The sequence below is a fragment of the Petromyzon marinus genome, chromosome 68 (assembly GCF_048934315.1).
Source record: "Petromyzon marinus isolate PM22_M1 ecotype Great Lakes invasive population chromosome 68, UKy_Petmar_22M1.pri1.0, whole genome shotgun sequence".
Taxonomy (NCBI): Eukaryota; Metazoa; Chordata; class Hyperoartia; order Petromyzontiformes; family Petromyzontidae; genus Petromyzon; species Petromyzon marinus.
In genome coordinates this window covers 6,998,814-7,070,405 of record NC_133734.1, presented here as the reverse complement: position 1 = coordinate 7,070,405, position 71,592 = coordinate 6,998,814, and the positions used below count along the sequence as shown (strand labels likewise).

The following is a 71,592-nucleotide window of genomic DNA, read 5'->3' as shown; positions in this document are numbered from 1 at the left end:
GCAAGTGCTGTTAGTGAGCACCTAAGACAAAGATCCCCTGTATAGCCTTAGACTAGGGGCAAGTGCTGTTAGCGAGCACCTATAAAGGGTGGGACGGCACCACGCCCGGCCGCCTTTGTCTCCCTAGTGCCGATGTTTACACACCGCACCGGGTACTCGTTTGAGGCTGAGTCGACGTAGGGGAGGCCGGTTCAGAAAATCGTCACTGGTTAAGGCCACGAGCGGGAATTGAACTCTGGTGGTCGGGTGCGTAACGCAGCGCGCTCACCACGACACTGCCGCTCTACTTCCGTAAAGAAACTTGAACTTTGACCCTGCTCTGACGTCCCGCTCAGCATGACCTCAGCGTCACGCCGGTGGGAGGTGTGCCTCGCTAGTGACGTCACGTCACCCACTCCCGACAACCAAGCATTTGAGCGTGACATAACTTCCGCTCCGCCGCTGCCGATATCTGTTCTAGTGCCAATCTTTAGGGCAAGACGACGCTCGGTGATTGGCGGCTCATTAACATAATGTGTTCGTGACATTATGTTAATGAGCCCCATCCCTGCACATTTGGGCCGGGCTCATTAGCATAATTTATTTACGTTACAGATCCGCTCGTTGGAGGTAAGTGTATCGTATTCCGGAAGTGATGTCATGTCACCTGCTGCTTCCGACTAACGTCGCGAGGTAATAGGAAGCTGCTGCTCCGCGCATGCACTGAAATCCGAGGTGAGAAATTCTCATCGCGGTTGTCGTGGTGGTTATGGTGATTGTGGTTGTTGCTTACCGAGGTAGAGCCTTGCTCTCTTGTAGGGACGTCAATTGAATAGCAGCGATCATTGAAGCGATGTCCTGGTTGGAATAACACGGGGGGCCCTAGCCGCACGGGGGGCCCTAGCCGCACGGGGGGCCCTAGCCGCACGGGGGGCCCTAGCCGCACGGGGGGCCCTAGCCGCACGGGGGGCCCTAGCCGCACGGGGGGCCCTAGCCGCACGGGGGGCCCTAGCCGCACGGGGGGCCCTAGCCGCACGGGGGGCCCTAGCCGCACGGGGGGCCCTAGCCGCACGGGGGGCCCTAGCCGCACGGGGGGCCCTAGCCGCACGGGGGGCCCTAGCCGCACGGGGGGCCCTAGCCGCACGGGGGGCCCTAGCCGCACGGGGGGCCCTAGCCGCACGGGGGGCCCTAGCCGCACGGGGGGCCCTAGCCGCACGGGGGGCCCTAGCCGCACGGGGGGCCCTAGCCGCACGGGGGGCCCTAGCCGCACGGGGGGCCCTAGCCGCACGGGGGGCCCTAGCCGCACGGGGGGCCCTAGCCGCACGGGGGGCCCTAGCCGCACGGGGGGCCCTAGCCGCACGGGGGGCCCTAGCCGCACGGGGGGCCCTAGCCGCACGGGGGGCCCTAGCCGCACGGGGGGCCCTAGCCGCACGGGGGGCCCTAGCCGCACGGGGGGCCCTAGCCGCACGGGGGGCCCTAGCCGCACGGGGGGCCCTAGCCGCACGGGGGGCCCTAGCCGCACGGGGGGCCCTAGCCGCACGGGGGGCCCTAGCCGCACGGGGGGCCCTAGCCGCACGGGGGGCCCTAGCCGCACGGGGGGCCCTAGCCGCACGGGGGGCCCTAGCCGCACGGGGGGCCCTAGCCGCACGGGGGGCCCTAGCCGCACGGGGGGCCCTAGCCGCACGGGGGGCCCTAGCCGCACGGGGGGCCCTAGCCGCACGGGGGGCCCTAGCCGCACGGGGGGCCCTAGCCGCACGGGGGGCCCTAGCCGCACGGGGGGCCCTAGCCGCACGGGGGGCCCTAGCCGCACGGGGGGCCCTAGCCGCACGGGGGGCCCTAGCCGCACGGGGGGCCCTAGCCGCACGGGGGGCCCTAGCCGCACGGGGGGCCCTAGCCGCACGGGGGGCCCTAGCCGCACGGGGGGCCCTAGCCGCACGGGGGGCCCTAGCCGCACGGGGGGCCCTAGCCGCACGGGGGGCCCTAGCCGCACGGGGGGCCCTAGCCGCACGGGGGGCCCTAGCCGCACGGGGGGCCCTAGCCGCACGGGGGGCCCTAGCCGCACGGGGGGCCCTAGCCGCACGGGGGGCCCTAGCCGCACGGGGGGCCCTAGCCGCACGGGGGGCCCTAGCCGCACGGGGGGCCCTAGCCGCACGGGGGGCCCTAGCCGCACGGGGGGCCCTAGCCGCACGGGGGGCCCTAGCCGCACGGGGGGCCCTAGCCGCACGGGGGGCCCTAGCCGCACGGGGGGCCCTAGCCGCACGGGGGGCCCTAGCCGCACGGGGGGCCCTAGCCGCACGGGGGGCCCTAGCCGCACGGGGGGCCCTAGCCGCACGGGGGGCCCTAGCCGCACGGGGGGCCCTAGCCGCACGGGGGGCCCTAGCCGCACGGGGGGCCCTAGCCGCACGGGGGGCCCTAGCCGCACGGGGGGCCCTAGCCGCACGGGGGGCCCTAGCCGCACGGGGGGCCCTAGCCGCACGGGGGGCCCTAGCCGCACGGGGGGCCCTAGCCGCACGGGGGGCCCTAGCCGCACGGGGGGCCCTAGCCGCACGGGGGGCCCTAGCCGCACGGGGGGCCCTAGCCGCACGGGGGGCCCTAGCCGCACGGGGGGCCCTAGCCGCACGGGGGGCCCTAGCCGCACGGGGGGCCCTAGCCGCACGGGGGGCCCTAGCCGCACGGGGGGCCCTAGCCGCACGGGGGGCCCTAGCCGCACGGGGGGCCCTAGCCGCACGGGGGGCCCTAGCCGCACGGGGGGCCCTAGCCGCACGGGGGGCCCTAGCCGCACGGGGGGCCCTAGCCGCACGGGGGGCCCTAGCCGCACGGGGGGCCCTAGCCGCACGGGGGGCCCTAGCCGCACGGGGGGCCCTAGCCGCACGGGGGGCCCTAGCCGCACGGGGGGCCCTAGCCGCACGGGGGGCCCTAGCCGCACGGGGGGCCCTAGCCGCACGGGGGGCCCTAGCCGCACGGGGGGCCCTAGCCGCACGGGGGGCCCTAGCCGCACGGGGGGCCCTAGCCGCACGGGGGGCCCTAGCCGCACGGGGGGCCCTAGCCGCACGGGGGGCCCTAGCCGCACGGGGGGCCCTAGCCGCACGGGGGGCCCTAGCCGCACGGGGGGCCCTAGCCGCACGGGGGGCCCTAGCCGCACGGGGGGCCCTAGCCGCACGGGGGGCCCTAGCCGCACGGGGGGCCCTAGCCGCACGGGGGGCCCTAGCCGCACGGGGGGCCCTAGCCGCACGGGGGGCCCTAGCCGCACGGGGGGCCCTAGCCGCACGGGGGGCCCTAGCCGCACGGGGGGCCCTAGCCGCACGGGGGGCCCTAGCCGCACGGGGGGCCCTAGCCGCACGGGGGGCCCTAGCCGCACGGGGGGCCCTAGCCGCACGGGGGGCCCTAGCCGCACGGGGGGCCCTAGCCGCACGGGGGGCCCTAGCCGCACGGGGGGCCCTAGCCGCACGGGGGGCCCTAGCCGCACGGGGGGCCCTAGCCGCACGGGGGGCCCTAGCCGCACGGGGGGCCCTAGCCGCACGGGGGGCCCTAGCCGCACGGGGGGCCCTAGCCGCACGGGGGCCCTAGCCGCACGGCTTTTGCTTAAGTTTATTTTTTCTTGACCTGGCTCACTACTTTGAAACTTTGTTTAAATATTCACGCAGTTTTTATTTTATTTTACCAGGCCAAGCCCACCTGAGCTACCTGCTCACAACAACAACGACCGGTCCACAACAACAAGGTGGGGCTTGTCAACAGCATGGCGGTGTTCACTCTAGACGCGTGGCGGTGTTCACTCTGGACGCATGGTGGTGTTCACTCTGGACGCGTGGCAGTGTTCACTCTGGACGCGTGGCGGTGTTCACTCTGGACGCGTGGCGGTGTTCACTCTGGACGCGTGGTGGTGTTCACTCTCTACATGTGGAGGGGAAACCGGGGGATCCGGAGGGACATCCAAGCAACCACGGGGAGAGAGAGAGACACGCAGCCTCAGCTGTGTTGATTGATCCTCAATGAATTGCTTAGTAGAGTCAAGAAGCATTAATACTGAGCAGGTGAAGGTGGCCATGCGTGGGTCTGGACACATCACCACCTGTGAACCATGCCAGTGCGTTACAGTGGCGGAACAAGTAGGGGTGGGGTGGCACGTGCCCCCCCAACGATCCGATTGAAATTCCTCATTTACATCGGATCATTGGGGTTTATTAGTAACTTGCTTCACTACCCGGCTTCGCCCGGAACTTGGATTCTTGTCTTGGATTAATTTCATATTCCCTTATTTCACTTAAAAACCCTGAAAAAATTTGATGCAAGAATTCTAGATTTAAAGCTTTCGTGACTGCAAGGATCCATACTCTTTGGTTCTATTCGGTAAAGTGTTGTGGCTGAAACGTCGTGATTTTTGTTTTATTTTTTACCGACGTGACTTTACCGAATAGAACCAAAGAGTATTGATGCAAGAAATTAAAAAGCAGAAACAAATTAAATTACCTAAATCGGATGTTTTCACTCAAGAAAATTCAACCTTAACCCACTTTTTCCTTAGGTCGATTTTGACCACTCAGGAAGGGAATGACGTAGCGAGCTGAAAATAGTGGCGTTCGCTTAGAAATTCCAGATAGCATAAGCTGTGAAAATTTCATGACGCCAGATATCAGCCTTGGAGAGTGTTTGCTGCTTCACGCAAACAAATAGATGCCATTTCTGCTTCATATTTAAGATAGCAGTTGTACCCGTATTTCGCACGGATATGTATTGAAAAACCGAGAAGCCAATGGCTACATTGGCCAGGACCGAAATGCCACCAAAAATCTCCTGGCACGCTGTGAACAGCTCTTGAAGTACGGCGCACGAAGAGCCATATGGTAGGGGTAATGTTTGCAGAGCGCTGAACTCAGGTGTGTTGCGAGTTGACATCACACACTTCATGGTCATTTCCCCCCCCCCCCCCAAATACGCGGAGTGTTGGGGGGGGGGAAGCATGACGTCAGCAGGCACACTTTCGTAACGCTGCCGCATGCAGGTGATATCACAGATGTAACTTCACCGCTCACTTGCGTGCAAAATATATCCATTATAGCACCCACCCCCCCAAAATACAAAAGTCTATTTTTATACTTTTTGCATTGTGTAGTCTGGAAGCTACCCACATGCCAAATTTCAAGTTTGTTGCATGTTGGGAAGTACGCTAAACATTTCGAACAGACACATTCACAAATTTCCCTTTATATATATAGACTAGCTTTACTACCCGGCTTCGCCCTGGACTTGGATCCACCACACCCGGCCGCTTTTGTCTCCCCAGTGGCGATGTTCACACACCACACCAGTTACTCGTTTGAGGCTGCGTTGACCTAGGGAAGGCCCAGGACCGGTTCAAATAATCATCATCGGTGGTGGCCGTGAGCGGGAATTAAACTCGTGTCGCCGGGTTCGTAGTGCAGCATGCGAATCGCTATGCAGTCGCTGCCCCCCCCCCCCCACACGCAGGATAAAGACAAAGATCCCCCGTGTAGCCTGTGAGACTGTAGGGGGCAAGTGCTGTTAGCGAGCACCTATGAAAGCCGGCACGGCACACGGGGGGGTGGTGGCCAGCACCACGCCCGGCCGCCTTTGTCCCCCCAGTGGCGATGTTCACACACCACACCAGTAACTCGTTGGAGGCTGAGTCGACCTAGAGGAGGCCCAGGACTGGTTAAAATAATCGTCACCGGTGGTGGCCGTGAGCGGGAATCGAACTCGGGTCGCCACCCCACACACACGTGCGTGCGTCCATAGGTACCCATAGGTACGCATACACGCGCTTGCTGCAGACACACACAACTTTCAGGGTGCGTACGGCAGTAAACGACTAAAATAATAAAGCAATGCTGCGCAAAGAACGCCTTAGACCTGCAACACATTTGTATGGCACTTTACGCGCAGGGGGTTGGGGGGGGTTGATGCGTGACATCAGCAGGCACACTGCGTTACTCTTACGCACGCGGGTGACATGACAGATGTGACGTCATAGCTCACTTGCCGTCCAAAATATATGCATTGCGCCCCCCGCCCCCCCCAAAAAAAACACACAACAGTCTATTTTTTTCATTTTTGCATTGTGTAGTCTTGAAACTACGCACATGCCAAATTTCAAGTTTGTTGCATGTCGGGAAGTATGCTAAACGTATTATTATGTGCCAGGGGCTCTATGAGATGATGGGACAACAGTCCGAGTCCCTAATTAGCAATAAGTAACGGCAATGCAGTTACAAGCGACTCACAGAATTGTGCGTAGTTGCGTATACCGATCACACGCGTCGAATACAAAGCAAGAGACAAGCCCTTACTAACAACTCCTTGCTAACAACTCCTTACTAACAACTCCTATCAGTTTTCATTGCTGGAGGGGTTGCCCTCCTGACCTGAAAATCCTGGCTCCATCTCTGAGTGTGTGACATTGTCAAGTTTGTATTTGCAGTAAAGTCTATTAACTCTATTGCGCATAGAGGTTATATCAAAACAGTAGTTTTTGGTTTTCCTCTGGAACTCTTTGTAAGAATGGGGTCAGGAAGTTTTCACAGCACATGTGCAGCTGAAGTCGGAACTGTTCATCCCAGCATTCAAGGACATCTGTGCCTGGCTTCACACCTCTAAGTTGCGATTGAACATTAATTTATACATTTGTGCATAACACAAATAGTATTATTTTCAACACCCTTTGCTATGTCAGCTGAATTTAGCTTTCATAAATATTCCTTTTGAAGCCAGACAGCCGAAATTGTGTGCTCAGAGTTTTGGGTTAACATTCATTTTGAAGATACTAGGGCTTCCAGGCACGTTTGTGACCATTTCCCTTCTCATTGTGTGCCATAACAGCCCGTGTGATGAATTTGGGACACTTTTTCACTATATCATGAATATATGAATAAGTATAGACGTGTAAGTCACGTGTGACTGTCTATATATGCATTCCTCTGTGCATCGATACTGACGTGTAGATGGTGTGGATATCCTTTTTTTCTGTCCGCAGCTGTCGCTTCCTCTGCAGAATTGGTCTGATGGAGCAAAGGCACTCGGCGCGGCTCGGTGCAAAAAGGCAACAATGGGACCAGCGTGCAAACAGCACGGATCATCCTGGAAATTTGACACGGCACCAGAGAACACACACAGGAGATAAACCCTTCAAGTGCACTGTATGTGACAAGGCATTTTCACAGTCATCTGCTCTTAAAAAACACCAGAGAACACACACAGGAGAGAAACCTTTCAAGTGCAGTGTGTGTGGGAAGGCATTTTCAGATTCATATAATCTTGTAACACACCAGAGAACTCACACAGGAGAGAAACCCTTCAGGTGCACTCTGTGCGGGAAGGCATTTGCATATTCATATAATCTTCTAATACACCAGAGAACACACACGGGAGAGAAACCCTTCAAGTGCAGTGTGTGTGGGAAGGCGTTTGCACATCCCTCTGCTCTTGTAGCACACCAGAGAACACACACGGGAGAGAAACCCTTCAAGTGCAGTGTGTGTGGGAAGGCGTATGCACAGTCATCTGCTCTTGTAGCACACCAGAGAACACACACGGGAGAGAAACCCTTCAAGTGCAGTGTGTGTGGGAAGGCGTTTGCACAGTCATCTCCTCTTGTAGCACACCAGAGAACACACACGGGAGAGAAACCCTTCAAGTGCAGTGTGTGTGGGAAGGGGTATGCACAGTCGTCTGCTCTTGTAGCACACCAGAGAACACACACGGGAGAGAAACCCTTCAAGTGCACTCCGTGCGGGAAGGCTTTTACACTTTCATCAAATCTTCAAGTACACCAGAGAACACACAAGCATCAGAAGATCCACAAGGAGTGGAGTCTGAAATCAGCTTGTGAAAGTCAAAGTCCCGCAATGAGCCCATCCCTCATGAAACAAGAGCCGGAAGAAAATCCCAGCTTGGACACTTTTAAAGGTATCAAGGTGGAATTTGAAGAGGTGAAGGTGAAATGTGAAGAAGTGATGGTGAAGAAAGAAGAAGTGAAGGTAAAATGTGAAGATGAAGATTCAACTCCAAAATCGGACCTTCACATTGATGGAGGCAACGTGAAGCAGGAGGAGAATTCTGACTGCGAGGCAGAGCGAGGCAACTCCCAGCAGTTTGTGGAAGTGGAGGTGTGGGTGGACTTCCTCCGAGACAATACAAAGTCAAATGGAGACCCAGTAGATGTGTAAACTTGAGACGATGTCGCTCCAATAGATGCACCTTTGTCACAGGCCTTGAATAACAAGAATGTGAAGTTGAACACTCAATTCCTTCGTTCAACCTGCAGGGTGTTGTATATATAGGCCTTTTTCCATTTTTGATATTAAGAATGATTTTGCCAAAAATATATTTAATCGTGGTGTTGCTTGGAGGCCAGAGGGGGTAAGGTGAACAACCCCCCTCCCTCACAGCAGCCGCCATTCTTACACACAACAGGCCGCCGGAGATAAGCCATAAAAGGTAATACAACCCAAAACAAAGAGGAAAATGGGGGGGGGATTACTAATGAGACTCGGGGGGAAATCTACATGACTTCAAAGGCCCCCTTTTTAAGAGCACAGACAACCAGGCACCACGAGCACAGGCGAATTCTAAAATAATTTTCCCTTTCATTGCTCTTAATACAACGGTTAAAGTTCAGAATTTAGCGACAAAAGTCGACATCATAGACTATCAACACACTCACTACGAAAAACAACACCAGACTATAATCTCCATAGTGGTTTATCACTTCTCATGTCATATTAACACTAATGTTATTCACCTTAAATTATATTACCTCTTGCCATCTATGTGACCTTACAAAAACCAAGGAATATGAATTCCAGCAGTCAAACAAAACTGAAACTTAGTTATACCTCTAAAACTCAGGACATCAAAAAATAAAATCATAACTCAAGCATGACAGCACGGATCCCCGGATACAGACGGGGGGACGAAAGTTAATAAAACCCTAGGAAATACGTGGTGATGATAATGTTAAATCACTAACTTGGAAAAACATAAACCAAATAATGATTATAAGAGTTAAGCCAGGGGTCACCCAGGGGAGATGGAGCGAGATGGGTGGATCACGTAACTGAGAGAAAAGGATTCCATAGAGGAAGCCTACCGGCCGCCTTGTCTCGTAGCCACATGGGGTAGTAATAAAACCACAAAGGGAGAGACCACGACTCCCACCAAGATAGACAAAGGCAACATCCGACTGCAAAGGAAGGAGCCAGGCCTTGAGGAGACATCTCATCACCCCAATAAAATAGAACAAACACATATACATCAGACGAAATATGAAAAAACTCGGCAACAAGAATAAGCTGACACAGGAATCTACACATTACGATAAAAAGAAACCAGACTACAATGTACATAGTGGGTTATTATCATACATAATATTGATACTAACGTTATTCACCTTAAATTATATTAGATCTTGCCGTTTACGTGACTTTACAAAAACCAAAGAAATGAATTCCAGCAGTCAAGAAGCTTAACCGAAACTTAGTTATACCTCAAACTCAGGACATCAAAAAAATACTCTAGTTTACAGCATGGATCCCCGGATACAGACGGGGGTGGGACGAAATTAATAAACCCTAAGAAATACGTGGTGATGATAATGTTAAATCACAAATATTGGGAAACAAACCAAATAATTATGCAGTATTACACCGAGGGTTATCCAGAAGAGATGAGGCGAAATAGGTCAAACTTAGACAACCAAGATAAACTGTATCCCATAGGAAAAGAGCCTCCCAACCGTCTTTGTCTTCCAGCAGCACGGGATTGCAAAGAATTAACGCCCAGAGCGAGGGAAATGACTCTCACAGAGAGCTTTTATTGCAGGAGGGGCATCTGTGTTCCACGGATGAAAAGATGGCTTGAGGGCGACAGTAATCAAGCCAAGGAGAGACACAGATGGCTTAATAAATCAGAACACACACACACGCACACCCCCCCCCAACACAGAGCAAGATCAAAGGAAGTTCCGGTCCTTTGTGAGCAGGCGAGCAGAGGAAGAAATTTGGGCATAAAAAGAGACACGGGCCATACATTGCATCACAGCTACCGGCGGCAGAAGACGACCATCAGCTACCGAAGATGACCAACCCCCGAAGATAACAGCATCCACCAAGGGCGATCAGTCACCATAGAGTTCTACAACGTCAAGCCATCAACGTCGAGAAAGGGCGGAAAGCGCCAAGCATCGACCAAGCCAGCATCGCAGAGAACCAGCTGCAAGCGCAATCAACACCGCCAGAGAGACGGAGCCGGAGAGAGTGCGCAGCAGCGCCACCAAACAAGGGTGTCAGCTGCCAGCAGACAAGCATTGTGCCGACTCGGCTCATCCAGCAGGGGAAAGAGCCTGACCAGCCGCCCATGAGAAAAAGGAGAGAGCGTGCAGCAGCACCACCAGTGCCACCAAGCAAGGGTGTCACCTGCCAGCGGACAAGCTGCGGGCGCTATCTGACGACGGGATCATCGCGCACTGACGGCGAGCATCGTGCCGACTCTTCCACCCAGCTGTGGACAGAACTGTGGATGCCCGTGTGAAAGAGGGAGTGACAAACTGTCCGTATGATACACACACCCTCACCGCTCCGCAGGGATTAAACACATTTTTCATACAAGGGATGCCCAACCTCGGTGTCTGCTTTATGCAAAGAATTGAACAATGGCAAAGAAGACATACAACACGCATATCGGGACAAATAAAATTGTTCCTAAAAGTTATCTTTGTGTTTCAAGAAGGGTTGCCATTCCAAGGTGGTGTGTTAAATATCAGCTGATCGTGAAAAGCATTGCTGCCCGTCAAGTTACATGAATACGATTGTTTGGAAGTATTTTACTCATTCGTTTTCGTTAATTGCATAATCTTGCCAATGAATTAATTGATAACTGATGTTGCCTTCGGGACATGTTTATTTCCTTCGTATGAATATCGATGCATGAATTTTTAAGGACTTTTTGCTCTTATTGCAGTGTGTGCTCACGTACTCTGAGGAATAATCGATTGTTCTGTTACCCAGTTAACAAACGTGATCATTGAGGGTTAAATGTATGGATCAATGAGGGGAACATTTCCAGGAGTACTCTGACAATTCCAAGCATAAGAGTTCGCATATTAGAGTGTTAAGGTTTTGTTTAGAAATTAAAATTGCTTAATACAAGAAGTGTCTGCGTGGTGCCTTCCTAAGTTCATGCACAATAATCTTAATTATAAGAACTGTATCCTGCGGTGCGATTTGAATTGGAGACCTGACATAAACACACTAAGACATATTCAGTAAATGTTAAGCGAAAATAATTGTATTATACCGATCGATAATACGAACCTAGACAACGAAGCCGAGCTTAATCTGGCATACTTACAGCACACCTGCATAACTTCATACGATTAATTGTATGATCCCGATTGATAATACTACCCTCGTCAGTGAGGCAGGGCCTAATTATCATAACGGCTTGCATTAGCATAATCGCATGCAATTGCATAAATGAATACGGTTATCACTCGAATTATGTATGCAGATAATTACATAAATTAACATAATTTCGGATAATTACATGTTTCGTTAAATTTCATTTAATTTGTATTATTTTCATTAAATTTTCAATACCCAACATATACAACAAGGGTAAGAGCAGCCAGTCTTTGTTGACCTGTGGGTTGGGTAGATCTCTAACCAGGAGCGAGAGCCTATAAGCTCCCAAGCATTCACTATGTTGTCATAATTGCATTTATATGGTGCTTGCTTAATCGCCTCTACAACTCGGAGTTTTGTATCGTTTCTCGTCTCAAAAACTGGAAGAGCACCCCCAAGTAGCAGCTGCCCCTGTGTGGCACAATGTGGTGACCCTGCACCAGCCTGCATGTGGACAAGAGCCTGTCAGTAGGGGGCGATGGTTGATGTGGCATCTCAGTTGTGGAGTTTGTATGTAATATTTAGAATTTGCTACATTTTCACCGAGACGCCAGCATGCAATGGCCTACTCATTTTGAATGGCGCAATAGTATGTTGTACATACACTGTCAAGCAGACGGTATTTTTTTAAAATAGCTTCTTAATGTGATGTAACCTGATGCAGTATATTTCAGTGCAGTAATTAAATTTTGTTAAAATGACTGTCAGTAATTTAGAATTAATACTTGTCTGATTGTGTGTGTACATGTAACATTGTCTATAAGGGTCAAACATTGAATAAGTGATGTTAGGACAAAGTGTGTGTTTTGGAATTAACCTGTAAAGATAACTCAGGTGAGACCCATTGTTCTTGTGATACAGGTCAAAGGGTATTTTTGTGTTTTCAGGAAGCATCTGCCTCTGGAGCAACTCATCGTCTTTGAAATAGGGAGCACACTTCGATCAGTTATCAGTTACAAGGCATACCACTCAAAAGTTACACGTATAGGAGGTACATTCTCTACAACACGCATTATAATTTTGTATTACGTGTTGACGTAGATTTTGTCGAACTTGGACTAGAAATCTGGATGTTCGTAACTATCGGTTGAAGCAAGCCCGGCTGCGCTTGAGACGCTGTGCACCAATAAGGGTCCACAGGTGGCTTGCACTGCATCAATAATGCACTCCCAGAAGACTGTGCTAGTTATAGTTTGTGTAAAACATTCCTTTGTTTTCTGGAGAGATTGATAAATGAAATATGTTGCGTCTGTTGATCTGCTTCATAGCAAGGAGGTAATTTTGAGAGCACATTTGAAATGCATTTTTGGTACAGATTTGTATTCGGTTACAAGGCAGAGCACATCAAGTAGATACATTCTCCACAACAACACTCATTAGAATTTTGCATGACGTCGTATATGTTGGCGAACTAGGACAAGAAATGGTCCTTGCCGATTAACGCCTGGATGTTCACAACCATGGGTGGAAGCAAGCCTAACGGCATGCGGCGCCCCTCACAACCATTTACGGCCTTCAGGCAAGCTGTCGGTCCGCTGGCTACGAGTGACCTAGGGGAGGCTGCACTGACCCGACCCAGCCAAGGTGCGGGTACCGACCACTGGCCCACTCGGACCCGGCCCTTACAAGGACGTCGGGCCGGGGGTTCCTAGGGTCTCACCACTGGCCCACAGAGTCCCGGGCCTTACAAGGGATCCCAGGGTCCTAAGCTAGCTGGTCTTCTGGCTTCGGTCTTGGACTGGCCCCGGACTCTTCCAGGGGTCCGGCTTTTATACACCTCCCCGGTGTGTCGGCCCTGGCCACGCCTCCCTTCCAGAGAGTTCCAGGGGGGTCTCGGGGGATCCCAGGACACCTCGCAGCCCCCTCCTGCTTGGGGGCTGGGGAATATAGCGAACCACAAGCTGGTGCAAGTTACTGCTCCTGCTGGACCGTGTCTGCCACTGCAGGTAAGTGCACGCAGCCCATTTATAGCACTGCACACGTACACACCACACAGTTTCAGTTTCTTTATTTTGGTATTGCCCTGTGAGCCATTCGGCTCTTGAATCGGGTGCAACCACAACAAAAAAAAACACGAACAAGAAAACATCTTAAAGTGACTATGTGATTGTGCAAATAAAAAATCCATGAAAAAAACAGCAAAATATTCCTTAAAAAAGCCGTACACCAAAGCTGTGTGCAAAAAATCCCAGTGGGATGCAAGTCAAACAACAACAACAACAACCACAAGAAAACTTAGATTAAGGTCGTCAGTCTAACTCCATACTACAACAAAACAAACATGTCCAAACCAAAAAACTTTTCGAAATAAAAAAATAAAGCCATAATTGCAACGGAACAGTGACCATAGGGACTATGACCGAATTTTTACAATAAACTACCTAAATAACATGTAACACCAAATCCTACAGCCATAGCTGTCTACATGAGTTACTCCACAACAACAGAAGCATCAGTCGGAGTATCAAAATTTTCAATGCACCTTTAAGATTACCATGCTAAATCAAAATACAGATAATACTTTGCAGCGTCATGCGGAGCGAAACATTTTTTTTTTACGCCAATGAATAGTAGTGGTAGCTAGGGGTGTACAACTCCTCTAGAGCAGTTTTGAGAGAAGATCTCATTGGTAGCGATTCAAGTTGCAGTTTATTGGCAATAGCATTCCAGACCCTGGGGGCATCAATAGCAAAGGCCCTTCCTCCAGTTTTTGTACGGCAATAGGGAATGTGAAGCTGGTAAATGAGCGAAGACCTCAGGTCAAATTTGTTCTTTGAAACAGTGAGGAGATCCAGCAGGTAGTCTGCGGATTCTTTTTGTAAGTACATCGTGAATAAATAAGATCTGGTGCACAAGCCGTCGAACATTAAGAGATGTTAAGTTTGACCCAATGTAGAGATCACAGTGGTGAGTCCTATATGGGCAGTTCAATGTAAATCTTAAGGCCGAGTGATAAATGGAATCAAGCTTCTTCAGTACAGTACTTGGGGCTGATTTATACACGATGTCACAGTAGTCAAGTAGAGGCAGTATGATAGCTTTTATCAATTCCAAACACACCTGAAGACGACTGTTTGAGTTATGGTCGAAACGTCGTGAGAATTTTTTATTGTTTTATATATATTTTATTATTTTGTTGTTTCCCTTCAACGTGACTTTACCGAAAAAACTAAGAATATGAATTACTGCAGTCACGAAAGCTTTAAATCAAAATTTAAATATTTCCAATGGTTGCTTAATTTGACACAATTTCAACCGAGAGGATGGTTTCAAATTAAGCAACCATTGGAAAGATGTTCTAAATCGAACTAAACATTAAACTAATTTCAATGGTACAGTATATTTTTAAAGTAGTGGTACCCCAAACTTTCGCAGCTCTTATAAATTCCCCCTTTTCACACCATCAATAGGTAAACTCCCCCTCCCCCCTTCCCCCCCCCCAGCGCCAAACTGCAAGTCCACCGGCACGTACACCACCTCTTTCCTAAAATCCACCAATCAAATGCTAATTTTTATGCTAATTTCTTTGTCAGAACACCTTGTTTGCTCGCACACAGGTCCGATGTCTGAGCGTGGTTGTGTTTCGCTAAATTCTCCTGTTTGATGAGTACTAGGTGCCTCGGTGAATGTATATGCTCTAACTTTAACACAGCTATTTCTGTGACCAGTTACAAGCTAATCACTCAGCTATTTCAATGCTAAATTCGATGCTAATTCCTTTGTCAAGGGGTACCTCTGCGGATGTGTATACTTTAACTTAGCTATTTCAGTTTAACACGTAAGCTTTCGCGACCAATATTATTCATCATAAAGGTTTTTGGGTTAGATCGCGTTTATTTATAAATGTGTCGTAACCCTCCACCACCCGACACGGCCAATCAGCAAAAACAGTGTCACGTTGACAAAAACACAAATAGTTCACTACTTTAGCCCACCTGTGTGTTGAAGAGTGAATCCACCTTTACAGTTTGAGTACGACGTTTCGCTGGTAAATACGGTTTTTAAAATTTTATTCAGTATCTCAGCAGAGACAACAAAAACAAAACAAAGCAAAGACCGAGGGGCCGCCCCCTCGCTCGCGCCATAAAGGCCCCGCTCGGCCACCGACCCATCCTCTGGACCGGAGTCACCCCTGCCACAGCACTGGAGGGGCAGCCTCCCCTTCCAGTCACGCACACCTTCACTCCCGGATGCCGGCGAGGCCCCCCCCGCCCCCCCCCCCCGGTCGCCCTAGCCCACCCTGGGCAGCGGCCACTTCCATCGTTCCCTTGCGGCATCGCGCCCCATTTTCACCCGGTCCACCTCCACCACCCTTTCCAACAATCTCCTCGCAACATAGCATGTCTCCAACAGGGACATCAGGGACCCCTCCAGCTCCTTCTTTCGCGCTTTCCACAGCGCCTCCTTCGTCGCTCCTATTACAGCCCACGCCTGGTCCCCGTCCTCCCTCCCCACCCCCCGCAGCTCTCCCCACATGACGTCCCGTGCTGTCACCCTCGACAGCGCGAAACGGGCCAGCAACGGCTTACTCCTCCTCCAGACCTCCTGGACAAAAGGGCACGCCACCATCACGTGCGATGCAGTTTCGTCCGCGTTGCAGCCCCTCGGACACTTCGGGGTATGCGCCATTTGGCGGCTGTACAAGAAACCCCGCGTCTCCAACTTGTCCCGGACAGCCAGCCATGACAGGTCCCTCTGCTCCTTCGTGAGCGCTGCCGACAACACATTCCTTCAAATCTTCCCGTGCATCTCTCTCCTCGCACCGGCCACTTCGTCACAGGCCTCCTCCTTCTCCGCCGCAGCTCGCACCTCCCTGGGAGCCCACTGGCCCCCCCACCGGTTCAGGCCGTGCTGCCCGACGTAGCTCCCCACCACGTCGCTGATCCAGCCCCCCGGCCAGTCCAAAGGAGAGCTCCTTCCTACCTCAGTCATTCCAAGCCCCCGCAACCGCCACGTCAGCCGATACCTCATATAGCATGCTGCCTTGCCCCGCGGCTCCGCAGAGAAAAACAGCCGCAGCGCGTTGCAGACAAAAGTCGATTGAAGGGTAGACCCCACATTTGGGGCACCCCTCCCCCCATTCCCGACCTGCAGACACATCGCAGCCCTCCTCACCCTCTCCATCCCTCCCCCCCAGATAAACCTGAAAATCGCCGAGGTCAAGGCCTTAGCCTCCCTCCCACCTGGCGGGAAAACCAGCGCCAAGTAGTTTAGGGATGGTAATATTTCTGTCTTTACCACCATAATCCTACCGGCCATCGTGAGCCGCCTCCCAGCACACTTACCCAGACAGCCCTTTGCCTTCCTCACCCCCTTCTCCCAGTTATTTTCCCCCATCCTATCCCCACAGAAGAACACCCCAGTACCTTTATCCCCTCTGTTTGTAGACTCAATTCCGGCGGCCGACCCTCGAAAAGCCTCGAGTCTCCATAAACCATCAGCTCACTTTTCCCCATACTAACCTTCAATCCGGAGGCCGCGCAGAACCTCCCCATCCCCTCCATTGCCCTCCATACCGATGCTACGTCCCTACATAGCACGGCCACATCGTACATGTACAGGGTCACCTTTCCTTGCTCCTTGCTCCCCGGTATTACCACTCCCCTAATCCTCTGGTCATTCCGTATCATTTGCGCCAGAGGCTCCATGCACATGACAAATAGTACTGGGGACATCGGGCATCCCTGCCGCACCCCGGAACCCACTGGAATGATCCCGGAGCGTTCCCCATTTATCAGGAGCCTGGCTCTGAGCCCCCCATAAAGTCGCTCCACCCACTCCACCAGGGGCCCACACACCCCCATCCTCTCCATCACTGCCAGCATGAATTCATGAGAGAGGCGGTCAAAGGCCTTGTCCAGGTCCGGACTTAGGATCCCCAACGGGCACCCCCTCTCTCTCCCGCCTTCAATCGCCTCCCTCAAAACCACCAAAGTGTCCGCAATCCTCCTCCCCCGGGACCGCACACGTCTGGTCCGGCCCCACCACCTCACCCACCACCTTCCCCAGTCGCCCCGCGACTACCCTTGCCAAGATCTTGTAGTCCGCATTCAGGAGGGTTATTGGCCTCCAACTTCCCAGGTCCCTACGGTCTCCCTTCCCTTTATAAATCAATGTGACCAGGCCCTCCCGCATGTCGTCCGGCACCCGCCCCTCCTCCAGAGTTTCCCTACAAATTTGCATAATATCCTCTTTCAGGAGTTCCCAGAATTTTATATAGAAGTCCGCTGGGATCCCGTCCGGGCCTGGGGTCCTGTTCTTGTTCAGCCCCTTCACCGCCCCTTCCACTTCTTCCCATCGAATTCTCTCCTCTAGCTCCTCCGGGTTCTCAACCCTCTTTCCCAATGCCCCCAGCAGCTCCTCCCGCCGCCCCCCATCTATCCCTTTCCTCTTATACAAATCCCCATAAAAGTCTTCCGCTACACTAATCATCCCTTCCGTCATCACCTGTCTACCCCTAGTAGGACTAACCAGCTCCCTCATTTCATTGTCTCCCTCCCTACCTGCCTTAAAGAAGAATCTTGTACACTGTTCCCTATCCTCTGTTGCCCTGACCCTCGCCCTATACACTAATTGCCTAGTCCTCATTTCCAGGACTGAGGCTACCCTCCCTTTCAACTCTATCCTTTCTCCCACCGGGAACCCTAGCTCTAGCAGTCTATACAGCCTTTCTAACCTAGCGTTCCACTGTCTCAATTCCCTACCCACCCCCTTCCTCCTACTATAACGCTGAAAGAACGTTCTTATCGTACCCTTTATCTGCCCCCACCACTCCACCCTCGTGGGGAAACACACCTGCAGCGTCCTCCAGCTGGTATACGCTCGCGTGAAATCCTCCGCCACCTCCTGATCCACCAGCAAGCCCACATTCATTTTCCACACACCCTTCCTCCTCTTCACCCCACCTGGGATCACAAGCCCCGCCACCACCATTCTGTGATCCGAGAGGGGAAAAGGTTCCACCCCCGCACTTCCCACATTCACCTTGTCGGAGACGAAAATAAAGTCGATACGTGACTGTGTGCCCCCACTCTTATCCGCCCACGTGAACCCTGGCCGCGTGCCATGCACCCTCCTGAACGTATCCACCATCCCAAAGTCCTCCATCAACTCCCTCAGTTTCCTGGAAGAGGAATCTAACTTCCTCCTCCCCTTTACCGACACCAGATCCGCCAGACACAACGGGAAGTTAAAATCGCCCCCCACAATGACCTGCCTCCTGGTGGCCAGTAGGCCCGCCAGGCTCTCCCACACCTCCGTCCTGTCCATACATTGTACCGGGGCATACACATTTATCAGCCGTAGCTCCACACCCTGGTAAGATGCATCTACACAGAGGAGCCGACCCGGTATTATTTCCTGGGTCTCTTCCACTCTCATTCCCCTTCTTCCTAGGAGGGTAACCACGCCTGTACATCTGTTCCCGTTGCTGCCAGACCAAATGTAGCGTCCCTTCCATTCGTCCAGCAGAGCCTCCGACCCTAGGGTATAGGGTAGGTGACATTCTTGGAGGAAAATTACGTCACGTCTGGTGATCTGCAGCCACTGCATGATTGCCCCTCTCCTTCCCTTCCCCTTCATTCCTCTCACATTAACAGATGCTACAGATATGTCCATGCCGAGGCGTGCATTATTCCGTGTCGGACTCCGGTGCGCGCTCCCCACGTCTGCCTTTGTCCGCCTTCTCCTTCACCTTTTTTCTACCCTTCAACCTCCGGGGCTTCCCCCGGTTCAAACGTCCCCCCCCTTCCGCCCACCTCCACCCAGATTCCCCCGAATCCGGCGAGGATCCTGAAAGGCTAGCATCTTGCTGGGGACTAGCTTCTTTCAGAACTCTATCCAGCTTCCGTTTTCTCCCCCCCGATTCCTCCCATGCGTCATCCGCTTCTTCCTCCACCCGCTGCCCCTCCTCGCCCTCGTCCATCACCTCCGCCCAGTCCCCCACTGGGGTTTCCGAGTCCTCTTCTCCATCTCCCCTCCCCTCCTCCCCCCCTCCCCCTTCAGTGGTGGTGGTGCTCCCTCCCCCACAGATCCCCCCCCTCACCCTCCCCAGGGGGTCGTGGTTCCTCCACCTCCCCTTTCCCTTCCCCTCCATGCATCCGGCCTGCTTCCCGTCCGGCCACCTCCTCCGCCGCCTCCTCTACCTGTCCACTCCGACATGCCCGCACCCTGTTAGCATAGAACTTTGGGCAGGTCCTATACAGATGCCCTCTGCTGCCGCACAGGTTGCAAAGGGCCGGCTCCCCACATTCCTCCACCGTGTGGTCCAGCGCCCTGCACCTGTAACAAACGTGTGCCACGCACGCTGCCGCCAGGTGCCCCCCTCCCCCACACCTCCTACACAGTTTGGGCTGTCCCGCATAGACAACATAGCCCCTGTTCCCCCCAATGTTCAATGCGCTCGGGACGTGCCTCAGTGCCCCCCCCCCCACGTCTTCAGACGCACCCTCCATTGTCTGGCCCCCGTCCATATCCCCGCCGCATCCAGCACCCTCTTGCAACCCGACATCACCACACAATGCTGCCTCAGCCACACCTCCACGTCCTGATCATACAATGCTTCATTATAAAGGAACACGGTCACAACCTTTGTCTCCAGGTCCGACAGTAACCGCGTCCTCATGGAGGTTAGCGGCTTCTCCCCTGCCTTCTCCTCGAAACGGGCAAGGAAATTTTGCAGCAGAATGTTGGAGTTGAAGCTCACATTAAACGCCCTCCCCCCCGGCAGAGCAATCAAGCAATAGAGGTCCTCCACCTCCACCCGCAGCATCCCAAGCACCACCGACCTCACGAAGGTCGTCCTGTCCAGGGTCACTCCCTCTTCCACATCTTCCTTGAATTCGACTCGCACACAGTTGTGCCTCCTGGCCTGCATCGGGGTCAGGCCCGCCCCAGCTCCGCTGCGCCACCTCCCCGCTCCTCCGCCGGGCCTCCCCGCACCCACCGGGCCAGCGCCCACGGTCTTCTCCCTCCACTGCCCCTCCCCCGGCCCCTGGGCTGCAGGCGCCTCTCCTGCCCCTTCCTCCCCATTCTGGTCGGGGGCACTCCTACCCCATCCTCCCGGTGCTCCCCCTCGTTCTCCTCCCCGCTCCTCCCTCCCCGCACTCTCCAGCCCATCCACCCCCTCCACTCTCTTCCCTCGTTGCGCCTCACCCAACATCACCCCCGCACCAGACGGGCTCACGCCGCTCCTCCGGTCGCTCGCAGCACCCCGGGCGTCTTCCTTGGTCCGCGACGTGCGCCGCGACTCCGTCTCCATCCCCGCCATCTCCACGTGGCCGCTGCAGCGGGGTCACTCCTCCCGCGGCGCCTGTGGCTCCCCCACCCTCCGGCAGCAAGGCCACCCCAGACCACCAGGCCTGGGGCCCTCACACACCCCGGGGTGGCTGAAGAACCCACGAGACACCGACGAGCGCTGCAGTAGTGCGTCAGGAAGAACAGGAACAGGAACGCGTTTCGCTGGTAATTACTCCAGCAGCATCGGGCAATTCGCCAGAATGGTAAAGCCCTCGCTTGCTCCCGGTTTTATATAGAGCAGCAGGATGACGTCATCACTTAACTCATATCAGGTGCAGTGATTAGAGGCAGAGGGGGGGTATTATAATTATATAATCGATTAGTAATCAGTCATTGGTTATGATTAGTAATGAGTTGTAGATTAGTAATTCATAATAACGGTTTTTGGGTTAGATCGGCCGCACTTAGCCTGTAGCTGTCAGAGCGATTAAAGTTATTTTTGTTCCTCTCAATTTCAATGGATTCTCTAATTAGTCTTTGCCAGTAATAATTAGTTTTACACACCACTGCAACATTGTCAAAATCAATTGAGTGTCCTTGTTGACAAGCATGTTCTGCCACTGCCGACAGTTGTGTTTGAGATAATTTAATATTTCTCTGATGTTAAAGACGCACTACGACAGAATGGCTACAATAATGCTCAAATTAACAGAGCACTGAATGCCAAATCACGATCGCAAAGCAATACTGCTGAAAGCGACCAGATTGTTAAAACAATAAAAATTCCATATATCTCAGGAGTAGCTGACAAATTAGCCCGTGTTTTGCAAAAGCAAAACATTACAATAAGATTTGGTACAGTACACAAAATTCAAAAACTAGTATCTTGCACTAAAGACGCATTACCTAAATTATCAACAGAAAGTGTATATCGGATTAATTGTTTATGTGGCAGCTGCTACATTGGACAGACGGGACGTAACATCAGCGTAAGACTAAAAGAACATCAGAGAAATATTAAATTATCTCAAACACAACTGTCGGCAGTGGCAGAACATGCTTGTCAACAAGGACACTCAATTGATTTTGACAATGTTGCAGTGGTGTGTAAAACTAATTATTACTGGCAAAGACTAATTAGAGAATCCATTGAAATTGAGAGGAACAAAAATAACTTTAATCGCTTTGACAGCTACAGGCTTAGTGCGGCCTGGAAGCATATTATTAAATAATACACGTTACATTTTGATTTAAAGAATTACTAATCTACAACTCATTACTAATCATAACCAATGACTGATTACTAATCGATTATATAATTACAATACCCCCCCCCCTCCGCCTCTAATCACTGCACCTGATATGAGTTAAGTGATGACGTCACCTTGCTGCTCTATATAAAACCGGGAGCAAGCGAGGGCTTTACCGTTCTGGCGAATTGCCCGATGATGCTGGATGTATTTACCAGCGAAACGTCGTACTCAAACTGTAAATGTGGATTCACTCTTCAACACACCGGTGGGCTAAAGTAGTGAACTATTTTTCTTTTTGTCAACGTGACACTTTTTTTTGCTGATTGGCCGTGTCGGGTGGTGGAGGGTTACGACACATTTATAAATAAACGCGATCTAACCCAAAAACCTTTATTATGAATTAGCTATTTCAATGAGCCATTTCAATGCTAAATTATATGCTAATTCCTTTGTCAAGGCACTTGGTCTTTTTCTTCTCACACAGCTTAAAGGTCGTGATCTAAGCGTGGCTTCTTCCACTCCAGCGCTGTCCTCCAGACAGACACCTGATGAAGGCCGCTTGTGTTGTGGCCGAAACGTCGTGAATTTTTGTTGTTTTATTTTCACCTACGTGACTTTACCCAATAGAACCAAAGAGTATAACGCTCAGACCTGCCACTAACTCGCTAATTAAGGTTCACAACCGGTGGATCGTTCCCTACTGCCCTCTGTGTGTAATAAATGACTTTGACGACGATCTTTGACATGTCTTTATTTATTTCTTTAATGGCTGGACAGCTCCACGTTCCTTTCCAAGTAATCACTGTACGTTCTTCGTTGCGCGGCGTAAGTTGGTGTTGTCCCGCGCACGGTTCGCTCACGCTTTCCACTCCTGCGCACCGCTGGCTGACAGCACGCAAGGAGACAACCCCCCGGACCGCCACGTGGCCACTGGCGTTCCGGAGGCGCGAGATGTGGTCCTGCTTCAAGACTTCCCACACGGACCTCGAGCCCCTTCCTGCTTCCCCTTATAATCCTCTGACGCGGAGCCAAGCCCCGCCTATAGCCACGCCCCTTCTAGAACCTTCCCGATGGTTCCCCACGAGCACCCCTGAGATCCGCCCTTGAACTTTGGTTCAGATGATCCCACTCAATCCTGATTGGCTAATGGCTGATGCAGCGGGGCCTATCCAGCCGGTCAGCGGCCGTCGGTGTACTCTCTTATTACATGTGCAAGATCTTCCAGGCCCACTTTAATGTGAAATTCTGCTATTCTAAAAAAAGCCATCAAATATGTTTGGCAATACATCAACAAAGGCGCTGACATCACTGTCTTTGCCTTACAAAACAGAGGGACAAAGTGTGTATGAGCTCAAACTTTTTTTCCAAGGAAGATACATCAGCAACAATGAGGCCATTTGCAGAATTTATGGCTTCCCCATCCATGACCGTTCCCCCACAGTCCATTTGGCACTTCACCTCCAAAATGGTCAACGCATCTACATCACCAAAGGAAATGCCCAACCACAGGCCCTGGCTCCACAAGATACCACGCTTATGGTGTTCTTTGTTTTGTGCCCAAGTGACCCATTTGCTGCCAACTTGCTCTACCATTAAGTTCCCTCCTACTATACATGGACTGCAAAAAAAATGGAACCGACGTGCTGCTGACGGTGAATCTGATGGTTTAGGGACGAGTCTACACAGTTCATCGCAAGGCAGTCGCCCTCCAACAACAACGGAGGGCGGAGAAGCGACACAACAACGAGCGGAGCGCCGGGTGGCTAAAGCACAGCAAGTTGGCAAAGTACGGGTGACAGGTGGTGCATCAGCCAGTCATCTTAGTCATCTCAGTCAACCCGTGGCACCTTGGTCTGCCCCGTGACCTCCTGCCGGCGGGCGTTCGACACTTCACGTGGCCTCAAGGTGCACATAGCCTGGCACAAGCGTCGTGGTGACGTCACCACCATTTAGTGGCGAATGCCAGTTGTTGTTGTTGTCTCTATCAGCGTCTATCCAACCGTATTCAACTACTGTCAGTAGCAACACGCGCCTGTTCAACTTCCACGGCCCACGACTTCACGCGACTCAAACTTGCTCCGAGTCTCTGTGTATCTGGAACTTCTTTCGCACCATACATAGCCAACCGTGCTAATCTATAGGTCTCTGTGTGAGTCTGTGTGTATGTTGAAGTAGAGGCCGACCGAAACTGAATCAAACTGAATTTCTGGTTTCGGCCGAAACCGAAACCGAAAGTTTTACTTCACTTTCGACCAAGACCGAAACAGAAAGGTATATAACCGAAGTTACCGAACACAAGATTTGTGAAATACTAGCTTTACTACCCGGCTTCGCCCGGGACTTGGATTCACCACGGCCGGCCGCCTTTGTCTCCCCAGTGGCAATGTTGACATACCACACCATTTACTCGTTTGAGGCTGAGTCGACCTAGGGGAGGCCCAGAACCGGTTCAAATAATCGTGACCAGCCGTGAGCGGGAATCGATCTCGGGCCGCTGGGTTCGTAGCGCAGCGCGCGAATCGCTCCGCAGTCGCTACCCCCCCCCCCCCCGAGGTGCGTGACGTCATTTATTGACGGCCCCAGACCATGGTTGCAGCTGTAACCTCGCTCGCAAGCTGCTGCTGCTGCTGACGTGTGTGTATGCAGCCTATCGCACAGGATTGCCTAGCACCGACTGATGGGCTGATAGACTTAGCACTAGCGTTATATTCTAAAAATAGATCTTCGGTTTACGACCGAAAGTCAATATCAGTTTCGGCCGAAACCGAAACCAGATGGAAAGTAAACAAATGACTTTCGATCGAAACTGAAATTTTGCCGAAAGTGGCCATTTGCCAACTTTCAGCGCCAAAACCGAAACCGAATTTCGGTCGGGCTCTACATTAAACTAATCGATGGGTCTCTGCATGAGTCTGTGTATTTGGAACTTCTTTAGCACCGTACTTAGCCGACCGTGCTAATCTTTGGTTCTCTGTGTGAGTTTGTGTGTACGTTGAACTTCCTTCGAACCATACGTAGCTAAACCTGCAGAGTAGGAGCGGCTGGTATCTGTGGACCTGTAGGTTGGGTACATCTGTCGGCAGGAGTGAGAGACAATGAACCTCCCAAGCATTCACTACGTTACCAACATCATATTTGCACTCATAAGTCGCTTGCCTAATTGCCTCAGCAACTCAGTGTTTCGTATCGAATCTCATCTCAAACAATCGAAGGACCCCCCCCCTAAGTGGCAGCTGCCCCTGTGTGGCACAAGGTGGCCCTGCACCGGCCTGCACGTGGACATGAGTCTGTCGGTAGGGGGCGAACATTGACGTGCCATCTTGGTTGGGTAGTTTCTGGATAATGTTTGGAATTACCACAATTTTGACCGTGACACCAACATGCAATGACCTGTGCGTTGTGAATGACACAACGCTATGTTTTACATCTGCCGTGAAGCAGACTGCGCATATTTTGGTGACGTTACTGGGGTAGCCAGGTGTGCCTGTCGGATTTGAACCTTGAACCTCTGCAATAAATAATGTGCTTCCATATTCTTGGTTCTTTCGGTAAAGTCACGTAAATAGAAAAAAAATAGAAAATATAATTCTTTTATTTTTATTATTTAAATTGATTTTTTATAACATTTTTGTTTTTTATTTACCGAAATAACCGAGAATATTAATTCTTGCAGTCACGAAAGTTTTAAGTCAAAATAGAATGCGCCACCACTCGGCTCTCCTCAATCTGCGTGGAGGCTTGGAGGGCAGCCTGAGATAATTTCTCACCGGCGCAGAACTTCCATGCAGAGTGCTCCACACAGCTTCGTGCGGAGCGACAGGCCAGGTAGCTTCGACACAGCGTTGCGGAGCTGATGGAAATTAATATTATAATAATAGGGATTTCCCCCTTTTTTCTGGCAACAAAACTGAAACCTTTTTACGAGGATTCATGTCTGCATTAACCACAATACCGCAGTCAAAATGCAAACAAAAAACATACCATGATAATATATGCATTTTCTTAGTTTTTTCGGTAAAGTCACGTTGAAGAGAAACAACAAAAGAACAAAATATATATAAAACAATAAAAAATTCTCACGACGTTTCGACCATAACTCAAACGGTCATCATCAGGTGTGTTGGTTTGCATAAATTTATTTTTAAACGGCACATTTATTTATTTATAAAAAACGTTGGCGTCACGAGCAGCGATTTGGCAGTTTGCCCAGGACTAGTCCATCTATTTTTTTTTTTAAAAGAGGAGGGGGAGACGAAATTTTTTATAATGTATGCTGTCTGAAAGCCACTGTAAGCGTGAACAATCAATTAAGAACTGAAATGGTTTATCAAATCTTTCCAATGATTGCTAAGATAGAATCCATCTTCTCGGTTGAAATTGTCTCTGTGCTTGTATATGTGGATAGCCTCATGAACGAATCTCTCATGGAAGCCAGATGGTTTACAAAGAACCTCCGTCTTGGAAAAGTCAATGGCATGTGAGCCTACTGAATTAGAACAATGATCTGCTACGGCCGAGGTGTTGGTCCTACCGTGTTTAAGGTCTGCTTTATGTTCACGAATGCGGTCCGAGACATGGCGTTTGGTTTCTCCAATGTAACTACTACCACAGAGGCAACTTAGTTTGTAGACACCAGGGTATTGTATGTCCGGAATCACATCTTTTACAGACGGAACCAGATCACGGATTTTATGTAATGTGTTGAAACGGACCTGGATCTTGTGATTATTCAAGATTTTGGAGATCTTTTTTGTGATCCCAGCAATGTAGGGTAAAGTGATGGTTTTGAAAGGCTCCTCAAGAGGGTTCTTCTTCATGGTTTGAGTGATAGCTTTGCGGATTGTATAGTCGGAGTAACCATTAGCCCTAAGAGCTTGGTGTACGTGCTTGAGTTCACTGCTTATGTGTTCCTGGTCGGATATGCATTGGGCTCTATGATACAGAGTCTTGATGAGAGAATTCTTCTGTGATGGATGGTGGTGGGAATCCGGTTTCAGATAAGCATCCGTATGGGTAGCTTTCCTGTAGACAGAGTGGCTCATTGAACCATCAGGTCTCTTTTTAATTAGGACATCCAAAAAAGGTATCTTGCCATCTATTTCGACTTCCATGGTAAATCTGATGGCTGGGTGTATGGAATTGATGTGGTCGAAGAATTGGTCTAGAGCAGGCTGGCCATGTGGCCAGATGACAAAAGTGTCATCCACGTACCTCTTCCATAAGGTTGGGCGCAGAGTGGCAGTCTGGATGGCGTCAGTCTCAAATTTCTCCATGAAAATGTTAGCTATAACTGGAGAGAGGGGGGAGCCCATTGGGGTGCCCTCAGTTTGTTTGTAGAAAGTTCCATTCCAAGTGAAGTATGTATTGGTTAAACAGTGTCTCACCAGGGGGGGTACCTCAGTGTTTAGTCCTTGATGAACCAAGTCTTCAATGATTGCAATGGTGTCAGGTACAGGAACCTTGGTGAATAAGGAAACTACATCAAAACTGACAAGCAGGTCGTCTGGGGACAGGGAAATACCCTTGATTGTCGATACCAGGTGAGTAGAATTTTGTACCGCAGAGGTGGTCTTTCCAGTGAAAGGACGCAGGATTTCAGACAAAAAACGAGCTAGTTTGTAGGTGGGGGAGCTGATATTAGAGACTATGGGACGAAGAGGTGTATCAACTTTATGTATTTTTGGTAAGCCGTATAATCTTGGTGGCCTGGCAGCAGAAGGTTTCAACGAAAACTGTTTAGATTGATCAATTAATGCGGTTGAATCAGAAATTATTTTGTTGGTTTGTGTGACGAGGCTGTTGGTGGGATCTCTTTTTATTTTTGTATAACTACCATCGTCGAGTAATTCTTTAATTTTGTTGTTGTATTCTATTTTATCCATGATGACAGTAGCATTGCCTTTGTCAGCTGAGAGGACTACAATATCATTCCTCTTTTTTAATTTATATAATTCAAAACGCTCATCTTTGCTGAGGTTGCTAGCTGGCATCTTAGCGTTTTTGAGGGTTGCAGCGATTTCAGATCTTGCTACGTCTGCAGCGATGTGACTCAGGCCCCTGAGAGCAACGTCTACTTGGGCAATTATATCATTAACTGGTATGTGTTTAGGTGTGACTGCAAAGTTTAGACCTTTAGCTAAAACGGATTTCAGACCATCGGAAATAGAACTGTTACTGCGATTAATTACGACTTTATTAACGTCTAACTTTTTGGTGTGTGGGTCCGGTCTTTTGTTGAAGAGGAGGTTAAATTTGGAAATCAGGTTTTCCTTACATTTGGTCGACATAGTAGCAGCTGAAGAGGCAGTCATATTGTCTACATGTTCCCAATCCGATGTGGACATTATTGCCGTCAATGATAAGTGTGATTTGTAGAGTGTCTTGTCTAACTGATCTAGTTCTGTGCGTATAAGTCTGATTTTTTCTGAGATAAGAGCTAAGCTAGTTTTGAAAAGAATTCGTTTCGCATTAGAAGAAGTTACAGCAGCAGAGGTCAGTGTAAATGCGATTGGTATTACCCCAGAGTCGCGGCATCTCTTCAGGAAGGTGAGAGACTCGATCAGCTGAGCTTTCTTATCCCGGAGTTTGTTGAAGGATCTTAAAGTTATGTGAAAACCCTCCCCGTAGAGGCGATTAAATTTTGATTTAAAGCTTTCGTGACTGCAGTAATTCATATTCTTAGTTTTTTCGGTAAAGTCACGTTGAAGAGAAACAACAAAATAACAAAATATATATAAAACAATAAAAAATTCTCACGACGTTTCGACCATAACTCAAACGGTCATCATCAGGTGTGTTGGTTTGCATAAATTTATTTTTAAACGGCACATTTATTTATTTATAAAAAACGTTGGCGTCACGCGCAGCGATTTGGCAGTTTGCCCAGGACTAGTCCATCTATTTTTTTTTTAAAAGAGGAGGGGGGAGACGAAATTTTTTATAATGTATGCTGTCTGAAAGCCACTGTAAGCGTGAACAATCAATTAAGAACTGAAATGGTTTATCAAATCTTTCCAATGATTGCTAAGATAGAATCCATCTTCTCGGTTGAAATTGTCTCTGTGCTTGTATATGTGGATAGCCTCATGAACGAATCTCTCATGGAAGCCAGATGGTTTACAAAGAACCTCCGTCTTGGAAAAGTCAATGGCATGTGAGCCTACTGAATCAGAACAATGATCTGCTACGGCCGAGGTGTTGGTCCTACCGTGTTTAAGGTCTGCTTTATGTTCACGAATGTGGTCCGAGACATGGCGTTTGGTTTCTCCAATGTAACTACTACCACAGAGGCAACTTAGTTTGTAGACACCAGGGTATTGTATGTCCGGAATCACATCTTTCACGCTTACAGTGGCTTTCAGACAGCATACATTATAAAAAATTTCGTCTCCCCCCTCCTCTTTTCAAAAAAAAAATAGATGGACTAGTCCTGGGCAAACTGCCAAATCGCTGCGCGTGACGCCAACGTTTTTTTATAAATAAATAAATGTGCCGTTTAAAAATACATTTATGCAAACCAACACACCTGATGATGACCGTTTGAGTTATGGTCGAAACGTCGTGAGAATTTTTTATTGTTTTATATATATTTTGTTATTTTGTTGTTTCTCTTCAACGTGACTTTACCGAAAAAACTAAGAATATGAATTACTGCAGTCACAAAAGCTTTAAATCAAAATTTAATCGCCTCTATGGGGAGGGTTTTCACATAACTTTAAGATCCTTCAACAAACTCCGGGATAAGAAAGCTCAGCTGATCGAGTCTCTCACCTTCCTGAAGAGATGCCGCGACTCTGGGGTAATACCAATCACATTTACACTGACCTCTGCTGCTGTAACTTCTTCTAATGCGAAACGAATTCTTTTCAAAACTAGCTTAGCTCTTATCTCAGAAAAAATCAGACTTATACGCACAGAACTAGATCAGTTAGACAAGACACTCTACAAATCACACTTATCATTGACGGCAATAATGTCCACATCGGATTGGGAACATGTAGACAATATGACTGCCTCTTCAGCTGCTACTATGTCGACCAAATGTAAGGAAAACCTGATTTCCAAATTTAACCTCCTCTTCAACAAAAGACCGGACCCACACACCAAAAAGTTAGACGTTAATAAAGTCGTAATTAATCGCAGTAACAGTTCTATTTCCGATGGTCTGAAATCCGTTTTAGCTAAAGGTCTAAACTTTGCAGTCACACCTAAACACATACCAGTTAATGATATAATTGCCCAAGTAGACGTTGCTCTCAGGGGCCTGGGTCACATCGCTGCAGACGTAGCAAGATCTGAAATCGCTGCAACCCTCAAAAACGCTAAGATGCCAGCTAGCAACCTCAGCAAAGATGAGCGTTTTGAATTATATAAATTAAAAAAGAGGAATGATATTGTAGTCCTCTCAGCTGACAAAGGCAATGCTACTGTCATCATGGATAAAATAGAATACAACAACAAAATTAAAGAATTACTCGACGATGGTAGTTATACAAAAATAAAAAGAGATCCCACCAACAGCCTCGTCACACAAACCAACAAAATAATTTCTGATTCAACCGCATTAATTGATCAATCTAAACAGTTTTCGTTGAAACCTTCTGCTGCCAGGCCACCAAGATTATACGGCTTACCAAAAATACATAAAGTTGATACACCTCTTCGTCCCATAGTCTCTACTATCAGCTCCCCCACCTACAAACTAGCTCGTTTTTTGTCTGAAATCCTGCGTCCTTTCACTGGAAAGACCACCTCTGCGGTACAAAATTCTACTCACCTGGTATCGACAATCAAGGGTATTTCCCTGTCCCCAGACGACCTGCTTGTCAGTTTTGATGTAGTTTCCTTATTCACCAAGGTTCCTGTACCTAACACCATTGCAATCATTGAAGACTTGGTTCATCAAGGACTAAACACTGAGGTACCCCCCCTGGTGAGACACTGTTTAACCAATACATACTTCACTTGGAATGGAACTTTCTACAAACAAACTGAGGGCACCCCAATGGGCTCCCCCCTCTCTCCAGTTATAGCTAACATTTTCATGGAGAAATTTGAGACTGACGCCATCCAGACTGCCACTCTGCGCCCAACCTTATGGAAGAGGTACGTGGATGACACTTTTGTCATCTGGCCACATGGCCGGCCTGCTCTAGACCAATTCTTCGACCACATCAATTCCATACACCCAGCCATCAGATTTACCATGGAAGTCGAAATAGATGGCAAGATACCTTTTTTGGATGTCCTAATTAAAAAGAGACCTGATGGTTCAATGAGCCACTCTGTCTACAGGAAAGCTACCCATACGGATGCTTATCTGAAACCGGATTCCCACCACCATCCATCACAGAAGAATTCTCTCATCAAGACTCTGTATCATAGAGCCCAATGCATATCCGACCAGGAACACATAAGCAGTGAACTCAAGCACGTACACCAAGCTCTTAGGGCTAATGGTTACTCCGACTATACAATCCGCAAAGCTATCACTCAAACCATGAAGAAGAACCCTCTTGAGGAGCCTTTCAAAACCATCACTTTACCCTACATTGCTGGGATCACAAAAAAGATCTCCAAAATCTTGAATAAACACAAGATCCAGGTCCGTTTCAACACATTACATAAAATCCGTGATCTGGTTCCGTCTGTAAAAGATGTGATTCCGGACATACAATACCCTGGTGTCTACAAACTAAGTTGCCTCTGTGGTAGTAGTTACATTGGAGAAACCAAACGCCATGTCTCGGACCGCATTCGTGAACATAAAGTAGACCTTAAACACGGTAGGACCAACACCTCGGCCGTAGCAGATCATTGTTCTAATTCAGTAGGCTCACATGCCATTGACTTTTCCAAGACGGAGGTTCTTTGTAAACCATCTGGCTTCCATGAGAGATTCGTTCATGAGGCTATCCACATATACAAGCACAGAGACAATTTCAACCGAGAAGATGGATTCTATCTTAGCAATCATTGGAAAGATTTGATAAACCATTTCAGTTCTTAATTGATTGTTCACGCTTATAGTGGCTTTCAGACAGCATACATTATAAAAAATTTCGTCTCCCCCCTCCTCTTTTCAAAAAAAATATAGATGGACTAGTCCTGGGCAAACTGCCAAATCGCTGCGCGTGACGCCAACGTTTTTTATAAATAAATAAATGTGCCGTTTAAAAATACATTTATGCAAACCAACACACCTGATGATGACCGTTTGAGTTATGGTCGAAACGTCGTGAGAATTTTTTATTGTTTTATATATATTTTGTTATTTTGTTGTTTCTCTTCAACGTGACTTTACCGAAAAAACTAAGAATATGAATTACTGCAGTCACGAAAGCTTTAAATCAAAATTTAATCGCCTCTACGGGGAGGGTTTTCACATAACTTTAAGATCCTTCAACAAACTCCGGGATAAGAAAGCTCAGCTGATCGAGTCTCTCACCTTCCTGAAGAGATGCCGCGACTCTGGGGTAATACCAATCACATTTACACTGACCTCTGCTGCTGTAACTTCTTCTAATGCGAAACGAATTATTTTCAAAACTAGCTTAGCTCTTATCTCAGAAAAAATCAGACTTATACGCACAGAACTAGATCAGTTAGACAAGACACTCTACAAATCACACTTATCATTGACGGCAATAATGTCCACATCGGATTGGGAACATGTAGACAATATGACTGCCTCTTCAGCTGCTACTATGTCGACCAAATGTAAGGAAAACCTGATTTCCAAATTTAACCTCCTCTTCAACAAAAGACCGGACCCACACACCAAAAAGTTAGACGTTAATAAAGTCGTAATTAATCGCAGTAACAGTTCTATTTCCGATGGTCTGAAATCCGTTTTAGCTAAAGGTCTAAACTTTGCAGTCACACCTAAACACATACCAGTTAATGATATAATTGCCCAAGTAGACGTTGCTCTCAGGGGCCTGGGTCACATCGCTGCAGACGTAGCAAGATCTTAAATCGCTGCAACCCTCAAAAACGCTAAGATGCCAGCTAGCAACCTCAGCAAAGATGAGCGTTTTGAATTATATAAATTAAAAAAGAGGAATGATATTGTAGTCCTCTCAGCTGACAAAGGCAATGCTACTGTCATCATGGATAAAATAGAATACAACAACAAAATTAAAGAATTACTCGACGATGGTAGTTATACAAAAATAAAAAGAGATCCCACCAACAGCCTCGTCACACAAACCAACAAAATAATTTCTGATTCAACCGCATTAATTGATCAATCTAAACAGTTTTCGTTGAAACCTTCTGCTGCCAGGCCACCAAGATTATACGGCTTACCAAAAATACATAAAGTTGATACACCTCTTCGTCCCATAGTCTCTACTATCAGCTCCCCCACCTACAAACTAGCTCGTTTTTTGTCTGAAATCCTGCGTCCTTTCACTGGAAAGACCACCTCTGCGGTACAAAATTCTACTCACCTGGTATCGACAATCAAGGGTATTTCCCTGTCCCCAGACGACCTGCTTGTCAGTTTTGATGTAGTTTCCTTATTCACCAAGGTTCCTGTACCTAACACCATTGCAATCATTGAAGACTTGGTTCATCAAGGACTAAACACTGAGGTACCCCCCCTGGTGAGACACTGTTTAACCAATACATACTTCACTTGGAATGGAACTTTCTACAAACAAACTGAGGGCACCCCAATGGGCTCCCCCCTCTCTCCAGTTATAGCTAACATTTTCATGGAGAAATTTGAGACTGACGCCATCCAGACTGCCACTCTGCGCCCAACCTTATGGAAGAGGTACGTGGATGACACTTTTGTCATCTGGCCACATGGCCGGCCTGCTCTAGACCAATTCTTCGACCACATCAATTCCATACACCCAGCCATCAGATTTACCATGGAAGTCGAAATAGATGGCAAGATACCTTTTTTGGATGTCCTAATTAAAAAGAGACCTGATGGTTCAATGAGCCACTCTGTCTACAGGAAAGCTACCCATACGGATGCTTATCTGAAACCGGATTCCCACCACCATCCATCACAGAAGAATTCTCTCATCAAGACTCTGTATCATAGAGCCCAATGCATATCCGACCAGGAACACATAAGCAGTGAACTCAAGCACGTACACCAAGCTCTTAGGGCTAATGGTTACTCCGACTATACAATCCGCAAAGCTATCACTCAAACCATGAAGAAGAACCCTCTTGAGGAGCCTTTCAAAACCATCACTTTACCCTACATTGCTGGGATCACAAAAAAGATCTCCAAAATCTTGAATAAACACAAGATCCAGGTCCGTTTCAACACATTACATAAAATCCGTGATCTGGTTCCGTCTGTAAAAGATGTGATTCCGGACATACAATACCCTGGTGTCTACAAACTAAGTTGCCTCTGTGGTAGTAGTTACATTGGAGAAACCAAACGCCATGTCTCGGACCGCATTCGTGAACATAAAGCAGACCTTAAACACGGTAGGACCAACACCTCGGCCGTAGCAGATCATTGTTCTAATTCAGTAGGCTCACATGCCATTGACTTTTCCAAGACGGAGGTTCTTTGTAAACCATCTGGCTTCCATGAGAGATTCGTTCATGAGGCTATCCACATATACAAGCACAGAGACAATTTCAACCGAGAAGATGGATTCTATCTTAGCAATCATTGGAAAGATTTGATAAACCATTTCAGTTCTTAATTGATTGTTCACGCTTATAGTGGCTTTCAGACAGCATACATTATAAAAAATTTCGTCTCCCCCCTCCTCTTTTAAAAAAAAAATAGATGGACTAGTCCTGGGCAAACTGCCAAATCGCTGCGCGTGACGCCAACGTTTTTTATAAATAAATAAATGTGCCGTTTAAAAATACATTTATGCAAACCAACACACCTGATGATGACCGTTTGAGTTATGGTCGAAACGTCGTGAGAATTTTTTATTGTTTTATATATATTTTGTTATTTTGTTGTTTCTCTTTAACGTGACTTTACCGAAAAAACTAAGAATATGAATTACTGCAGTCACGAAAGCTTTAAATCAAAATTTAATATATGCATTGTCTTTGAAACTGATTGGTCCGCATTTATATTCTTGGTTCTTTCGGTAAAATCACGAAGATATAATTTTTTTGAAAAATATTTAATTGATGAAAAGATGCCATTGGTCGACTGAGATGACTGCCCCCCCCCCCCCACAGTTTGTACACACACACAGTGTACACATACACAGTTTGTACACACAGTTTGTACACACACACAGTGTACACATACACAGTGTACACACACACAGTGTTCACACACACAGTGTACACATATACAGTGTACACACACAGTGTTCACACAGTTTGTACACACACAGTGTACACATACACAGTGTACACACACACAGTGTACACACAGTTTGTACACACACACAGTGTACACATACACACAGTGTACACACACACAGTGTACACACACACACAGTGTACACACACACAGTGTACACACAGTGTACACACACACAGTGTGTACACACACAGTTTGTACACACACAGTTTGTACACATACACAGTGTACACACACAGTGTACACATACACAGTGTACACATACACAGTGTACACACACACACAGTGTTCACACAGTTTGTACACACACAGTGTACACATACACAGTGTACACACACAAAACGTTGGCGTCACGCGCACACAGTGTGTGTACACACACAGTTTGTACACACACAGTTTGTACACACACACAGTGTACACAGTTTGTACAAACACACATAGTGTACACACACACAGTGTACAAAGTTTGTACACAGTTTGTACACACACACAGTGTACACACACACAATGTGTACACACATTGTGTACACACACAGTTTGTACACACACAATAATGTCCACGTTATTGTTGCTGAGCTCACGCACCCAAGGGGTCTCTGTTCAAGGGAGGGAGCAACGGAAAATTAATCTAAATCAACTGAAACTCCAACCCCGCTCTGTGACGTCACCACTCAGCGCCCTGAGCGTGACGTCACCTCTGCCTGGGTCGCTGCCGTTTTCTGTTCAAGTACAATCCTTATTTGGGCAAGGCAACGCCCAGTGACTGGCGGCTCATTAACATAATGTCTTCGTGAAAGCCGTCGCAACGGGTTCAGCACCCACGCCCCATCGCTCTACATATTGGCCGGGCTCATTAACATAATATATTCACGCACGGAGCCGTTCATTGTGGGAGGGGAGTGTTATCGTACCTCACAAGTGACGTCATGTCACTTGCTGCCGCGTGAGGTCGCGAGATAACAGGAAGCTGCTGCTCCGCCCGTGCACTGAAATCGAGGTGAGAAATTTTCATCGCGGCTGTGGTGGTGGTGGTTGTTGTTTACCGAGGTAGAACCTCGCTCTCTCTCGTAGGGATGTCAATTGAGTAGCAGCAAGCATGGAAGCGATGTCCCGGTTGGAATTTTACAACGAGGGGCCTAACCTCCTGCCCTCGCCTGATCGCGTTTGTTTCAATTATCTCGCTTAATTTTAATTTGTCTTCACCTGGCTCGCCACTTTGTACTTTGTTTTACTTTAAATATTCACACAATTTTTATTTTTTTACCAGGGCAAGCCCGCTTGAGCTGCTATACCGCTCTTGTTTCCAGAAGCGACCTGCCCACAACAACAACACCAGGTGAGGCTTGTCAACAGCGTCGTGGTGTTCAATCTAGACGCGTGGCGGTGTTCACTCTATACAGGTGGAGGGGAAACCGGGGGATCCGGAGGGACACCCACGCGACCACGGGGAGAGAGAGAGAGACACGCAGCCTCGGCTGTGTTTATTGATCCTCAATTAATTACTTGGTGGAGAGAGGAAGCATTAATACTGAGCAGGTGAAGGTGGCCAGGCGTGGGTCTGGACACACCACCACCTGTGAACCATGCCAGTGTGTGACAGTGGTGGAGCCAGTGGGGGTGGGGTGGCACGTGCCCCCCCAACGATCCGATCGAAATCCCTAATTTCCATTGGATTATTGGGGCTACCCGGCTTCGCCCGGGACTTGGATTGTTGTCTTGGATTAATTTCATATTCCCTCATTTCACTGAAAAACCCTGGTAAAAAATTATGCTTGCATGAAAGAAAAAAGCCGAAACAAATCAATTCACCTAAATCGGATGTTTTAACTGAAGGAAATTTAACCTTAACCCACTTCTACGTAAGGTCGATTTTGGCCACTCGGGAGCATAAGCTGTGAAAATGTCATGACGCCAGAGTTGGAGAGTTTTTGCTGCTTCACGCAAATAAATAGATGTAATTTCTGCTTTATATTTAAGATAGCAGTTCTACCCGTTCTTCGCACGGAGGATATGTATTGAAACTCCGAGAAACCAATGGCTTCATCGGCCAGGAGCGAAGCGCCACTTAAAATCTTCTGGCACGCTGTGAACAGCTCTAGAAGTACGGCGCAACTCAGATGTGTTGCGGGTTGACGCCAGACACTTCATGGTCATTTCTCCCCCCCCCCCCCCCCCCAAAATACAAGTCTATTTTTATACTTTTTACATTGTGTACAGTATGGAACCTGCCCACATGCCAAACTTCAAGTGTGTAGCATGTTAGGTAGTATGCTAAACATTTCGAACAGACACACATTCACAAATTTCCCTTTTATATATAGACTAATGGTACGTACCCGGTGTTGCCCGGGTGAAAAAGGCAGACACACACGTGGACTTACACACAGACATCAACCCACACACACAGAAACACATCGACTTAGACGCACAAACACATATGGTTAAACCCAAGATGGATCGTTAGCAGGCCAGCCTAAATGTTTCTAACCGGCGAAGATGTTCCATTAGAGGGGTGCACGTTTCGCAAGTGTAGAGAAGGGATGGAATTACCGTGGCCGAGAAGACCTGGAGCTTCATGCGGAGCGAGAGACCAGGTAGCTTCCACACAGCGTAACGCAGCCGATGAAAAGATAATGGCGCTCGACTGATTTTGCGTGAGACCTCTCCTCGTAAACCGGAGCCGGTCATGAGCACACTGGCCAGGTATGGGAATCTCTCCAATCTCTCCACAACTGCTGCATCACCAATTATGAGTTATGGGGGTGGATTGTCCGATGGTACAAAATACCCAGGCAGGTGCTTAGTTTTGGTGGGGCTGATGGTAAGTCCCCACCTCTTAGTGGCAAGCTCCAGGTTCAGCAGCAGTGCCCGCTGGCAGATCACGGGGCAGACCCAGGTGCCATGGTTCGACTGACAGATGACTGAGATGACTGGCTGATGCACCACCTGTGCCCCCTACTGTGCCAACTTGCTGTGCTTTAGCCACCCGGCGCTCCGCTTGTTGTTGTGATCGTCGCTTATCCGCCCTCCTTTGTTGTTGGAGGGTGACTGCTTCCAACTGCCCAGTAGCGTCCTTCATGAGCCTCCTCCACAGAGGCCGATCTTGACACCACTGGTACCAGTCATCGGCAAGTCCACTCAGCTCCACGTCCTCCTGTACCACGTCACTCCATCTCTTCTCTAGCCCGTGCCACGCCTGTTTAGCCCCCTCGATCCGGCCGAACAAAAGCTGTTTAAGCATGCGGTGGCTGGGCATGCGGGCTACATGACCCAGCCAACGCAGCCTTGCCTGCCGGAGGAGCTCACCGATGGGACTTTGCCCAGATCTTTCAAGGATTTGTGAGCTCACACAATCCAACCTGGTTAAACCCAGGATGGATCGTAGTCAGGCCAGCCTAAACATTTCTAACCGGAGAAGATGTTCCATTAGGGGGTTCCACGTTTCCAAGCATAGAGAAGGGAGGGAATTACTGTGGCCGAGAAGACCTGAAGCTTCGTGCGGAGCGACAGACCAGGTTGCTTGCAGACGGCGTTGCGCAACCGATGAAAAGATATTGCCCCTTGACTGATTTGGAGTGAGACCTCTGCTGTTAAACCGGAGCCAGTCATGAGCACACTGCCCAGATATGGGAAACTCTCCACTCTCTCCACAACTGCCCCATCACCGTTTGGGAGTTGTGGGGGTGGAGTGTCCGATGGTAGAAAATACCCAGGCAGGTGCTTAGTTTTGGTGGGGCTGATGGTAAGGCCCCACCTCTTAGTGGCACGCTCCAGTTTAAGCAGAAGTGTCTCCAACGCCTCTGAATGAGCAGCAATTACCAAATCATTGGCATACATAATGTGGTTGACCAATAGGGAGCCATCCCTTGACCGTACCTGGGCATCGATCAGCCTCCCATTGTACCAAATGGAAATTCCCCCGGTACAGCTACTGACTGCTTCACGAACTACGTGGTCAAAATAGATGTTAAATAATGTGGGAGCCAGAGGACATCCCTGTCGCACCCCAAGGTGTACAGGAAATGGCTCTGACTCCCGGCCACGTAGTTTTACCCGGGCCCGCTCACCATCATGAATGTCCTTAATGATCGTGAGCAGAGGGTCAGGGACTCCGAAAGCACGAAGAACAACCCAGAGCCCAGGCCTACTGATGGTATCATAGGCCTTGACCAGGTCAATAAAGCAGAGATGTAGGTCTTGTTGGAATTCCCTACACCTCTGCTGTAGCAGGCAGACAGAAAATATGGCATCCGTGCAAGACCGCCCTTTCCTGAAACCGCATTGGGGCTCCGCAAGCCTCTCCTCAGCGTGTATAGCAAGGTGCTGTTGAATAATCCTTGCCAGGACCTTTCCCGGCACACTGAGGAGTGAGATGCCCCTGTAGTTGTTAGTCTGTGCAGTCCTCCTTCTTAAAGAGGGGGACCACCAGGGCATCCTTCCAATCCTGCGGAACCCATCCCACGGTCCAGCCTGTTGTTATGATGTCATGTAGGGCAGTCTGTGCACAAACGCCACCCTCAGCATTTCGCTTGGGAGATCATCTCTGCCCGGTGCCTTTCCTGGTCTCAGACTCTGGATCGCCTTCAGTACTTCCTCAACAGATGACACCTCAGCCAGCCACTCACAGGGGGTGATTTCTTCTAATATTTGAGGCACCATAGCATCAGCAGGGCAATCCCCACTTTGTGCCACGATGTTTTCCTGGCTGAGGGATTTTCCCTCCCCCAGGACCTCACAGAAATGCTCAGCAAATCTGCAAACCTGTTCCTGGGGGTCGGAGATTGGATCGCCGTGTTCCCCCCTAATGATGGTAATGGCTGTGGTGCTGCAGGTTACTTTTTTTATGTAGTTAAATAGGGATTTGTTATCGCGGGCCACTGAGGCAGACTCCATCTCCTCAGCAACCCGCGACCACCACCCATCCTTGCAGTGCCTCATGGCTCTCCGAACCTCCGAGCGAAGGCTGCGGTAAGCCTCCTCATTCTCTGACGTGGGATGCTGTAGCTGATGGACTGACATGCACACTTGGACTGACACACACACAAACACTTCGACTTACACACACATCGGGCGTTGTCTGTTCGAAAAATACAGACACACACGTAGACTTAAACACGTGTGTGTCTTTGAGAAGCACACACATATGGGCTCAAACACATACACATCAACGTGTACAGCAATCCCCGATGATGGCACAGCTATCAGTATCGCAGTACTACGTATGAGTAAATAGTGTGACGTGAGCAATCGAAACAATAGAAATGCATTGAAGAAATAAGCAAAAATAAGTGTAAATTAACGCAGGTAACAGATTGTAGACTGGCATACACTCATAATGCCCAAAAGGAAAATTAGCAGTGTAGATAATAGTGCCAGTGCACTGACGTTAATTAATAAGCAGGCAGCAGGCAACAGCACAGACTGGCAGTAGACGGTCGCAGCGTCATGAAAGCACAGCAAAAGGGAATATTTAGCAACCTAATAATTAAAAATTTGTTTTGTGCACACAAACATTATTATTGTAATATCTGCCAACGTATTTGTTTAATAATAGTAAACAATACTACAATAATGCTATCTAAGCGCTGTAATAATATTAATATCTATTCTAGATTTAAAGCTTTCGTGACTGCAAGGATCCATACTCTTTGGTTCTATTCGGTAAAGTCATGTAACAAACAACACATACCACATACCAGTAGATGATATCATCTCTCAGGTCGATGTAGCCCTCAAAGGCGTAGGACACATCCAAGCAGACGTTGCGAGAGCTGAAATAGCCACTATTCTTAAGAATGCTAAGAAACCCATTAGTAACATCAGCAAAAATGAACGCTATGAACTCGCGAATTTAAAAAACAGAAGAAATATAGTCATCCTCTCAGCCGATAAAGGCAACGCTATTGTAATTATGGATAAAGATTCATACAACAACAAATCCAGAATCTGCTCAACGATGGAAGTTACTCAAAAATAAAAAATGACCCTACTAATAGCCTCGCGATAAAAACCAACAAGACCATCACAAGTTCGACCTCCCTAATCGACCCAACTAAACGTCCCTCCCTAAAACCTTCTGCTGCAAGACCCCCTAGATTCTATCGTCTTCCCAAGATTCATAAAGAAGGCACCCCACTACGACCCATCGTATCCACGATCAACTCCCCTACCTATAGACTAGCCCGTTTTCTGTCAGATACCTTGCTTCCTTTCACTGGCAAGACCGCCTCAACAGTACTTAACTCAGCCCAATTGGTCTCTATGGTCAAAGACGTATTGTCCCCTGACGATATCCTTGTCAGCTTCGATGTGGTCTCTTTGTTCACCAAGGTCCCAGTACCTGATACCATTGAAATAATTGAAAATTTGGTCCAACATGGACTAGACCCCGATACACCTGCACTGGTTAGGCACTGCCTCAACAATACCTACTTTACTTGGAATGGCTCCTTCTACAAACAAAATGAGGGTACCCCCATGGGATCCCCCTTGTCACCAGTGATAGCCAATATTTTCATGGAGAAATTTGAATCAGACGCCATCCAGACTTCCACCCTCAGACCTTCCCTGTGAAAGAGATATGTAGACGACACTCGTCATTTGGCCACATGGCCTCCCGGCTTTGAACCTTTTCCTAGACCACATTAATTCTAGACACCCCACCATCAAATTCACCATGGAAGTGGAGAAAGATGGCAAGCTGCCATTCTTGGATGTTCTGTTTGAGAGGAGACCTGATGGCTCATTGGGATATTCTGTCTACAGGAAACCCACCCACACAGATTCCTACTTGAAACCTGATTCCCACCACCACCCGATGCAAAATAATTCTCTCATCAAAACGTTGACCCACAGGGCTCATTGCATTTCGGACCAACACCACCTGACCAGTGAATTAAAACATGTACATCTGGCCCTAAAAAGGAATGGATACTCTGACCGTACCATCCGCCAAGCTGTCTCTCCCTCCATACAGAAACAACCACTTGATACTCCGATCAAAACCATCACACTACCATATATAGCAGGCGTTACTAAAAAGATCTCCAAAATCCTAAACAAACACAAGATCCTGGTCCGGTTCAATACAGTACACAAAATCCGTGACCTGATCCCTTCCGTGAAGGATGTCATTCCTGACTCACAGTACCCCGGAGTTTACAAATTGATCTGCACCTGTGGTGACTGCTATATCGGGGAGATGAAACGACATGTCTCTGACCGAATCCGCGAGCACAAATCAGATTTGAAACACGGCAGAACGAATTCTTCTGCCGTAGCTGATCACTGTTACAACACTGGGTGATCACGATATAATTTTCTCCGATACCAAGGTTCTTTGCAAACCCACGGGTTTTTATCAGAGATTTGTTCACGAGGCAATTCAGATTTACAAACACAGACACAATTTCAACCGAGAGGATGGTTTCAAATTAAGCAACCATTGGAAAGATGTTCTGAATCAAACCAAACATTAAACTAATTTTCAATGGTACAGTATATTTTTTAAGTAGTGGTATCCCAAACCTTCGCAACTGCTTAAATTCCCCCTTTTCACACCATCAATATGTGGGCTCCCCCCCTCTCCCCCTCGCCTGTCTGCACATGCTCCCCCCCAGTACATCGTCCTTCATTCTAAGTCCGCCTATGAAATGCTAATTTTTATGCTAATTCCTTTGTCAGGGCGCTCTGCTTCCTCTCACACAGCTTAGATGTCGCGGTCTGAGCTTCACTGTGTGCACTCCAGTGCTGTCCTCTGGACAGTCTGATCCCTTCACTCACTCCACTCATTCCACTCACTCACTCCACCTATTCACTCCACTCACTCACGCCACTCACTCCTCTCACTCACTCCACTCACTCACTCAACTCACTCACTCCACTCACTCACTCCACTCACTCACTCCACTCACTCCACTCACTCACTCCACTCACTCACTCCACTCACTCACTCCACTCACTCCACTCACTCACTCTACTCCCCCCCCCCCCCCCCCCGCTGCTGGTCCGTCATGGTCCCCACCAGCTCCTGGTCCATCAATTAAGCAACCATTGGAAAGATGTTCTGAATCACACCAAACATTAAGCTAATTTTCAATGTTACAGTATATTTTTTAAGCAGTGGTATCCCAAACTTTCGCAGCTGCTTAAATTCCCTTTTCACACCATCAATATGTGGGCTCCCCCCTCTCCCCCTCGCCTGTCTGCACATGCTCCCCAGTACATCGTCCTTCATTCTAAGTCCGCCAATGAAATGCTAACTTTTATGCTAATTCCTTTGTCAGGGCGCTCGGCTTCTTCTCACACAGCTTAGAGGTCGCGGTCTGACCTTGACTGTGTGCACTCCAGCGCTGTCCTCTGGACAGTCTGATCCCTTCACTCACTCCACTCATTCCACTCACTCACTCCACTCACTCACTCCACTCACTCCACTCACTCACTCCACTCACTCCACTCACTCACTCCACTCACTCACTCCACTCACTCCACTCACTCACTCCACTCACTCACTCCACTCACTCCACTCACTCACTCCACTCACTCACTCTACTCCCCCCCCCCCCCCCTGCTGCTGGTCCGTTATGGTCCCCACCCGCTCCTGGTCCATCATGGCCCATACACCTCCTATATATATCGTGCTCATTTCTATACTAATTCATTTGTCAAGCGCTTTGCTTTCTCCCACACAGCTTAAAGGATGCGACCTGGGCTTGGCTGTTTTCACTCCAACGCTGTCCTCATGACAGCACGATCCCTTCACCTGATGAAGGCCACTTGTGTTGTGGCCGAAACGTCGTGAATTTTTTATTTTTATTTTTTTGTTGTTTGTTACGTGACTTTACCAAATAGAACCAAAGAGTATGAATATTAATATCTAGCAGTAATTGATTTAAAGCTTTTGTGACTGCAGGGATTCATATTCTTGGTTCTTTCGGTAAAGTCACATAGAAGGGAAACAAAATATTATTTTTAAATATGATTTTGTTTCCCTTCTACGTGACTTTACCGAAAGAACCAAGAATAAAATATTAATTTAAAATATTTTATTGTTTCCCTTCAACTTGACTTTACCGAAAGAACCAAGAATATGTAATTTCTGCTTTATATTTAAGATAGCAGTTGTACCCGTTATTCGCACGGATATGTATTGACACTCCGAGAAGCCAATTGCTTCATCGGCCAGGAGCAAAGCGCAATACCTAAAATCTCCCGGCACGCCGTTAACAGCTCTAGAACTACGGCGCGCGAAGAGCCATACGTTAGGGGTAAGCATTGCAGAGCGCTTAACTCAGGTGTGTTGTGGGTTGACGCCACTCACTTCATGGTCATTTTCTCACCCCCCCCCCCCCCCCCCAATACAAAAGTCTATTGTTATACTTTTATCATTGTGTACAGTATTGAACCTTCCCACATGCCAAATTTCAAGTGTGTAGCATGTTGGGAAGTATGCTAAGCATTTCGAACAGAGACACGTATCCACAAATTTCCCTTTTATATGCATAAATTGGAATTTTCCAGAACCCCCCACTGCCACCGTGTGGCATATTATTACGTGCCAGGGACTCTATGAGATAATAGGACAACAGTCCGAGTCCATAATTGGCAATAAGTAACGGAAAAGCAGTTACAAGCGCCTCGCAGAATTGTGCGCAGTTGTGTATACAGTACACGACTTCCCTGAAGGCAAACACCTTCAACGAGCGCAATGCCGATCACACGCGTCAAATACAAAGCAAGGGACAAGTCCTTACTCACTAACAACTCCTTACTAACTCCTTACTAACAACTCATATAATTTTTAATTGCTGGAGGTGTTGCCCCCCCTACCTGAAAATCCTGGCTCTGCCTCTGAGTGTGTGACAGTGTCAATTTTTTATTTGCAGTAAAGTCTATTAACTCTATTGAGCACGGAGGTTATATTTAAACAGTAGTTTTTTGTTTTCCTCTGGAACTCTTTGTAAGAATGGAGTCAGGAAGTTATCACAGCACACGTGCAGCTGAAGTCAGATCTGTTCATCCCAGCATTCAAGGAAATCTGTGCCTGGCTTCACACCTCTAAGTTGTTATTGAACATTAATTTATGCATTTGTGCATAACATAAATAGTATTATTTTCAACACCCTTTGCTATGTCTGCTGAATTTAGCTTTCATAGATATTCCTTTTGAAGCCAGACAGCCGAAATTGTGTGCTTGGAGTTTTGGGTTAACATTCATTTTGAAGATGCTAGGGCTTCCAGGCACGTTTGTGACAATTTGACATCTCATTGTGTGCTATAACAGCCCGTGTGATGAATTTGGGACACTTTTTCACTACGTCATGAATATATGAATACGTATAGACGTGTAAGTCACGTGTGACTGTCTATATATGCATTCCTCTGTGCATCGATACTGACGTGTAGATGGTGTGGATATTCTTTGTTTCTGTCTGCAGCTGTCACTTCCTCTGCAGAATTGGTCTGATGGAGAAAAGGCACTCGGCGCAGCTCGGTACGACATGGCAACAATGGGACCAGCGTGCAAACAACACGGATCATCCTGTAAATTTCACACGGCACCAGAGAACTCACACAGGAGAGAAACCCATCAAGTGCACTGTGTGTGACAAGGCATTTGCATGGCCATCAGCTCTAAAGACCCACCAGAGAACTCACACAGGAGAGAAACCCTTCAAGTGCACTGTGTGTGACAAGGCATTTGCATGGCCATCAGCTCTAAAGACCCACCAGAGAACTCACACAGGAGAGAAACCCTTCAAGTGCACTGTGTGTGACAATGCATTTGCATGGCCATCAGCTCTTCAGGCCCACCAGATAACTCACACAGGAGAGAAACCCTTCAAGTGCACTGTGTGGGAAGGCATTTTCACAGTCATCTGCTCTTGAAAAACACCAGAGAACACACACGGGAGAGAAACCCTTCAAGTGCAGTGTGTGTGGGAAGGCGTTTGCACGTTCATCTGCTCTTGTAGAACACCAGAGAACACACACGGGAGAGAAACCCTTCAAGTGCAGTGTGTGTGGGAGGGCGTTTGCACAGTCATCTGCTCTTGTAGAACACCAGAGAAGACACACGGGAGAGAAACCCTTCAAGTGCAGTGTGTGTGGGAAGGCGTTTGCACGTTCATCTGATCTTGGAGCACACCAGAGAACACACACGGGAGAGAAACCCTTCAAGTGCAGTGTGTGTGGGAAGGCGTTTGCACATTCATCTCTTCTTGTAGCACACCAGAGAGCACACTCGGGAGAGAAACCCTTCAGGTGCACTCCGTGCGGGAAGGCGTTTTCACTTTCACCAAATCTTCAAAGACACCAGAGAACACACAAGCATCGGAAGATCCACAAGGAGTGGAGTCTGAAATCAGCTTGTGAAAGTCAAAGTGCCGCAATGAGCCCATCCCTCCTGAAACAAGAACCGGAAGAAAATCCCAGCTTGGACACTTTTAAAGGTATCGAGGTGAAATATGAAGAGGTGAAGGTGAAATGTGAAGATGAAGATTCAACTCCAAAATTGGACCTTCACATCGATGGAGGCAATGTGAAGCAGGAGGAGAATTCTCACTGTGAGGCAGAGCAAGGCAACTCCCAGCAGTTGGTGGAAGTGGAGGTGTGGGTGGACTTCCTCCGAGACAATACAAAGTCAAATGGAGACCCGGTAGATGTGTAAACTTGGGACGATGTCGCGCCAATAGATGCACTTTTGTCACAGGCCTTGAATGACAAGAATGTGAAGTTGAACTCAATTCCTAGGTGCAACCTGCAGGTAAGAGCGGCCAGTCTTTGTGGACCTGTTGGTTGCGTGGATCTCTAACCAGGAGCGAGAACAAATAAGCTCCCAAGCATTTACTGTCATAACTGCATTTATATGGTGCTTGCTTAATCGCCTCAGCAATTCGGAGTTTTGTATCGTATCTCGTCGCAAACACTCGAAGAGCACCCCCAAGTAGCAGCTGCCCCTGTGTAGCAAAAAGGTGGTGGCCCTGCACCGGCCTGCATGTGGACAAGAGCCTGTCAGCAGGGGGTGATGGTTGATGTGGCATCTCAGTTGTGGAGTTTGTGGGTAATGTTTAGAATTTGCTACATTTTGACCGAGACGGCAGCATGCAATGGCCTACTTATTTAAAATGGCATAGTATGTTGTGCATACACTGTTAAGCAGACGGTGCATATTTTTTAAAAAATATTCTTGTTAATACGATATAATTAAATTTTGTTAAAATGACTCCATAATTTAGAATGAATACTTGTCTGATTGTGTGTGTACATGTAACATTTTGTCAAACATTGAATAAGTGATGTTAGGACAAAGTGTGTGTTTTGGAAGTAACCTGTACAGATAACTCGGGTGAGACCCGTTGCGCTTGTGATACAGGTCAAAGGGTATTTTTGTGTTTTCAGCAAGCGTCTGCCTCTGGAGCAACTCATTGTCTTTGAAATGGGGAGCACACTCGGATCATTCATCAGTTACAAGGCATACCACTCAAAAGTTACACGTATAGGAGGTACATTCTCTACAACACGCATTATAATCTTGTATTACGTGTTGACGTAGATTTTGTCTAACTAGGACTAGAAATGCTCCTTGCTGATTAACGTCTGGATGTCTGTAACCATGGGTTAAAGCAAGCCTGGCTGCTCTTGACACACTGTACACCCATAAGGGTCCACAGGTGGCTTGCACTGAATCAATGATGCACTTCCAGAAGGCTGTGTTATAGTTTGTGTAAAACATTCCTTTGTTTTCTGGAGAGATCGATAAATGAAAGATGTCATGTCTGCTGATCTGCTTCATAGCAAGGAGGTAATTGTAAGAGCACGTAAAATGCATTCTTAGTACAGATTTCTATTCGGTTACAAGGCAGAGCACATCTAGTAGATACATTCTCCACAACAACACTAATTATAATTTAGCATGACATCTTATATTTGGCTAACTAGGACAGGAAATGGTCCTTGCTGATTAACGTCTGGATGTTCACAACCATGGGTTGAAGCAAGCCGGACCGCCTGCGGCACCCCTCACAACCATTTACGGCCTTTGGCCAGGAAAGTCACGAAAACAATTGCACAAGAACGACGCATTCACGCAACCTCCTGATGCTCCGTTTTTAAGTTTTCAAATGAAACAACCTTGAATTGTATTATGCTTTGAATTAGATCATTGTATTTCTTCATTAAAAGTTTATCATTTTACATCTAGAAGACTTAATTGAAAACGACATTTCGTGTGCATTTTCTCTCGTCGTTAAGTAGATGGCCTTGCCGGGGATTCGATTCGATGCGGACTTTCACCTGGTTGGGATCGCGGGATCAAGATAAGGCGACACAGCTGAGCTGGCTGTGCGAGAAGACCGCCGTCTGCAGATCGATTCCAACGTGATCGAACGTCTGTCCGTGCGCCTCCGTCGTTCATGCAGGGGGCGTGTAGGTGTACATCGCCCCCTGTATGAAAATGACGAAAAGTGCAGCGTTCGTTACAGATAGATGAAGTTGTACGCTTATTTAAAAGTATAGCTAGTGGGTTTTCAAAGTGGGGTTTCAAAGTACCTTCGTCTTACAGAAATCAAATTCGCGCGTACCCACCCCATTAAAACAATGCTTAACTGAGCAGGGCGAGCCATGGGGGGGGGGGGGGGGCACCTTATCTATGTCACGTGCCATAGCTCACGTGACTTCTGCCGCGACAATGTCTGGAATTTTTTTGCCTGAGGACGACCGCTCGTGTTGCGATCGAAACGTAATTTTTTTATTTTTTTCTTGTCTGCTGATCTTGTTGATATCTGTGTACAACGATACCTCACATTGCTTACACATACACACCTCAGTGAAATAAATAGAAACTAGAACGACTTCCGGGGATGGGCAAAGATCGAGGAATCTCTTTCAATGGGGCGAGTTAAGTGTGTTCGATTCAACATCTCTCTATCCGTCTGTGTATCTGTTCGCCTCTGTGTGTCTCTCTCTGCCTGTGTCTGTCTTTGTCGTATATATCTGTCTCTGTTCCTCTTGTCTGTGTCTGTCCGCCTGTCTTGTCTGTGTGTGTCTATCAGCGTCTGTCCAACCGTAGTCAACGACTGTCAGTAGCAGCAGGCGCCTGGACAGAATGTTGGGGCAAGTGCTGTTAGTGAGCACCTAACACAGACAAAGATCCCCCGTATAGCATGGACAGACTGTAGGGGCAAGTGCTGTTAGTGGGCACCTAGGACAAAGATCCCCCATATAGCCTGGACAGAATGTTGGGGCAAGTGCTGTTAGCGAGCATCTATTAAGGGTGGGACGGCACACGAGGGGGTAGGTGGCCAGGACCACGCCTGGCGGCCTTTGTCTCCCTATTGGCGATGTTTACACACCGCACCGGGTACTCGTTTGAGGCTGAGTCGACGTAGGAGAGGTCGTTTCATAAAATCGTCACCGGTGTTGGCCACGAGCGGGAATTGAACTCGGCTGGTGGGGTGCGGAGCGCAGCGCTCACCACGACACTGCCGCTCCCCTTCTGTCAACAAACTTGCACTCTGACCCCGCTCTCTGACGTCATCACTCAGCATGACGTCATCGGCGTCAAACCTTAGGGGGGGTGTGCCTCGCTAGTGACGTTTTGTCACCAAGGTATTCACCCGACCACCGGTCTCTTGAGCGTGACGTCACCTCCGCCCGGTGACTGGCGGCACATTAACATAATGCATTCGTAAACTCGCGAGTTTATTCCGACGGGTTCGGCACCCACGCCACATCCCTCGACATGGGATTTTTGCACAGCGTTGGTGTACGGTGCCTTTTTTCTGGAAAACTTTGCAGTTTTTCCTGGATCTTTCTGTTTGTGCATAGTCACTATAAGATGTTTTCTTGTTCATGTTTTTTGTTTGTTGCGGTTGCACCCGATTCAAGAGCCGAATGGCTCACAGTGCTATACCAAATAAATAAAATTGAAAAAACTGACATATGGGCCGGGCTCATTAACATTATTGCTTTACGTACGGAGCCGCTCATTGTGGGAGGGGGAGTGTTATCGTACCTCACAAGTGACGTCATGTCAGCTGCTGCCGCGTGACGTCGCGAGGTAACAGGAAGCTGCTGCTCCGCCCGTGCACTGAAATCCGAGGTGAGAAATTCTTATCGCGGTTGTGGTGATTGTGGTTGTGGTGGTTGTTGTTTACCGAGGTGGAGCCTCGCTCTTTCTCTCGCTCGTAGGGATGTCAATTGAGTAGCAGCGAGCATGGAAGCGATGTCTCGGTTGGAACTTTACAACGCGGGGCCTTGCCTCCTGCCCTCGCCTGATCGCGTTTGCTTCAATTGATCGCGTTTGCTTCAATTATCTCGCCACTTTGTAACTTTGTTTTACTTTAAATATTCACACAATTTTTTATTTTTTTTTACCAGGCCAAGCCCGCTTGAGCTGCTTTACCGCTCTTGTTTTCAGAAGCGACCTGCCCACAACAACAACACCAGGTGAGGCTTGTCAACAGCGTGGCGGTGTTCACTCTCTACATGTGGAGGGGAAACTGAGGGATCCGGAGGGAAATCCACGCGACCACGAGGGGAGAGAGATACGCAGCCTTGGCTGTGTTGATTGATCCTCAATTACTTGGTGGATTGAGGAAGCATTAATACTGGTAGGAACCTCCTGGTTATACCTGCCCACAGGGGATTATTGTGGCCGTCCGTCGTGCATCCAAAAATGGGAGGGGTGGGGCTGGGTTGATAGGGGAGGGTGGGGAGGGTGGTGCTGGGTGGTGAGGGTGGTGCTGGTTTAGGAGGTGCTGGGTGGGGAGGGGCTGGGTGGGGGGTGGGGAGGGTGGGGAGGGGTGGGGCTGGGTGGGGAGTGGCTGATCACCCCGTGGTGCCCTTATAAAACTCAACGTTTAACCTACTCACGCCGGCTTGTGCCCGCCCTCACAGTCGGGCAAATTTGCGGAATACACCACGCCGCCGTTAACTCTGGCCATTGACCAAGCAACCCAACGTTCCTATCATCTCCCTTCGCAGGAATGTGTTACTGAGCAGGTGACGGTGGCCAGGCGTGGGTCTGGACACACCACCACCTGTGCACCATGCCAGTGCGTGACAGTGGCGGAGCCAGTGGGGGTGGGGTGGCTTGTGCCTCCCCAACGACCCGATCGAAATCCCTAATTTCAATAGGATCATTGGGATTTATTAGTAACTAGCTTCACTATCCGGCTTCGCCCGGGATTTGGATTGTTGTCTTGGATTAATTTCATATTCCCTTATTTCACTGAAAAACACTGAAAAAATTTGATGCTTGCAAGAATGAAAAAAGCCGAAACAAATGAATTTAACTAAATCGGATGTTTTCACTGAAGGAAATTCAACCTTAACCCCGTAAGGTCGATTTTGGCCACTCGGGAAGGGAATGACGTTGCAAGCTGAAAATAGTCGCGTTCACTTAGAAATTCCAGACAGCATAAGCTGTGGAATTTTCATGACCCCAGGGCTCAGAGTTGGAGAGTTTTTGCTGCTTCACACAAACAAACATGTCATTTCTGATTTAAAGCTTTCGTGACTGCAGGGATTCATATTCTTGGTTCTTTCGGTAAAGTCACGTAGAAGGGAAACAATAAAATATTATTTTAAAATATTATTTTATTGTTTCCCTTCTACGTGACTTTACCGAAAGAACCAAGGATATGTCATTTCTGCTTTGTATTTAAGATAGAAGTTGCACCCGTTATTCGCACAGATATCTATTGAAACTCCGAGAAGCCAATGGCTTCATCAGCCAGGAGCGAAGCGCCACCTAAAATCTCTCGGCACGCCGTTAACAGCTCTAGAAGTACGGCGCGCGAAGAGCCATACGATATTTGTAAGCATTGCAGAGCGCTTAACTAAGGTGTGTTGTGGGTTGACGCCACTCAGTTCATGGTCATTTCCCCCCCCCAAATACAAAAGTATTTTTATACGTTTTGCATTGTGTAGAGTATGGAACCTACCCACATGCCAAATTTCAAGTGTGTAGCATGTTGGGAAGTATGCTAAACATTTCGAACAGACACACGTATCCACAAATTTCCCTTTTATATACGTAAATTGGAATTTTGCGAACCCCCCACTGCCACCGTGTGGCATATTATTACGTGCCAGGGACTCTATGAGATAATAGGACAACAGTCCAAGTCCATAATTGGCAATAAGTAACGGCAAAGCAGTTACAAGCGACTCGCAGAATTGTGCCCAGTTGCGGATACAGTACACGACTTCCCTGAAGGCAAACACCTTCAGCGAGTGCAATGCCGATCACACGCGTCGAATACAAAGCAAGGGACAAGCCCTTACTAACAACTCCTTACTAACAACTGCTATCATTTTTCATTGCTGGAGGGGTTGCCCCACCTGAAAATCCTGGCTCTGCCTCTGAGTGTGTAACAGTGTCAAGTTTAAATTTCGATTGAAAGCTTTCGTGACTGCAAGGATTCATCTTCTTTGGTTCTTTCGGTAAAGTCACGTAGAATGAGAATAAAATAATAAATTGATCAAATAAAATAACTTGAAGTGTCAACGTGAAGTGTCAAGTTTGTATTTGTAGTCAAGTCTATTAACTCTATCTTGATTTGAAGCTTTCATGACTGCAGGAATCCATACTCTTTGGTTCTTTCGGTAAAGTCACGTAGGTAGAAAATAAAATAAAAAACGTTTTGGGCGCAACACAAGCGCCCATCCCACCTGATAATGGACGCTTGTGTTGCGCCTGAAACGTTGTGATTTATTTTATTTTATACCTTCGTGACTTTACAGAAAGAACCAAAGAGTATCTATTAACTCTATTTAGCACGGAGGTGAAATCTAAAGAGTAGTTTATATTTTTTTTCCTCTGGAACTCTTTAAGAATGGAGTCAGGAAGTTATCACAGCACACGTGCAGCTGAAGTCAGATCTGTTCATCCCAGCATTCAAGGAAATCTGAGCCTGGCTTCACACCTCTAAGTTGCGATTGAACATTAATTTATGCATTTCTGCATAACACAAATAGTATTATTTTCAACGCCCTTTGCTATGTCAGCTGAATTTAGCTTTTATAAATATTCCTTTTTTAGCCAGACAGCCGAAATTGTGTGCTCGGAGTTCTGGGTTAACATTCATTTTCAAGATACTAGGGCTTCCAGGCATATTTGTGACAATTTGCCCTTTCATTGTGTGCAATCACAGCCCACGTGATGAATTTGGGACACTTTTTCACTACATCATGAATATATTAATAAGTATAGACGTGTAAGTCACGTGTGACTGTGTATATGCATTACCCTGTGCCTCGATACTGACGTGTAGATGGTGTGGATATATTTTTTTTGTCTGCAGCTGTCGCTTCCTCTGCAGAATTGGTCTGATGGAGCAAAGGCACTCGGTGCAGCTCGGTGCAAAAAGTCAACAATGGGACCAGCGTGCAAACAGCATGGATCATACTGGAAATTTGACACAGCACCAGAGAACTCACACAGGGGAGAAACCTTTCAAGTGCACTGTGTGTGACAAGGCATTTGCATTGCCATCAGCTCTTCAGGCCCACCAGAGAAGACACACAGGAGAGAAACCTTTCAAGTGCAATGTGTGTGACAAGGCATTTTCATGGCCATCAGCGCTTCAGGCTCACCAGAGAACACACACAGGAGAGAAACCTTTCAAGTGCACTGTGTGTGACAAGGCATTTGCATTGCCATCAGCTCTTCAGGCCCATCAGAGAACACACACGGGAGAGAAACCTTTCAAGTGCACTGTGTGTGACAAGGCATTTGCATGGCCATCAGTCCTTCAGGCCCACCAGAGAACACACATGGGAGAGAAACCTTTCAAGTGCAGTGTGTGTGGGAAGGCATTTTCAAAGTCAACTGTTCTTAAAAAGCACCAGAGAACACACACAGGAGAGAAACCCTTCAAGTGCACTCTGTGCGATAAGGCTTTTTCAGATTCATACAATCTTGTAATTCACCAGAGAACTCACACGGGAGAGAAACCTTTCAAGTGCAGTGTGTGTGGGAAGCCGTTTGCACATTCATCTACACTTGTAATACACCAGAGAACACACACAGGAGAGAAACCCTTCAAGTGCAGTGTGTGTGGCAAGGCGTTTGCACATTCATCGCATCTTGTAGCACACCAGAGAACACACACGGGAGAGAAACCCTTCATGTGCACTGTGTGTGGGAAGGGGGTTGCACATTCATCTTCTCTTATAGCACACCAGAGAACACACACGGGAGAGAAACCCTTCATGTGCAGTGTGTGTGGGAAGGCATTTGCACATGCATCTCCTTTTGCAGCACACCAGAGAACACACACGGGAGAGAAACCCTTCAAGTGCAGTGTGTGTGGGAAGGCGTATGCACAGTCGTCTGCTCTTGTAGCACACCAGAGAACACACACGGGAGAAAAACCCTTCAGGTGCACTCCATGTGGGAAGATTTTTACACTTTCATCAAATCTTAATGCCCACCATAGAACACACAAGCATCAGAAGATCCACAAGGAGTGGATTCTGAAATCAGCTTGTGAAAGTCAAAGTGGCGCAATGAGCCCATCCCTCATTAAACAAGAACAGGAAGAAAATCCCAGCTTGGACGCTTTTAAAGGTATCGAGGTGAAATATGAAGAGGTGAAGGTGAAATGTGAAGAAGTGATGGTGAAGAGCGAAGAAGTGAAGGTAAAATGTGAAAATGAAGATTCAGCTCCAAAATGGGACCTTCACATCGATGGAGGCAATGTGAAGCAGGAGGAGAATTCTGACTGCGAGGCAGAGCAAGGCAACTCCCAGCAGTTTGTGGAAGTGGAGGTGTGGGTGGACTTCCTCCGAGACAATACAAAGTCAAATGGAGACCCGGTAGATGTGTAAACCAGAGACGATGTCGCTCCAATAGATGCATCTTTGTCACAGGCCTTGAATGACAAGAATGTGAAGTTGAACACTCAATTCCTAGGTTCAACCTGCAGGGTAAGAGCGGCCAGTCTTTGTGGACCTGTGGGTTGGGTAGATCTCTCACCAGGAGCGAGAGCCAATAAGCTCCCAAGCATTCACTATGTTCTAATAATTTGCGTTTTCATGGTCCTTGCTTAATCGCCTCGGCAATTCGGAGTTTTGTATCGTATCTAGTCTCAAACACTCGAAGAGCATCCCCAAGTAGCAGCTGCCCCTGTGTGGCACAAGGTGGTGGCCCTGCGCCGGCCTGCATGTGGACAATAGCCTGTCAGCAGGGGGCAATGATTGATGTGTCATCTCAGTTATGTCATTTGTAGGTAATGTTTAGAACTTGCTAAATTTTGACTGAGACGCCAGCATGCAATGGCCTACTCGTTTTGAATGACGCAATAATATATTGTACGTACACTGTTAAGCAGAAAGTGCATACTTTTTTTTTAATTGCTTGTTAAATTAGGAGTGGATTCCTGCAGTCACGAAAGCTTCAAATCAAGATTGAACTGCCTCTACGGGGAGGGTTTCCACACATCTGTTAGAGCTTTTAACAGACTGTGAAACAAGAAGGCTCACATGATCGAGTCTCTGACCTTTCTGAAGAGATGCCACGGCCACAAGGTAATACCGATCACTTTTACTCACACTTGACATTAACAGATGAAATGTCCACATCTGATTGGAACCTTGTAGACAACCTGATTGCCTGATAACGGACGCTTGTGTTGTGTTCGAAACGTCGTGATATATTTTATTTCTACCTACGTGACTTTACCAAAAGAACCAAAGAGTATAGCTTCTTACTCTTGGGTTCTATTCGGTAAAGTCATGTAGTTAAAAAAATAAAACAAAAATCACGACGTTTTGGCCAGAACACAAGCGGCCTTCATCAGGTGAAGTGACCAGACTGTCTTGAGGACAGCGCTGGAGTGAACACAGCTAAGCTCAGACCGCGACCTTTACGCTGTGTGAGAGGAATCAAGGTGCCTTGACAAAGGAATTAGTATAAAAATTTGCATTTAATTGGTGGACTTAGCCTGATTTAAAGCTTTCGTGACTGCAGTAATTAATATTCTTAGCTCTTTCGGTAAAGTCACGTTGAAGGGAAACAATAATAGGACTTAGCATGATGAACGGTGTAGAGGGGGTGAACATGTGCAGGTCGGCGAGGGGGGGAGGTGTGAAAAGGGAAGAAAAAGGGATACTGCGAAAGTTTGGGGTACAACTACTTGAAAAAATATGCTGTACCATTGAAAATTAGTTTAATGTTTGGTTCGATTTAGAACATCTTTCCAATGGTTGCTTAATTTGAAACCATCTTCTCGGTTGAAATTGTGTCTGTGTTTGTAAATCTGAATTGCCTCGTGAATAGATCTCTGATAAAAAAAAAACCCATGGGTTTGCAAAGAACCTTGGTTCTGTACCATTGAAACGAATTTTCAATGGTACAGTATATTTTTTCAAGTAGTGGTACCCCAAACTTTCGCAGCTTCCCTTTTCTTCCCTTTTTACACCTCCCCCCCTCACCCACCTGCACATGTTCACCCCCTCTACACCGTTCATTATGCTAACCACGCCAATTAAATGCTAATTTTTATGCTAATTCCTTTGTCAAGGCACCTTGATTCCTCTAACACAGCTTAAAAGTCGCGGTCTGAGCTTAGCTGTGTTCACTCCAGCGCTGTCCTCGAGACAGTCTGGTCCCTTCACCTGATGAAGGCCGCTTGTGTTGTGGCCGAAACGTCGTGATTTTTATTTTATTTTTTTACCTACGTGACTTGACCGAATAGAACCAAAGAGTATGGATCCTTGCAGTCACGAAAGCTTAAAATCTAGAATAGTATAGCTTCTTGTTAATACGATGTAACCTGATGCAGTATATTTCAGTGCAGTAATTAAATTTTGTTCATATGCCTGTCAATAGTTTAGAATTAATACTTGTCTGATTGTGTGCGTACATGTAACATTTTGTCTATAAGGGTCAAACATTGAATAAGTGATGTTTGGACAAAGTGTGTGTTTTGGAAGTCATCTGTACAGATAACTCAGGTGAGACCTGTTGTATTTTTTGTGTTTTCAGCAAGCGTCTGCCTCTGGAGCAACTCATTGTCTTTGAAATAGGGAGCACACTCGGATAATTAATTCAGTTACAAGACATACCACTTAAAAGTTACGTATAGGAGATACATTCTTTCCAACACGAATTATAATTTTGTATTATGTGTTGACGTAGATTTTGTCGAATGAGGACTAGAAATGCACCTTGCTGATTAACGTCTGGGTGTCCGTAACCATGGGTTGAAGCAAGCCCGACTGCTGTTGAGACTGTCCACCAATAAGGATCCACAGGTGGCTTGCACTGAATCAATGATGCACTCCCAGAAGGCTGTGCTAGTTATAGTTTGTGTAAAACATTCCGTTGTTTCGTGGAGAGATCAATAAATGAAAGATGTCATGTCTGCTGATTTGCTCATTATAATTTTGCATGACGTCTTATATGTTGGCGAACTAGGACAGGAAATGGTCCTTGCTGATTAACTTCTGGATGTTCACAACCATGGGTTGAAGCAAGCCGGATCCCCTGCGGCGCCTCCGAATAACCATTTACGGCCTTGGGCCAGGAAAGTCATGAAAAAAATTGCACACAAACGACGCATTCACGCAAGCACCTGATGGTCCGTTTTGAAGTTTTAAAATGAAACAACTTTGAATAGTATTATTTCGAATTAGATAATTGTATTATCTAATCATTGTATTTCATTAAAAGCTAATCATTTTACATCTGAAAGACTACATTCAAAAAGACATTTCGTGTGAATTTTCTCTCGTCATTAAGTAGATGGCCTTGCTGGGGTTTCGGTTCGATGCGGACTTTCACCTGTTTGGGATTGCGGGATCGAGATAAGGCGACACAGAGCTGGCCGTGCCAGAAGACCGCCGTCTGCGATCGATTCCAACGTAATCGAACGTCTGTCTCTGCGCCTCCGTCGTTCGTGCAACGCCCCCTGCATGAAAACGACAAAGTGCAGCAGATAGATGAAGTGCGCTTGTAACACATTCCTGCGGAGGGAGCTGGTAGGAACGTTGGGTTGCTCGGTCAATGGCCAGGGTCAACGGCGGCGTGGTGTATTCCGCAAATATGCCCGACTGAGGGTGGGCACAAGCCGGCGTGAGTAGGTTAAACGTTGAGTTTTATAAGGGCACCACGGGGTGACCAGCCCCTCGCCACCCAGCCAGCCCCACCCCCCACCCAGCCCCACCCTCACCACCCAGCCCGTACCCACCCCTCGCCACCCAGCCCCACCCCTCCCATTTTTGGATGCACGACGGATGGACACAATAATCCCCCGTGGGCTGGTGAAACCAGGAGGTTCCTAGCAGTATAAGAGTATAGCCAGTGGGTTTTCAAAGTACCTTCGTCTTACAGAAATCAATTTCGCGTGAGCCCACCGCATTAAAACTGCTCGGCTGAGCGGGGCAAGCCACGGGGTGGGGGAGGTGGGGTGGAGAGAGTGGCACCTCCGTGGAGAGCACGGAAGCAGGGTGATGGTGGCACTGGCGGCACGGGCTGGCACGGGCACGTCCAGCACCCTTGCCTTCATTTACAATGCGGATGTCATGCCGCCACCCTCTGGCAAACGGCGGGGGCACCTTATCTATGTCACGTGCCATAGCTCACGTGACTGTTTCTTCTGCCGCGACAATGTGGATTTTTTTTGCCTGAGGACGACCGCTTGTGTTGTGATCGAAACGTCGTGATTTATTTTTTATTTTTTTCTACCTACGTGACTTTACCGAAAGAACCAAAGAGTATGAAAGACGTCTTGGCTGCTGATCTGTTTCATAGCTGTGTAAATCGATATCCCACTGCTTACACGTACACACCACGGTGACATTGATAGAAATAAGAACGACTTCCGGGGATGGGCAAAGTGAGGAATTTATTTCAATGGAGCGAGTTAAGTTTAGATTTGAAGCTTTCGTGACTGCAAGGATTCATACTGTTTGGTTTTTTTCGATGAAGTCACGTAGGTAAAAAATCAAGTAGGAAAAAAATAAATGAAATAAAATAAATGAAAATCAATAAAATAAATGAATATAACTAGATTTAGTTTTCATTTATTTTTACAACTAGATTTAGTTTTCATTAATTTTTTACTGAAAAAACCAAAGAGTACGAGTTACGTTTGTTCGATTCAACATCTCTATCTCTGCCTGTGTCTCTGTTCGCCTCAGTGTCTCTCTCTGCCTGTGTCTCTGGAGCGTGCCACTAAGAGATGGGGCCTTACCATCAGCCCACCAAAACTAAGCACCTGCCTGGGTTTTTTGTACCATCGGACACTCCACCCCCACAACTCCCAATCGGTGATGGGGCAGTTGTGGAGAAAGTGGAGAGTTTCCCATACCTGGGCAGTGTGCTTATGACCGGCTCCAGTTTAACAGCAGAGGTCTCACTCCGAATCAGTCGAGCGGCAATATCTTTTCATCGATTGCGTAACGTTGTGTGGAAGCTGTCTGTCGCTCCGCACTAAGCTTCAGGTCTTCTCGGCCACGGTCATTCCCTCCCTTCTCTACGCTTGCGAAACGTGGACCCCCCTAATGGAACATCTTCGCCGGTTAGAAACATTTAGGCTAGCCTGCCTACGATCCATCCTGGATTTAACCAGGCTGGATTGTGTGAGGAGCTCACAAATCTTTGAAAGATCTGGGCAAGGTCCCACCGGTGAGGTCCGGCAGGCATGGCTGCGTTGGCTGGGTCATGTGGCCCGCATGCCCATCCACCACATGCCGAAACAGCTTTTGTTCGGCCGGATCGAGGGGGCTAAACGGGCGCGGCACGGGCTAGAGAAGAGATGGAGTGATGTGGTACAGGAGGACGTGGAGCTGAGTGGACTTGCCGATGACTGGTACCAGTGGTGTCAAGATCGGCCTCTGTGGAGGAGGCTCGTGAAGGACGGTACTGGTCAGTTGGAGGCAGTCGCCCTCCAACAACAGCGGAGGGCGGAGGAGCGACGCTCACAACAACGAGCGGAGCGCCGGGTGGCTAAAGCACAGCAGGTTGGCACAGTAGGGGGCACAGGTGGTGCATCAGCCAGTCATCTCAGTCATTTTAGTCAGTCGACCCGTGGCACTTGGGTCTGCCCCGTGACCTGCCAGCGGGCGTTCGACACTTCACGTGGCCTCAAGGTGCACATGGCCTGGCACAAGCGTCGTGGTGACGTCACCGACACTTAGTGGCGAATGGCGGTTGTTGTATCTCTGTCTATGTCGTCTCTCTCTGTCTCTGTTCCTCTTGTCTGTCCGCCTGTCTTGTCTGTGTGTCTATCAGCGTCTATCCAACCGTAGTCAACGACTGTCAGTAGCAGCAGGCGCCCGTTCAACTCCCACGGCTACACGCCACTCAAACTTGCTCGCAACACAAAGACACAAGATCCCCTGTATAGCCTGGACAGAATGTTTGGGCAAGTACTGTTAGCGAGCATCTAACACAAAGATCCCCCGTATAGCCTTAACAGACTAGGGGCAAGTGCTGTTAGCGAGCACCTATTAAGGGTGGGACGGCACACGAGGGGGTGGGTGCCCAGCACCACGCCCGGCCGCCTTTGTCTCCCTAGTGGCGATGTTTACACACCGCACCGGGTACTCGTTTGAGGCTGAGTCGACGTAGGGGAGGCTCAGGACCGGTTCAGAAAATCGTCACCGGTTAAGGCCACGAGCGGGAATTGAACTCGGCTGGTCGGGTGCGGAGCGCAGCGCTCACCACGACACTGCCGCTCTCTGACGTCACCGCTCAGCATGACCTCATTGGCGTCAAACGCCAGGGGGAGGTGTGCCTCTCTAGTGACATCATGTCACCAAGCTATTCGCCCTCCCCCGACCACTGAGCTCTTGAGCGTGACGTCACCTCTGCTAGGCCGCTGCCGATATCTGTTCCAGTGCCATCCTTATTTGGGCAAAGCCACGCCCAGTGACTGGCGGCTCATTAACATAATGTCTTAGTGAAAGCCGTCGCAACGGGTTCAGCACCCACGCCCCATCCCTCGACATATGGGCCGGGTTCATTAACATAATTTATTCATACTCTGGTCTTTAGGTAAAGTCACGTAGGTTAAAAAAAGTAAAAAAAAAATGCCTACGTGACTTTACCTAAAGAAAATATTTTTTTTGCCTACGTGACTTTACCTAAGGAACCAAAGAGTATTGATCATTGCAGTCACGAAAACTTCAAATCTAGAATAATTTTTTCACGTCCGGAGCCGCTCATTGTGGGAGGGGAGTCTTAGCGTACCTCACAAGTGACGTCATGTCAGCTGCTGCCGCGTGACGTCGCGAGGTAACATGAATCTGCCGCTCCGCCCGTGCACTGAAATCCTAGGTGAGAAATTCTCATCACGGTTGTGGTGGTGGTTGTGGTGATTGTGGTTGTGGTGGTGGTTGTTGTTTACCGAGGTAGAGCCTCGCTCTTTCTCTCTCGTAGGGATGTCAATTGAGTAACAGCGAGCATGGAAGCGATGTCCCGGTTGGAACTTTACAACGCGGGGCCTTGCCTCCTGCCCTCGCCTGATCGCGTTTGCTTCAATTATCTCGCTTAATTTTAATTTGTCTTCACCTGGCTCGCCACTTCGTAACTTTTTTTACTTTAAATATTCACGCAATTTTTATTTTATTTTTTTACCAGGCCAAGCCCGCTTGAGCTGCTATACCGCTCTTGTTTTCAGAAGCGACCTGCCCACAACACCAGGTGAGGCTTATTCTTGGTTCTTTCGGTAAAGTGACGTAGAAGGTAAACAATAAAATAATAATATAAAACAATACAATTCTCACGACGTTTCGACTGCAGCACAAGCAATCATCAGGTGTGAAAACCACAACAAGAAAATTTGAAAAAAGTGGCGGTTATTTTTTTAACGTTAGCACCACGGAGAGAGATTTGACAGTTTGTTCAGATGGACGAGTCCATCTATGTTCGGAAAAGAGGAGGGGGGAGACGAAAAATAATGGATGCGGTCTGAAAGCATTTTCATAGTTTTCATAGTTTCATTTATTTGGTATAGCCCTGTGAGCCATTCGGCTCTTGAATCGGGTGCAACCGCAACAAACAAAAAACAAAAACATGAATAAGAAAACATCTTAAAGTGACTTTGTGCATGTGCAAACAGAAAATCCAGGAAAAAACATCAAAATATTCCTGAAATAACACCGTACACCAACGCTGTGTGCAAAAATCCCAGTGGGATGCAAGTTAAACAACAAGAAAACTTAGATTAAGGCCATCAGTCTAACTCCGTACTACAATAAACAAAAACATGGCCAAACCAAAAAACTTTTAGAAATCACCAAAATAAAGGCATAAATGCAATGTAACAGTGATCATAGGAACTGTGACCGATTTTTTTACAATAAACTACAAAATAACATGTAACACCAAACCCTAGAGCCACAGCTGGCTGCATGAGTCACTCCACAAACAACAGGAGCATCAGTCGGAGTATCACATTTTTCAATGCACCTTTAAGATCAGTACACTAAATCAAAATACAGATAATACTTTGCAGCGGTCATCCGGAGCGAAACATTTTATTTTATTTTAGGCCACTGAATAGCAGTGGCAGCTACGGGTGTACAACTCCTCTAGAACAGTTTTGAGTGAAGATCTCATAGGTAGTGATTCAAGTTGCAGTTTATTGGCAATAGCATTCCAGACCCTGGGGACATCAATAGCAAAGGCCCTTCCTCCGGTTTTTTTACGGCAATAGGGAATGTGAAGCTGGTAGATGAGCGAAGACCTGAGGTCAAATTTGTTCTTTGAAACAGAGAGGAGATCCAGCAGGTAGTCTGCAGATTTTTTTGTAAGTACATCGTGAATAAATAAGATCTGGTGTACAAGCCGTCGAACATTAAGAGATGTTAAGTTTGACGCAATGTAGAGATCACAGTGGTGAGTCCTATATGGGCAGTTCAATGCAAATCTTAAGGCCGAGTGATAGATGGAATCAAGCTTCTTCAGTACAGTACTTGGGGCTGATTTATACACGATATCACAGTAATCAAGTAGAAGCAGTATGGTAGCTTTTATCAATTCCAAACGGAACATAGGGGGGAAGCAGTGCTTGCTTGTGTCAATACAGAAAACCAATTTTACCTTTTGTCTTTTTACCAATATAATCAATGTGAGCTTCAAAATTCAGTTTTGAATCCAGGATGACCCCAAGATACTTATAGAACTTGACTTGCTCTATTTGATCATTATTTAAGGAATGTAATTTGGGAAAAATAACTTCCTGCTTTAGTCCCGGTGAGAAGCATAGCACCTTGGTTTTGGAGGTATTTAGGACTAGTTTAAGAGCAACTAGCTGATGTTGTAGTTTGTTGAAATCACCCTGGAGCTTAGCAATCACATCATCTGGAGAGTGGCCAGCAGTAATCAGTATCATGTCATCTGCAAAAAGATTTACCCTGAAATGATCCAGGTCAGTGCCCAAGTCATTGACATAAAGAGAGAACAAGAGGGGGCCGAGGATGGAACCCTGTGGAACCCCTTTTGTTATCTTAACACTGTTTGACCTCCAACCATCTGTGACCACAGTTTGGTTGCGAGAAAAGAGGTAATTTTTTAACCATTTTACTGTGTTTTTGGAAAAACCGAGGCAACTTAGTTTACCAAGCAGGGTGTTGTGGTCTACTGTGTCAAAAGCTTTGGACAGTTCAAGAAAAAGACAGGCACAGTACTGCTTATTTTCAAGGCTACTGTAAATTTGATTCGGAGAGTCTAATGCAGCAGATGTGCTGTATTTTTTTCGGAACCCAGATTGTTTTAGATGTAGATTGTTGGTGGACAGGAAACTGCTAATTTGGTAGTTCAATAATTTTTCAAAAATTTTCATCAATGGGGACAAAATTCAGATAGTTCGGTAGTTATTGGGATCATCTTTAGGACCCCCTTTGTGAAGTGGACGGACATAGGAATGTTTCCATTCTAGAGGAACTGATGCTTCTTTGATGGACAGGTTGAAAATATGGGCTATAGGTTTGTATATTAGGTGACCAACAGTTAGTAGAGCAAAGACGGGAAAACTATCTGCTCCGGTAGAGGAGGACCCTTTGAGGTAGGACAGCTGTTTCAGAACATTACTTTCGTGGATTGGCTGGAAACTAAATTCGTTTAATGTTTGGACAGGGGTGTAGGAATTTGCATCAGCAGGGGTGACTCCCAATACATTATCAAAAAGATTACCAGCTTCAGAAAAATAAGGTTAAAATTGCAACTATTTTTTTGGGATCTGAAAAATATTCCCCATTTCGGTTTAGCTCAACGGGCAGATTGTCTGTTTTGGATGCCTTTTCGATACATTTGATTGTTTTCCAAAAGATCCTGGCATTTCCATGTGATTCCAGGAGAGTGGAGGAAAAGTAGGCATTTTTTGCATGCTGTATTTTTTTGACGCATCTATTCCTTAAAATCCTGTACTCTAGCCAGTCATTTACCAAATTACTTTTCTGAGCACATGCCCAAGCCTTGTCCCTAGTTTTCACGTGCTTTGTAATCAAAGGATCGTACCATGGTGGTCGTTTGCCTTTAGTTTTAAATCTAACCAACGGAGCATGTTTGTTAAGAATTTGGAGAAACGTGTACCTGAAAGTCTCCCAAGCCGTAGTCAGGTTGGGGATATCACAGACCTTGTCAATATCCGAGTGAAGCACATCATTAGTAAATGCCTGAGTGCTGAAGTGCCTCAAAGAGTGCTTCTCAACAATTTTAGGGGGGACTTTGGGTCTGGCTGATGATCTCACCCCAAAAATGAAGGGGTGATCACTCAGGTTATTTCCCAGAACACCGGTCAGTGCGAAATTGTGAGGGGCATTTGTCAATAGGACGTCAAGCAGAGTTGACTGTCCCGGATTTTTTAGGTTGGGTCTTGTGGGGACATTTATTAATTGAAACAGGTTAAATTCATCTGTAAAATTTGTGGCCACGGCCGGTGGGTTTAGCCAATTCCAATTTAGATCACCCACTAAAACTATTTCACCTTTTGGGAGGCCCTCAAAAAGCTCTCTCTGCAGATGCAGCTTCAACATCCTTCCCACTAGGCGGTCTATAGCAGCACACTACCAATATCTGTTGATTATTTGGGAGAGTTATTCTGAGAGCTAAACCTTCAAAGCAACATTTTTTAAACAAGGAGTGAGCTGGTGAACATGCAATAGTATTACGAACATAGATGGCAATTCCACCTCCTTTAGATCCTCGGTCAAGCCGAAAAAGGTTGTAGTTGTCAATCGTAATCTGCAAGTCATTGACGGCAGGAGTGAGAAATGTTTCTGTTAGGCAAAAAATGTCTGGGTCAAGATTTGCCACTTATAGTTTTAGTTGACTTAATTTAGTCACAAGCCCTCTGATGTTGACATGTAGAACACCAACACCTTTTCTGCCAGAAAAATCTGCGTAATTATACGAGTTCTTTACATTTGTGCCAGGATGTGAAGCTCAATACCACCCAGAAATTAGAACAGTAGAATTAATAGCTTGCACAACTATTTTCTGTGAAAGGATGAAGAGTGGCGAACCTTGGACGAATAGCAGCAGCTCGCAGATGGTGTTATTTTTAAGAGCAGAATGAAGATTAGAACGAGTGCTGGTGAATTAATGGGCGAGAGATAGGGTTCAAAAGGATACAAAGATGGAGTGTAGAAGTGTCTATGAGCTGTTTCATTTGCAGGTGTAGTGGCAAATCGAGCAACAAGTATGGACGCATAGTCATGAGGGTAGCTGTTTGTAGAGTTGAGTGTGGCACTAGATATGGCCGGGAGGGACAGCAGTCGGATACACAGCAAGAGAATTTCCATCTCTAAAATATCCGGGGTAAACACAGATTAACACACAAGCGGAAAAGAAAAAATATCTATACTTGTAGCTGCTGCTGTAGAAGTTGCTGTAGCAGCTGCTGTAGCTGGATCCGTTGCTGCGACTGTAACTGTTTCTGCTCCAGCAGCAGCTGCTGTAGTTGCTGCTGTAGTAGTTGCAGCTGCTGTTGTAGCAGCTGCTGCTGTAGCTGCATCCGTTGTTGCTGTAGCTGCTGTAGACGCCAGGGTACGTACACCAAGCTGTTAAGGCTAATGGTTATTCCGACTACACAATCCGCAAAGCTATCACTCCAACCATGAAGAAGGACCCTCTTGAGGAGCCTTTCAAAACCATCACTTTACCCTACATTGCGAGGATCACAAAAAAGATCTACAAAATCTTGAATAAACACAAGATCCAGGTCCGATTCAACACATTACATAAAATCTGTGATCTGGTTCCGTCTGGAATAGATGTGATTCCGGACATACAGAAACTCCGAGATGCCAATGGCTCATCGGCCAGGAGCGAAGCGTCACCTAAAATCTCCTGGCACGCCGTTAACAGCTGTAGAAGTACGGCGTGCGAAGAGCCATACGGTAGGGGTAACCATTGCAGAGCGCTCAACTCAGGTCTGTTGTGGGTTGATGCCACTCACTTCATGGTCATTCCCCCCCTCCCCCCAAATACAAAGGTCTATTTTTATACTTTTTGCATTGTGTACAGTATGGAACCTACCCACATGCCAAATTTCAAGTGTGTAGCACGTTGGGAAGTATGCTAAACATTTCGAACAGACACATGTATCCACATTTCCCTTTTATATCTCCATATACATAAAAGGCAAAGTTCTGAATATGCGTGTCTGTTCAAAATGTTTAGCGTACTTCCCGGCATGCAACAAACTTGAAATTTGCCATGTGGGTACTTTCCAAACTGTACACCATGCAAAAATTATAAAAATACGCTTTTTTTGCAGGGGGGAGCTCAATAATGCATGTAGTTTTTTGAATGGCAAGTGAGCTGTGACGTCAAATCTGTCACGTAACCCTCGCATGTGGAAGCGTAACGCATTGAAGTGTAGTGGTTAGCGCGCCGCGCTACAAACCCGGTGACCCGAGTTAGATTCCTGCTCACGGCCACCACTGGTGACGATTATTTGAACCGATTCTGGGCCTCCCCTAGGTCGACTCAGCCTCAAACGAGTAACTGTTGTGGTGTGAACATCACCACTGGGGAGACAAAGGCGGCCGGGTGTGGTGAATCCAAGTCCCGGGCGAAGCCAGTGAGTACAGCTAGTATAAAGATAAATCGGAATTTTGCGACTCCCACTGCCACCGTGTGGCATATTATTACGTGCCAGGGACTCTATGAGATGATAGGACAACAGTCCAAGTCCATGATTGGCAATAAATAACAGTAAAGCAGTTACGAGTGACTCACAGAATTGTGCGTAGTTGCACATACAGTACACGACTTCCCTGAAGGCAAACACCTTCAGCGAGCGCGATGCCGATCACACGCGTCAAATACAAAGCAAGGGACAAGTCCTTACTAACAACTCCTTACTAAAAACTCCTTACTAACAACTCCTATCATTTTTCATTGCTGGAGGGGTTGCCCCCCCCCCCTACCTGAAAATCCTGGCTCTGCCTCTGAGTGTGTGACAATGTCAAGTTTGTATTTGCAGTAAAGTCTATCAACTCTATCTTGATTTGAAGCTTTCGTGACTGCAGGAATCCATACTCTTTGGTTATTTCGGTAAAGTCACGTAGGTAGAAAATAAAATTAAAAACAATGTTTGGGGCGCAACACAAGCGCCCATCCCACCTGATAATGGACGCTTGTGTTGCGCCTGAAACGTGATTTATTTTATTTTATACCTTCGTGACTTTACCGAAAGAACCAAAGAGTGTCTGTTAAATTTCGATTTAAAGCTTTCGTGACTGCAAGGATTCATCTTCTTTGGTTCTTTCGGTAAAGTCACGTAGAATGAGAATAAAATAATAAAATAAGGCAATAAAATTCTCACGACGTTTCGGCCACAACACAAGTAGCCTTCTTCAGAACAGAACTGTCTGACAGTTCTGTTTTTTCACCTGAAGAAGGCTATTTGTGTTGTGGCCGAAACGTCGTGAGAATTTTATTGTCTTATTTTATTATTTTATTCTCATTCTACGTGACTTTACCGAAAGAGCCAAAGAAGACTATCTGTTAACTCTATTTAGCACGGAGGTGAAATCTAAAGAGGAATTTATTTTTGTTTTCCTCTGGAACTCTTTGTAAGAATGGAGTCAGGAAGTTATCACAGCACACGTGCAGCTGAAGTCAGAACTGTTCATCCCAGCATTCAAGGACATCTGAGCCTGGCTTCACACCTCTAAGTTGCGATTGAATATTAGTTTATGCATTTCTGCATAACACAAATAGTATTATTTTCAACGCCCTTTGCTATGTCAGCTGAATTTAGCTTTTATAAATATTCCTTTTTTAGCCTGACAGCCGAAATTGTGTGCACGGAGTTTTGGGTTAACATTCATTTTGAAGATAATAGGGCTTCCAGGCATATTTGTGACAATTTGCCCTCTCAATGTGTGCAATCACAGCCCGTGTGATGAATTTGGGAAACTTTTTCACTACATCATGAATATATTAATAAGTATAGACGTGTAAGTCATGTGTGACTGCGTATATATGCATTCCTCTGTGCCTCGATACTGACGTGTAGATGGTTTGGATGTCATTTTTTTTCTGTCTGCAGCTGTCGCTTCGTCTGCAGAATTGGTCTGATGGAGCAAAGGGACTCGGCGCAGCTCGGTGCGAAAAGGCAACATTGGGACCAGCGTGCAAACAGCATGGATCATACTGGAAATTTGACACAGCACCAGAGAACACACAAAGTAGAGAAACCTTTCAAGTGCACTGTGTGTGACAAAGCATTTGCACGGCCATCAGTTCTTCAGGCCCACCAGAGAACACATACAGGAGAGAAACCTTTCAAGTGCACTGTGTGTGACAAGGCATTTGCACGGCCATCAGTTCTTCAGGCCCACCAGAGAACACACATGGGAGAGAAACCCTTCAAGTGCAGTGTGTGTGGGAAGGCATTTTCAAAGTCAACTGTTCTTAAAAAACACCAGAGAACACACACAGGAGAGAAACCCTTCAAGTGCACTCTGTGCGGTATGGCGTTTTCAGATTCATACAATCTTGTAATACACCAGAGAACTCACACAGGAGAGAAACCCTTCAAGTGCAGTGTGTGTGGGAAGGCATTTTCAAAGTCAACTGTTCTTAAAAAACACCAGAGAACACACACAGGAGAGAAACCCTTCAAGTGCACTCTGTGCGGTATGGCGTTTTCAGATTCATACAATCTTGTAATACACCAGAGAATTCACACAGGAGAGAAACCCTTCAACTGCAGTGTGTGTGGGAAGGCGTTTGCACATTCATCTACTCTTGTAGCACACCAGAGAACACACACGGGAGAGAAACCCTTCATGTGCACTGTCTGTGGGAAGGCGGTTGCACATTCATCTTCTCTTATAGCACACCAGAGAACACACACGGGAGAGAAACCCTTCATGTGTAGTGTGTGTGGGAAGGTGTTTGCACATGCATCTCCTTTTGCAGCACACCAGAGAATACACACGGGAGAGAAACCCTTCAAGTGCAGTGTATGTGGGAAGGCGTTTTCAAATTCATCTCATCTTGTAGCACATCAGAGAACACACACGGGAGAAAAACCCTTCATATGCACTGTGTGTGGGAAGGCGGTTGCACAGTCATCTTCTCTTATAGCACACCAGAGAACACACACGGGAGAGAAACCCTTCATGTGCCGTGTGTGTGGGAAGGCTTTTGCACATGCATCTGCTTTTGCAGCACACCAGCGAACACACACCGGAGATAAACCCTTCAAGTGCAGTGTGTGTGGGAAGGCGTTTGCACATTCATCTCCTCTTGTAGCACACCAGAGAACACATACGGGAGAGAAACCCTTCAGGTGCACTCCGTGCGGGAAGACTTTTACACTTTCATCAAATCTTTATGCCCACCATAGAACACACAAGCATCAGAAAATCCACAAGGAGTGGAGTCTGAAATCAGCTTGTGAAAGTCAAAGTGCCGCAATGAGCCCATCCCTCATGAAACAAGAACCAGAAGAAAATCCCAGCTTGGACACTTTTAAAGGTATCGAGGTGAAATATGAAGAGGTGAAGGCTAAATGTGAAGAAGTGATGGTGAAGAGCGAAGAAGTGAAGGTAAAATGTGAAGATGAAGGTTCAACTCCAAAATCGGACCTTCACATCGATGGAGGCAATGTGAAGCAGGAGGAGAATTCTGACTGCGAGGCAGAGCAAGGCAACTCCCAGCAGTTTGTGGAAGTGGAGGTGTGGGTGGACTTCCTCCGAGACAATACAAAGTCAAATGGAGACCCGGTAGATGTGTAAGCTTAAGACGATGTCGCTCCAAGAGATGCACCTTTGTCACAGGCCTTGAATGACAAGAATGTGAAGTTGAACACTCAATTCCTAGGTTCAACCAGCAGGGTAAGAGCGGCCAGTCTTTGTGGAGCGAGAGCCAATAAGCTCCCAAGCATTCACTATGTTTTAATAATTGCATTTATATGGCGCTTGCTTAATCGCCTCGAAGAGCATCCCCAAGTAGCAGCTGCCTCTGTGTGGCACAAGGTGGTGGCCCTGCACCGGCCTGCATGTGGACAAGAGCCTGTCAGCAGGGGGTGATGATTGATGTGTCATCTCGGCTATGTCATTTGTAGGTAATGTTTAGAACTTTCTCAATTTTGACAGAGACACCAGCATGCAATGGTCTAGTCGTTTTGAATGACGCAATAATATATTGTGCGTACACTGTTAAGCAGATGGTGCATACTTTTGTAGAGGAGTAGAATGGGGAAGTGGCGTCACTTGTGCTGTCCAGGGCGATGACGTGACGCCATGCGCTCGGGGCAGCAGAGTGACGTCACGGCTCCTCAAGGATAAAAGGGGGACCCCGTGACGTAAGTGGGGTCGTAGCTGGAGAATAGGGTCGAAGAAGTGTGGAACGTGGAGCGAGGGGCAAGAGGGTAGGGATAGGGGAGAGCACAGTGCCAGGCGAGACGTGGCTGTGCTCCTCGGTTGGCCGTGTTGGTTGATACCACAGCCGGCGCAGAGGAGACAGCACAGGGCAGCCATCTTTGTCGGGACCTTGCCCGGGACCCCTAACCCCTGGGAAGTTGTTCACCCCTGTGTATTGTTAAAGATTTGTAATAAACTTGGCAGAAGCCCTTACCTTACCTTGGCCTCCGAGTGAGTCGTCGGGAACTCCTTTACAACTGGTGTCAGAAGTGGTTATGCTGCCGTCGCTATGCCTAAATCGGGCAGGCGGCGTAAGAATCCACCGGCGGGACGCCGGGAGAGTGCTGACGACGTCGGGGAGGCTCCGGCTGCGACCCGGGGGCAGTCCGACGCCGTGGAGATGGACTCGGCGGGGCAGGTGGTGTCGGCGGCTGGGGGTCCCAGCGCTCCGTACGGTGCCGCGGACAGGTGGGTCGCGGGTGCTATGGCGCCTCGACACCTCGCCGTGTCTACGGCGTGGCCCGGGGAGGCCGCAACGCCGCCGCCCCTC

General features: G+C 47.8%; 3 protein-coding genes and 1 long non-coding RNA gene across 10 annotated transcripts in view; 3 read left to right on the top strand and 1 right to left on the bottom strand.

The window, feature by feature from the left end:
• The window catches only part of LOC142906644 (uncharacterized), a 4,190-nt gene extending 3,838 nt beyond the window's left edge, over nt 1-352 (bottom strand). The window contains exon 1 of the long non-coding RNA XR_012930412.1: nt 269-352. This is a non-coding gene — a long non-coding RNA (uncharacterized LOC142906644). The remainder of the gene's footprint in view (nt 1-268) is intronic.
• LOC116956937 (uncharacterized) lies at nt 352-11,144 on the top strand. 3 transcript variants are annotated; one of them, XM_076054879.1, is made up of 3 exons: nt 352-609; nt 3,644-3,700; nt 6,971-11,144. In XM_076054879.1, exon 3 carries the CDS (start codon nt 6,999-7,001, stop codon nt 8,160-8,162), a length of 1,164 nt encoding a protein of 387 aa, XP_075910994.1. In that variant the 5' UTR covers nt 352-609; nt 3,644-3,700; nt 6,971-6,998; the 3' UTR covers nt 8,163-11,144. The 3 variants fall into 3 exon arrangements, with proteins under 3 accessions (XP_075910994.1, XP_075910993.1, XP_075910992.1); XM_076054878.1 differs by having other exon boundaries at nt 601-714; XM_076054877.1 differs by having other exon boundaries at nt 602-672.
• Nucleotides 11,145-36,027: 24,883 nt separating this feature from the next.
• On the top strand, nt 36,028-57,570 carry LOC116956992 (uncharacterized). Of its 3 annotated transcripts, none has more exons than XR_012930403.1 (7): nt 36,028-36,198; nt 36,469-36,537; nt 45,638-47,704; nt 48,456-50,301; nt 50,580-50,648; nt 53,510-55,136; nt 55,579-57,570. XR_012930403.1 is itself a non-coding variant. In XM_076054874.1 (6 exons), exon 6 carries the CDS (start codon nt 53,538-53,540, stop codon nt 55,035-55,037), a length of 1,500 nt encoding a protein of 499 aa, XP_075910989.1. In that variant the 5' UTR covers nt 36,028-36,198; nt 36,469-36,537; nt 45,638-47,704; nt 48,456-50,301; nt 50,580-50,648; nt 53,510-53,537; the 3' UTR covers nt 55,038-57,570. The 3 variants fall into 3 exon arrangements, 1 of the variants encoding a protein (XP_075910989.1); XR_004405068.2 differs by having other exon boundaries at nt 53,510-55,736; nt 57,196-57,570; XM_076054874.1 differs by having other exon boundaries at nt 53,510-57,570.
• Nucleotides 57,571-61,209: 3,639 nt separating this feature from the next.
• On the top strand, nt 61,210-71,260 carry LOC142906639 (uncharacterized). 3 transcript variants are annotated; one of them, XM_076054871.1, is made up of 4 exons: nt 61,210-61,491; nt 61,795-61,857; nt 67,144-67,243; nt 68,720-71,260. In XM_076054871.1, exon 4 carries the CDS (start codon nt 68,748-68,750, stop codon nt 70,413-70,415), a length of 1,668 nt encoding a protein of 555 aa, XP_075910986.1. In that variant the 5' UTR covers nt 61,210-61,491; nt 61,795-61,857; nt 67,144-67,243; nt 68,720-68,747; the 3' UTR covers nt 70,416-71,260. The 3 variants fall into 3 exon arrangements, with proteins under 3 accessions (XP_075910986.1, XP_075910985.1, XP_075910987.1); XM_076054870.1 differs by lacking the exon at nt 67,144-67,243 and having other exon boundaries at nt 61,242-61,491; XM_076054872.1 differs by lacking the exon at nt 67,144-67,243 and having other exon boundaries at nt 61,422-61,449.
• The last annotated feature ends 332 nt before the right edge of the window (nt 71,261-71,592 follow it).

Coding starts and splice junctions, on each gene's coding strand:
- LOC116956992 (XM_076054874.1), top strand. CDS start 53,538: ATGGAGCAAAGGCACTCGGTGCAGCTCGGTGCAAAAAGTCAACAATGG.
- LOC142906639 (XM_076054871.1), top strand. CDS start 68,748: ATGGAGCAAAGGGACTCGGCGCAGCTCGGTGCGAAAAGGCAACATTGG.
- LOC116956937 (XM_076054877.1), top strand. CDS start 635: ATGTCATGTCACCTGCTGCTTCCGACTAACGTCGCGAG. Junction 673..3,643: donor CTTCCGACTAACGTCGCGAG/GTAATAGGAAGC, acceptor TTATTTTACCAG/GCCAAGCCCACCTGAGCTAC. Junction 3,701..6,970: donor GACCGGTCCACAACAACAAG/GTGGGGCTTGTC, acceptor TTCTGTCCGCAG/CTGTCGCTTCCTCTGCAGAA.